The sequence below is a fragment of the Mustela nigripes genome, chromosome 9, assembly GCF_022355385.1.
Source record: "Mustela nigripes isolate SB6536 chromosome 9, MUSNIG.SB6536, whole genome shotgun sequence".
Lineage (NCBI taxonomy): Eukaryota > Metazoa > Chordata > Mammalia > Carnivora > Mustelidae > Mustela > Mustela nigripes.
Genome location: NC_081565.1, coordinates 24,712,173 through 24,783,583, shown reverse-complemented (window position 1 = coordinate 24,783,583; position 71,411 = coordinate 24,712,173). Strand labels below are relative to the sequence as shown.

Genomic DNA, 71,411 nt, shown 5'->3' with positions numbered 1-71,411 from the left:
TTTTTGTATAACAGGCTGATTTTGCCCAGCCTGCCTGTATATTTCCCCATCTTCCCACACTTTAATTTCTTCTGTTGTGACTTCAAGTTCAACCTGTCCATTAGCTAAATCCTCCTATCATTTTCTATGTGCTCAATCTGTCTCCTCTCATATCAATATCCTTCAAGCAGCCCGGGCTACAGCTGCTATCCTGGTTCACTCCTGACTTTTACAGCCGTGCTGTGGGAAGGCATTTTTACTCACTTTATCCATGACTTCAGCTCCTCTGATTCCTTGGCTCGCTGGTGGCCAGCTTCCAGCCCCAGCCTGCAGGGAACCTGTCCCAGCAAGGTACCAACAACCTCTGTCAAGGGAAATTCATGCAAAATGTGTTTGGCCATGAGGACCTCTCCCCTGTCAAGGGGGAGGGGCACAGGAAGGTTATTTGAATAGGGTCCTGCATCACAAGTGGTCTCAAACATAGGTTTCTGATATAATCTCCAAATAAGGATAATAATGTGCAGGCATTGCTGTTGATGTGTTTGTATGTTCAGGGCATTGATCTGCTAACTATGATCGTTCTCCTTCTCTTTTGGCACACTTCTTCTTCTTCTTCTTCTTCTTTTTTAATTTATTTGAGAGAGAAAGAGATCACAAGTAGGCAGAGCAGCAGGCAGAGAGGGAGAGAGGAGGAAGCAGGCTCCCTGCTGAGCAGAGAGCCTGATGAGGGGCTCGATCCCAGGACCCTGGGATCATGACCTGAGCTGAAGGCAGAGACCTTAACCCACTGAGCCACCTAAGTGCCCCAACTTCTCCATTTTTTAAAATAAACTAGGACCTCAAAAATGAGAATGACCTCAGCCCTGGTCTCCAAAAAGCCCTGTGGGGACCATCTGGGAGGCTTAGGTGAGGTGACCATGGGGAGAGCATGGAGTCACGTGAGCTGAAGGGAAGGCCCTAGACCCAGACTGTTAGTCCTGTCTTCTGCTTCCTAGGCTACCAACTTACTCCTAATCTCACAGGGTTATTGAGAATATCCAAAGGATGGTGAAATCATTCACGCAGGAGAACTTTTTAAGGGACATATATTATTCAAAAAAGCCACCCAGGATCTCTACCAGCATGTTTTCTTAAACAAAATCGGAATCAACTCCAAAGACACTGCCTGAAGGAAGGATCCGAGGAGTGTTTCATAGTGTCTGCTGCACAGACACACGTTTCTGGATGTGTGCGCTGGTTGTGATGCAAAGTGTATTCCCTACCACAGGCCACCTTTTTTTAGAGTTTGAAAAACGGTGCATGCCTTGTTAGGCCCCTTTACCACGTCTCCCTGGAGAATGGGGATTGATAACCTCATTTACAAATGAACCTATTGAAGCTTCCAGAAGATACATGATCTCAGATTAATATGCATGTTTTAGACCAAAAGCCTTGGAAATCTTCTCCAACTTCCTAAACTTAAGAATCACCTGGGGGCACCTTTTACTTGCTAGTTCCTAGTCCCTCTGCAGAGATCCTGATGGGGGGCAGTGGTCCTGAATGGACATTTGTAACAAGCGCCCTCTGTGATCTGATCCTGGCCATGCTGCCATGCTGCACCTTGCTGCTTTGGAACAGTGATCCAGAAGTTTTGCCTGACCCGCTGTGGGGCTGAAAAAAAAGCACTTGAACTCTAATTTCTGCCTACTCTCATGTCATTCTTTAATAATACCTATGCATTTTATAATGTACGTGCTGTGTTAGTACAACAGCTCATGGATACAGTTTACAAATACCCTATGGGCGTGTACTACACCTATGGCCCCGTGCACCCTTGACTATGTATGAATGCACATAGGGGCTTCCAACGTAAATGCAAGTTTGGGTATGTAATGGGGAGGGGGCATTAACACTTGCACCTGTTGGGGAACAATGAGAAGAGGAAGGAGATTGAGGCTTTGGGCTGTAGTCATCACCGTGTGCACGCTGTTTTCACAAAGATGCCTGTTACTCGTTCAGCTCATGGCAGAGCTGGTCCTGTAGAGGTACACAGCATGCGGGGATAATGGTGCTGGCGTTCTGCAATGCCGGGGCGGGTGAGGTGGTCAAGAACACGCATGGAATTTGCAGTTGGCCAGTGTTGAGGTTGGACTGGAGTTCTAGGGAGGACTAGCCATGACCCCCAGGCCCTCAGCTCCCTCCTCTGTGAATGAAAGTAGTAGCAGTCCTGATCTCCAAGGGTTGCTGGCGTACTCAAATGAGCTGACAGCACCTACAGGGCCCCTGACACTGTACCAAGTACTTTACATGGCTTTCCCATCCACACTGCTCCCCATTTTACAAACAAGAAACCAAGGGAGAGGGGGGTTGACTTCTTTGCTCCAGGCCACAGCTGGTACGTGACAGATCCAGTACTGAGATCCAGGCTAACTCTAGAAGCCACATTCAGCCATGCTCTTCTGTAGTGTCTCCCTAACAGGCCGTCTTGGATGCTCTGCACCGTACTTGGGTCAGAGTCAGCATTCAAGAAAAGGTTATTGTTGCTCGTACTCTTACTACTCTTCCTACAGGTACTATTGTCAGGGGCTTGCTGTATTCCAGAGCAGCTCCTTCCATACCCATTACCTCACGGAGTCTTTGCAGGAAACTGGCCAAGGGCATATCATTAACCCTGACTTATGGGAAGGAAAGTGAGGATCAGAAAATTTGCTCATAAGAGCTTCCTTGGAAGACTTCTCATCTGCTTTTGTGCCAGAGATTTATTCTTTTTAAAAATATGTATATATATTTTTATTGTATTTATTTGACAGAGAGAGACACAGTAAGAAAGGGTACAGAAGCAGGGAGAATGGGAGAGGGAGAAGCAGGCTCTCCACTGAGCAGGGAGCCCGACGTGGGGCTCAATCCCAGGACCCTGAGATCATGACCTGAGCCAAAGGCAGATGCTTAGCGACTGAGCCACCCAGGTGCCCCTGCCAGATCTTATGAAATGTGGATGATCCCATTTAAAAACTTCTGGTAAATAATACTCATACTACTAATAACAATAAATAAATAAATAAATAAAAGCTTCTGGTGAGGGGACCTGAATGGACAGCATCATTTCTGTCAGTCTCTAGAAATCAGCTCCATCCTCTCTTCAGCGAGGGATGGTTCTTTCTGAGCCAAACGGGATTAAGATGGCCCATCTGTTCTTTGTCCAGAGGAGGTCTGAATTCCCAGGAAGAGGAAACTTGGAATGAATTGTCAGCCAACACTTGTACCGATCGTGAAAATGCCCAGCGAGTTTGTTGGAAATGGAAATGAAGAAACAGGCAGAACAGGGATGTAAAAATGTAAGTGTTTGGGAAGATAAGATCCAGAATGGTAAATGTGGTAACGAATGCCGACATATTTCTTTCCTCACGCGTATCTGGTTTTGAAACATATTGCTTATAACACATCCAGGGGTTTCCTTTTCATTGCAGGTTCAGTCTGCAGAGTTCCTGCTAAAAGCTCCCAAAGTCTTTCCTAGGACTGAAATGAGCTCCATTTTAATCCTTCTGTAGTGATCCCATTATTTTTACAGCTGTTTCTACAATCACATATAGGATCTATATGCAAGATCTGGTTCCTTTTTTTTAGTTTTTAGGTAGGTATGTACTGACCCTGGAAGCTTAGTGAACTCCACGAAGCATGGGGCCCACGTTGGCATGTGGTGGAGAAATGGTGTCAATGACACTGGACTTCGAAGACAGATGTCTCTGGACCAAAGGCAGGCTCGACCACATGCTGGCTGTGTGGCCAGTTAATTCGGTCATACCTGGCAGCTGTTCATAGCAGAACTAGAAGACACTGCATAGAAGCCCATCCGGTGACCGGCTTGCAGAGGAGCTGCGTACTCCTGGAAATTCAGGACTTGACAATGGAGTATTTGCTTGCAAACCTTTATTCCAGAACCTCATCTGTTTGCTTTAGAGCACTCCCGTTAGCTGGGAAAAGATTAACAAAATAGTCAGGAGTTTCGTGTCCTTTACTGGGTTCTCTGTTTTTAAATTTTTACTTGGAAATCATTTCCAACTTACAGAAAGTTGCAAAAAAAAAAAAAAGTACAAATCACCTCATTCACCCTTTACCCAGATTCACCTACTGTTAAGATGTGACTCTATTTAAGAGTGAGTTACATGCATCATGGTTTTGTTCCTCTGCGGACACTCAGCTCCATTCAACCTCAGCGACTGACTCCATAGATTTCCACTGATACAGGACTTTTGTCTTCTGTACCATCCATATTCCAAGTGGTGTCAGTCAATGTGTAAGAGGTTTTGACTGTATGGAGTCTTGTCTCAAAGGCACCAGATTTGGTCCTTAGGGTGCCACAACTCGCAGCCATGGTGAGTACAATTAATTTGGATTCTTTTCTGCTTGCAGGGTAAGTTATTGGAATTGGATAGAAGAAAAATGAATTTTTGGATGTCTTAGACCCTAGGGGCAGGGAGCAAATCGGGGGAGGAACCAGAGCCAGAAACCACCAAATATCTGGGGCCCGAAAAGCTTCATTCCTAAGAGCTCTTCTAAGAGATGGCATTGTCAGCGTTCGTGACTGAATCTCAGCTTGCATTCCTCTTCCTAACACCCGAGAAATTTGACCCAGTTAATAATAATACTGATAAAAACAGGCGACACTTAGGGCATGCTTGCTATGAGGCAGACACGATATTCAACACCTTTATGCAGTGTCCCATTTAATTCTTACTAACCATCTTACTGTTAACAAACCCTATTGTCTTCCCCATTTTACAGGTGATGCAACTGAGGCTTAGGCAGGTTAAGTAACCTAACCAAGTTTCCGCCCTTAGAAAGCAGGTACGTCAGCACTTGATTCAAGGCTTCCAGTGTTGAGGTTCTTTAACCACAGCACCGGGGCCTTTGGGGGTCTGGGTTTTGGAGGAGTTGGAGGAGGTCAGGTAGGGCTCCTCAAATATGTTCCAGAATTCCTGTTCCTCACAACCGGGTGTTTGCAGACACTTCCCATTGGTTGTTTCCTTTTGTCCCTCCCTCTACTCATTTGAAAAAAGATGAACATAAGGTTCAAGGTCGTTCCATGAATTCTACAGGGTCCCATGGCTATATTTTTTTTTTTTAAGATTTTATTTATTTATTTGACAGGTAGAGATCACAAGCAGGCAGAGAGGCAGGCAGAGAGAGGGAGGAAGCAGGCTCCCCGCTGAGCAGAGAGCCCGATGTGGGACTCGATCCCAGGACCCTGAGATCATGACCTGAGCCAAAGGCAGAGGCTTTAACCCACTGAGCCACCCAGGCGCCCCTCCCATGGCTATTCTGACTGAGTGGAGACTTTCATTTTTCCCCCCTTAGAGAAGGAGTGGGTGGGGCAGAGGGAAAAGGAGACAGAGAATCCTAAGCAGGCCCCACACCCTGATGGCTTCCTGGGGATGCCTGGGTGGCACAGTCTATTAAGCCTCTGCCTTTGGCTCAGGTCATGATCCCACGGTCCTGGGATGGAGCCCTGCATCGGGATCCCCGTTCAGCAGGGAGTCTGTTTCTGCCCCTTCCCCTGTTTATGTTCTCGAATGCATGTTCTCTCTTTCTCAAATAAAGGGAGAAAAAAAATCCATTTTAAAAAATGCTACTTTGGGCGCCTGGGTGGCTCAGTGGGTTAAGCCACTGCCTTCAGCTCAGGTCATGATCTCAGGGTCCTGGGATCAAGTCCTACATCGGGCTCTCTGCTTGGCAGGGAGCCTGCTTCCCTCTCTCTCTCTGCCTGCCTCTCTGTCTACTTGTGATCCCTCTCTGTCAAATAAATAAATAAAATCTTTTTAAAAAAATAAAAAATAAAATAAAAATTAAAAATGCTACTTCCTGGGGGTGCCTGGGTGGCTCTGTGGGTTAAAGCCTCTGCCTTCTACTCAGGTCATGATCCCAGGGGATCAGGGATCTGCTGAGCCCCACGTCAGGTTCTCTGCTCCACGGGGTGCCTGCTTCCTCCTCTCTCTCTCTGTCTGCCTCTCTGCCAACTTGTGATCTCTGTCTGTCAAATAAATAAATAAAATATTTTTAAAATAAATAAATAATGCTACTTCCTGTATGCCAGAATAGGACAGTGGTCATTAAGGCTCCCAGTCCTGAAGTTTTCAGATTATTTCATCTTTAACAAATCACTTCTTCATGTACTAGCTGCCACCATCAGCGACCATCAGCCACTGAGGCCAATATTTGGGAGAAACAGCTTTCTTGTGGTGGGCTTGGCTGGGGCACACTCCCAAGAGGGCTGAGCTCAGTCAAAACGAGAACCTGCTGAGACACCCAATTCTCCCAAACTGGTGTCCTTAGTCATTCACCCACTCCTCCCAAATACCTGTTAAGCATCTATTGCATGCCGGGCACTGTTCTGGATGCTGATAGAGTAATGAACCGAGGTAATGATACATAGCTCCCTTATGCTTGAGTTTATGAAATGCCAAACACAATTGCAAAAAGAAAAAAAAATAGAGGTAAGAGTAGTAATGCCACTAATTTTTTTTTATCTTTTATCTCCTCTACTCATGACATTAATAACTGGAGGGTAGGGGTGTAGAACCTGAACCTCAATGACTGCAAGGGACCGGTAGAGGTCTCCTGGCAGAAAGACAGAACACAGGCCGCCTCCCCCTTCCCCATAAAGCTCATGCTGCAGGTCACCAGGCAGCCTTGGGGGCCATATCTGTTTAGAATCCCCTCGTAGTTCTGATACAGAGCAAAGATTGGAATCTCAGGCTTGTCCTGCCACCTAAGCTTTAGTTGCCTGAGTTCTAGGAGAGATAATATCTCATATCCAAGGACTTGTGAGAACTAAATGATAACAGACCTTTAATTTATGGGGCGCCTGGTTGGCTCAGTCGATTGAATAGCTGCTTTCCGCTCAGGTCATGACAGTGGGGTCCTGTGCTGGGCTCCCTGCTCAGCCGGGAGTCTGCTTCTTCCTCTGCCCCTTCCCTGTTTGTGTTCTGTCACTAAGAAATAAATAAAATCTTTTTTAAAAAAGACCTTCAATTTATATTAGCTTCTTTATTAGTGTTTATCTCCGAGAATACTTTTTGAGCCTGTGCTTTTAAAGACTAGGAATTAGCAGGCCATCTTCTCTTTATATACACATGCATTTGTTTGTTAAGAGTGACATAAGGGGCTCCTGGATGGCTCAGAGGCTTAAAGCCTCTGCCTTCGGCTCAGGTCATGATCTCAGGGTCCTGGGATTGAGCCCCACATCGGGTCTCTGCTCAGCGGGGAGCCTGCTTCCTCCTCTCTCTCTCTGCCTGCCTCTCTGCCTACTTGTGATGTCTCTCTGTCGAAAAAATAAATAAAATATTAAAAAAAAAAAAAAGAGTGACATAAGACAGGGGCACCTGGGTGGCTCAGTCAGTTAAGCATCTGCTTTCCTCTCAGGTCATGATTCTGGGGTCCCGGGATAGAGCCCCGCATCCATCTTCCTCTACTTGCCACTCCCGCCTGTCTGTGCTCTCTCTGTCAAATAAATAAATAAATAAAGTCTTTTTAAAAAAGAGTGATAAAAGACATGTACAGAACATTCCACCCATCCGCAGCACAATACACACTCTTCTCAAGTGCACATGTACCACTCTCTAGGACAGATCACACATGTTAGGCCACACAAGTCTTAAAAATGTAAGAAGACTGAAATCATCTTTCCAGCCACAATGATATGAAACTGGAAATTAATAACAGGATGAAAATAGAAAAATTCCAAAATATGTGGAAATCAAACAAACAGACACCTAACAACAAATGGGTCATGGAAGAAATCAAAGGGGAAATAAAAACTTATCTTGACATAAATACAAATGAAAACACAACATACACAAACTTACAGGATAAAGCAAAATCAGCACTGGGAGGGAAGTTTATAGCAACAAATGCCTATATTAAGAAAGAAGCAAGATTTCAAATAAACAACCTAACTTTATACCTCAAGGAACTATAAAAAGAAAAACAAATATAGCCCCAAATGATCAGTAGTAAGGAAATAATAAATAATAGAGTTGAAATACAGGAAATAGAGAGTAGAAAAATGACAGAAAAGATCAATGAATCTAAGCGTTGCTTTTCTGAAAAGATTAATAAAATTGCCTTTTAGCTACAATAAGAAAAACTTTTAGCTAGAATAAGAAAAAAGAGAAAACAAATAAAAATAGTGGAAATAAAATAGAAGATATTAAAAGGGATGACACACAAATATAAAAGACTATAAGAGACTATTATGAACGCTATACGCCAGTGAATTGGATAACTTTGAAGAAATGGATAAACCCAAAAAACGTACAATCTACGCAGACTAAATCGGGAAAAAATTGAAAACCTGAACAGATCAATAACAAATAAGGAGATTGAAGCAGTAATCAAAAATCCCCTACCAAAGAAAAGCTCAGGACCAAATAGCTTCATTGGTGAATTCTACAAAACACTGATGGAATTAATGCCATCCTTCTCAAACATTTCCAAAAACCTGAAAAGAAGGGAGTACTTCTAAACTCATCTCACCAGTATTACCCTGATACCAGAGCCAGTCAAGGGCACTACAAGAAAAGAAAATCATGGGCCAATATCCCTGATGAACAAAGACGCCAAAATCCACAACAAAATACTAGCAAATCAAATTCAACAGCTTATTAAAAGGATTATTCATGTCGGATGCCTGGGTGGTTCAGTGGGTTAAAGCCTCTGCCTTTGGCTCAGGTCATGATCTCGGGGTCCTGGGATCGAGCCCCATGTCGGGCTCTCTGCTCAGAGGGGAGCCTACTTCTCCCTCTCTCTCTGCCTGCCTCTCTGCCTACTTGTGATCTCTCTCTGTCAAATAAATAAATAAAATCTTTAAAAATAAAATAAAAATAATAATAATTTTAAAAAGGCCCAAAGGAAGCTGATTTTGTTGCTGTTGATGTTGTTGTTTGTTTGTTTATAGAAATAGATACAAATTCCTAAAATTCTTGTGGAGAAGACCCAGAATAGCCAAGGTGATCTTGAGAAAAAAGAACAAAGCTGGAGTCATTGCACTTTCTGATTTTAAAAGATATTGGAAAGCTATAGTAATTAAAACAGTATGGTACTGCCATTAAGGCAGACATATAAACCAATAGAATGGAATAAAGAGCCCAGAAATAAATCCATATGTATACAGTTAACCGGTCTTCAATAAGGGTGCCAGCAGTACATAATGTAGAAAGGACCATTATTTCCAAACAGATGATGTTTGGAAAATTGGATATCCATATGCAAAAGAATGAAACGAGTCCCCTATGTAACAACATGCACAAAAACTAACTCAAAACGGATTAAAGACTTGGGCATGAGACCTGCAGCTATAAACTTCTGGAAGAAAACATAGAAGAAGAACTTCTTGACATTGATCTTGGCATTGATTTCCTAGATATGACACCACAAGCTCAGGCAATAAAATAGACACATGAGATTTCATCATGACAACATCATAAAAAGTTTCTGCACAGTAAAGGAAGCATTCAACAGGGTGAAAAAGGAGAAACCATTTGCAAACCTTTTATCTGGTAAGAGGTTGATATCCAAAACACACAAGGAGTTCATACAACTCAATAGCAAAGAAACCAAATAGCCCAATTTTCAAAATGGGCAAAGAACTGGAACAGACATTTCTCCAAAACTATATATATGTCCACTGGGTATAGATCACTGATCACTGGAGAAATAAAGTCAAAATCACAAGGAAATATAGCCTCACAACTATTAGGACAGTTATTACCAAAAACAAAACTAAACCAAACAAAATGAAAGACAGAGAGTGTTGGCAAGGATGCAGAGAAATTGAAACCCTTGTATATTGTTGATAGGAATGTAAAATGGTGCAGCCATTATGGAATCCAGTGTAGAGATTCCACAGAAAATTAAAAAATAGAACTACCAAATAGTCCAGTAATCCCACCTCTGGGTATATATCCAAAATATTTGATATCAGGATCTCTAAGAGGCATCCACCTTTCCATGTTCATTGCAGCATTATTCCCAATAGCGAAGATATGGAAAGAACCCAGTATCTATCCAAGAAAACATGTGATATGCATACAATGGGATATCATTCAGCCTTGAAAGAAAGAAGGAAATTCTAACAGTTGGGACAATATGGATGAATTTGGAGGACATCATACTAAGTGAAATAAGCCCATCACAGAAGGATGAAGACTGCACGATTCCACATACATGAGGTATCTACATTAGTCAAACGTAGAAGTAGAAGATAGAATGGTGGCTGCTAAGGGTTGGGAGGGGAGGAAAGGGGGAGTTGTTGCTCAGGGGGCATCAAGTTTCAGTTAATGCAAGGTGAATAAGTTCCAGAAATCTGCTCTCCAGCATAGTGCCTGGAGTTAACAATATGGTGTTGTGTACTTCAAAATTTGTCAACAGGGTAGACCTCATGTTAACTCTTCTTGTCATAAAAAGCAACAACACACACACACACACACACAAAGAAGCATAAGGAAACTTTTGATGGTGATGATAATGTTTATTATCTAGACTGTTGTGATAGAGTCACAGATGTATGCATATGTTCAAACTCATCAGATTTTATACATTAAATATGTGCAGGTTTTGGTGCACAAGAGTATCTCCATAAAACAGAACAAGAAACAACAACAATCAAAAACTTGTTTTGTCCCCAAAGAGCTTGAGGCACCTGATGTATTGGCTTGCTAAATAAAAATCAGTCATTTGGGGAATGAGTGAGAAAAATTGTTTCATTCAATATCCAGCATAAAAACAGAGACTGCAGGTTAGACGTCTCTTCCAAAAGAACTCTATGGAAAACCAAAACACAGGAGAGGATGGGGTTGCACTGGGCATGGTTTAGAAACCTAACAAGCCAAAGAGCTAGCATACACCCAGACAAACGTTAATTCCCACTCTGTACACAGAGACCAGTTACAGACAAGGCTTTCTCAAAGTGCCAATGACTTGCCCTGGGCTGGAAGAAGACATACAAAATTGCTTTGAATTGGATCCCTGAATCTGAATCCCGACTGTACAGCCAAACAGCAAATCTCCTCTGCTCTCAGAGCCTTCAGCTTCTCTGTCTGCAAATGAGGCTGCCAAAACCTGTGAACGCCTGCCTGCGGGTGGGCCCTCACCAACGGCTTCTCACCCATGCCTTCCGTGACCTGATCTCACAAGCCCTCGTCAAGTGGTTGCTGGGCTTATCCCCACTTTGCAGAGACGTGACTGCTGGATCACTTAGTATAACGCATCCCTTCTACCACATTGAAAGACTGGCTGACATAATATCCCTTTGTGTGTTACCCAGCAGAGAAACTGGCACACCGTAATTATTTAACAAATGCTTAGTAAATAGATTTGTAGGGGGTGGGGGCTGGTTGGCTCAGTCGGTTAAGCGCCTGCCTTTGGCTCAGGTCTTAATCCCTGGGTCCTGGGATCAAGCCCCATATTGGGCACCCTGCTCAGCAGGAAGCCAGCTTCTCCCTCTGCCTCTCTCCCTGCTTGTGCTCTCTCTCTCTCTGTCAAATAAATAAATAAAATCTTAAAAAAACAACAACAACCAGATTTTTAAAAAATGCATAACACGAAGAAAAGCTTAAATTTTGAGCAGCCTGGCACTTCCTAGTTTGAAAGTGCAGCCAGTTGCCCTCCTCTGGAGGATGACAAACCTTCTCATTTTTAGTTTGGCTTCTAAATATGACCATCACCTGATAGTAATTTATTTTTGTTTCCTGTGAGTCAGAGAGCCAAAGACACTGTCCCCAAGCCACCAGGACAGCCTTTAAACAAAGGGCCCCATAATGAATAGTTTTGGTAAAGTAACAGCTTTCACACACCTTGTCACAATATGGGAAAACTCTAATTTGTTTAGTACTACGTATTAGTCAAGTGCATGTCCTGTCATTTCTCTTTCTTTTTAAAGTAAGCTCCACACTCAGTATAGGGCTTGCACTCTCAACCCTAAGATCAAGAGTCACATGCGCTACTGATGGAGCCAGCCAGGCACTCTATTGCCAGTCATTTCTAAAGAGCCTCTAAGAATGCTTACTCAGATGGCCAGATGAGCAGCCCCATGTCATAGCCTAGGAGAGCAGTGCAGAAATGCAGCAGGACCAAGAGGCAGCTCCGTGTTGTGGAAATGAGTGCTGTGTCAGTCCCTCTGTCTCCATAGGGTCCATCTGGAGAATGAACTGTGCTAAAGATTAAATGATAACAACAGATACAGTACTGCAATGAGACTGCCAAGACCCTGGAAATGCCTGGACACTGTATTTTCCCCCCATTTGGAAAATGGGACACGATCAGTTTCAGAACAGGCTGAGAGAGGTGATACCAGGCTTTGAGGGGTGCCTGGGTGGCTCAGTGGGTTAAGCTGCTGCCTTCGGCTCAGGTCATGATCTCAGGGTCCTGGGATCGAGTCCTGCAACGGGCTCTCTGCTCAGCAGGGGGCCTACTTCTTCTCTCTCTGCCTGCCTCTCTGCCTACTTGTGTTCTCTCTCTCTCAAATAAATAAATAAATAAATAAATAAAATCTTTAAAAAAAAAAAAAAAAAAGATACCAGGCTTTGAACTCTGGAAGGATCCATCACTCTTCCTATTCACAAGGCACCAAACTCTAGAAAGCAGGTGGAAAAGGCAGGTCACAGGGCAAGACATTTGACAAAGTGGAGGACAGGGAGGACACCTAAAGGGTAGATTTTCCAGGGACAGAACTCTGCAAAGAGGGCAGCCCCGTTCAATCCAACAAATATCCATTGGGCACCTGCTTGATGCTTGAAACAAATAATGATAAATCAGTATTTGCTGAACACCTATTATACCCACAACACACACGTATGTGTTCATCCTCACACTGGTCCATTCCAGAAGGTGCTGTTGCCTCAGTTTTTAAAGACAAGGTAACTGAGGCTCAGGGAGGTTGCAGGATCAAGACAGCCAGGGGCTGGTAGGGCAGCCCCTTGACAGCCAGGTCCTCCCACTGTACATTTTATTCCTCCATGGTCAGGAGCATGCATTCTTATTTTTCACACTACTAATTTCCAGAAAGGATATGAGGCATCTCTGGAAGGGGTTTCCCAGGGGCAATGATATAGAGGGACCCCAGCAGTTAAAGTCTCCTGCAGCCCAAGCTGGCTGAGTCAGACAGGTACATACTAAGTACTCAGTAAATGAGTACAGGCTGACTGGGGGCGGGCAGCTTGCCCTGAGCACCTACTATATGCTGTAAAAGAAGAGAAGCTGGGTATATTGACTGCCTGTGTATACGGGGACACAGGTTTTGCGCCGTACCCAGCATGTGCTACAGGGACAGGCATTGTGGCACCTGCTGGCTGCCAGCTGGAAGTGAGGTTTGCCCTGAGCATGCACTACGTGCCAGGAGTTCTGCCTTTCTTATCTCCCAGCAACTCTAGGAGTCGGATATGATTATTCCTATTTTGCAATGAGGATATTAGGTTCGAAGAGGGGACGCTAAGTCCACAGCTATAAGTGGAGTTAGTGGCCCAGAAAGGATCCCAGCTGGGTGCTCAGGTTCCTCCTCCATTTCCCAGGAGAAACCATCCTGCCTTGTCCTTGCCCAAACCCACCATAGAAGAGTGGACTTCAGTGAGACTCCAAGGCCTAGCCAGCTGATGGTGGTGATGAAGATGATGATAACTATTTACTGACCACTTACTATATACCCAGGTACTTGAGTGCAAGATCTCAAATTTATTTTTTGTCCGGTATTATTCACGTTAGCCAAAGGGATGCAGCATTCCCGAGATCCCGCGAGCAGGAAGCCAGTAAGTGACAAAGTCTCTTGGACTTCGTGACAATCCGCTTGGACTTGACTTTAAATTTCTTAACCCTGGGTCAGCCTCCGCGGAGGCAGAAGCAGAGGAGTACGGGTCTCCCATGCAGAGGCGCGGCGCGGGGAGCGGCGGTCCGGAGCCGCCCTGCGCCAGGCCGTCCGGCTGGGGGCACTGCAGACCGCGCTCGCCTCTGCACCCGCCTCCAGCTCCGGGCGCCCGGGGCCGCTGCGTCCGCGTGCGCGATTCGCGCCCCCACCCCGCCCCCGCCAGCTCGGGACCCCAAGCGCCGTGCGCCCCGCGCCCGGCCCAGCATGTGCTGGCGCTCGACCTCCACTTGGGCACGGGAAGCCTCCAGGAACAGGGTCTTCCGAGGTGGACGTAGTGCTCCGGGCACTGGGCCTTGCGGGGCATCTGGGGATTTAGACGCCTCTGACTCCCGTCGAGCGGAGGAGGGGAACCCGACCAGAGGAGGGGAACCCGGCCAGAGAGCCCGGGACTCCGCGAGGACGTCTGTCTGCTGCCTCTTCACCCCACCCCACGCATGCGGTCACCTACTCTCCTTCTGTGCTGCGGAGTCCACACCCCAAGCAGCCGCCTCACCGAATTCTGACTTTGAACCCAAACGCGGTCCCGAGTGTTTGGTTTGGGCCACAGCCAGCAGGGGAGGCGCTCTGGGCCTCACTAAAAATCCCTGCGAGCGGTCATCGCTGTCGCTGGGGAGGGGACCCCACCTGAGGCCGGCCAAGGTGAGGTCACGCTTTCTGAAGTTACTCCCAGGCGAGTTAGGAGGCCTCAATCCACTGACCTTGACCCTACCCGGGGTCACGTGGGACCTTGGCATTTAAGGTGGGCAATTTAACGAGGTGATAACGAAGTGAAAACGGTCTAGTAGCCTCTTGAATCTGAAGCCTGACTGAGGCTTTCTTTAGAAAGGAAGGTTTATGAATAGGTCACTCCCACGGAACTCTGTTACCAGTAATAACCCCTGAATGTTAATTGGTCATAATTACCTTGTTAAAAGTCTGGTGGACCCCTCCAAGAGCTAAGAGGACAAGGGAAGAAAGTTTCTGAGATTTACAACTGGGAGGGAAACATCACATTACTTTCTGCATTAGGTTATACATTAGCATACTTATTCAAGTGAATTTTCCGCTTTCAACTTTTGAAATATCTTTCCAATTCCCAACTAGTCTCTGGAAATTTAAAAAGGGGCGGCAGGAGGATTGGTGATGTGTATGCCACAGATGGAGATGGAAAAGCTGCCCAGAACATGTTGACATTTAAAAAAAAAAAAGTTAACATCCCCCCACACTTTAAAACTACGGTATTAGGAACAGAGTATAATGGCAAAAGTTACTCGTAGAACATCTGTTCCTTCCAATGGGAGGATTCCTTTCCTGCCAAGAATTTATGAATTTTATATAGGAGCTTGGTTCTGTTTGGGGAAAGGAGAAGGAAGCCGGCCAAGGCAGCCCCCTCCTCAGCATGGAATGCAAGGATGCTTTGCTTCTGACTTTGAGATAGTTTGTGGGGCTGCCGATGGGGCAAGACTAGCCTTCCAGAAGGATGCGGCTGAGAATGCAAAATCTAAAAAAACAAAACAAAACAAAACAAAAAACCAAACCTGCCAAGCATAGTTTCAGCTAGTAGGACCATCCAAAGGAAGGTCAAGGCCGTAGGACTTGAAGACAACATTACCATTCATAGGAGGCCTAATCCTTTTTAGAAGAGAAAGGAGAGCTTATAATTGGGATAACACGTAACGCACTGGTATCTGTTCATTCCAAGTGTTCCTTTCATTTTCACATTGGCCAGATAGGCGGCTATCCATTCATCTCAAAAACTGAGTTAGTCCCTTCAGCGGCCATCAATTGTCCTTAGCTTTCACCCAAATGAGCCTGGTGACTGGAAGGTTTATCTTTCTAAAACCACCAGGGGGGTGCTCAGAAAAGCCTTCTAGGTAAATAGGACACTAAATGGATTAGCAGTTGAAACATTAATGAAGCAAGTTTATCTAAAGAGATTTCCAGTGGCCCTCTGCCATTGAAAGAACCTTCCACTATGCGGAGATCAACTTTTTACATTTTGAAGGAGACCGTTTTAGCTTCTCGATCTTTAAGTGGAATGAATTTTTTTTCTTTTTAACTCAAAGGATTTAAATGAAACATTAACCGGAAAAAAAAAAAAAAAAGCCTAATCCGTTTAAGTATCAGGAACCTAGAAATTGTTCTGGGGCTCCTGGCTAGTTCAGTTGGCAGGAACGTGGGACTCCTGATCTCAGGGTCATGAGTTCAAGCCCCACACTGGGTGCTGAGCCTACTTAAAAAGAAAAGAGAATCTAAATTGTTCCTCTTTGACTGTGTGGGGGTGGGGGGAACCACCAACATTAGGGTTTGGTGCACTTACTCAACTCAACAAATATTTATTGAGTACCTGCAATATGGCAGGCATTTTAGTAGAAATTGTCCTATCCTTCATTCTAAAGGGGAGCTAGACAACACACGGATGCAGCATATGTTACATCTCAAGTAACGAAGTGCCATGTGGAGAGATCGAGCATGTGAATGAGATAGAGAATAACAGCAGCAGGGTGTGATGGCTTTAATACGGTCAGGGAAGGCTGCCCCAAGGAACTGATCTTTGAGTGATCCTTCTAGAGTTTTCTCAATGGGAATATACCCCAAAACACGTCCATGTGAATCTATTTTACCAAGTTGGATCTTACTATATAGCGTTTCCCCGTCTCATTAACTTCAGAACATTCTTCTTTGTGTGTAGGAAAATATATGGCTCAAGACCCTGGGACTCAGGATGGCTGGGTGGCTCAGTTGGTTAAGTACCTTCGGCTCAGGTCATGATCCCCAGGTCCTGGGATTGAAGCCACCTCAGGCTCCCTGCTCAGTGGGGATCCTGCTTTTCCCTCTGTTTGCAGCTCTCCCTGTTTGTGTGTGCTCTCACTCTCTCTCTCTGACAAATAAATAAATAGAACCTTAAAAAACAAAACATAACAAAAAATATGGATCTCTGTAGCATCAGGTTTAAATGTCAGCCTCACTGCTCAATGGTTTTGGGATTCTAGGCTCTTGTTGCCTTAGCTTCCTCAGCCTTAAAATGAGGGGAATGATATGCCTATCTCACAGGGTCATTGTGGGAACTCAATGAAAAAAAATGTATGTAAAATGTTGAGTATAGGAGCAGCATGCAGTAAATCTCAATAAATGTTAGCTCTTATTTATTATCGTTTACCAGATCATTTTAATAGAGCATGGTAGTCCATTCTAAGGATGTGCTAGGATTTACTTAACCATTGCCCTACTGTTGAACACTGAGAACTGAATACAAACCAAAGGCAGATGATACGAATGAACAAAAGGAGAAACATAAAACAGCAACAGAACAAAACCCAAATATAGAAAATGTGCCAAATCAACACATTTTCTAGGAGAGACTCATTTCCCTTCTGACATCCTTGATGCTGAATCACATCCACGCATTAAAAACTTGTCTGCTTGAGGAATGGGGTAACTGGGTGATGGGCATTAAGGAGGCATGTGATGTAAGGAGCACTGGGTATTTTTTTTAAGGATTTTATTTATTTATTTAGCAGAGAGAGAGAGAGAGATCACAAGTAGGCAGAGCAGCAGGCAGAGTGAGAAGGGGAAGCAGGCTCCCTGCTGAGCAGAGAGCCTAGTGCAGGGCTGAATCCCAGGACCGGGAGATCATGACCTGAGCGCGAAGGGCAGAGGCTTAATTTACCAAGCCACCCAGGTGCCCTAGGAGCCCTGGGTATTATATAAGACTGATGAATCACTGGCCTGTACCTCTGAAACCAAGAATACATTATATGTTAATTAATTGAATTTAAATGTGAATTTTTTTTTTTATCTGTCCATTTGCCACCTATGCCTAGGTTAGGGAACCCCTGTGCTTGTCTGTTAATTTATGGCCTATGTGCAGGCTGAGAATGAAGACCTGGAGAAGTCAGGCCAGAATGAGGTCCTGCAGTGACATAACTGTGGGGTACTTAAGCCTCTGCCCTCTCCCTTGAGCGAAGGAGCCTTCAGGTGACACAAGTTCTTTGGAACTTCTTTCCAGCTGTCTTTCGTTTGTTCCTTGAGTACGAGCTAGCTTCCAGGCTTTGCCCCTTTGCTGTGAAGCTTCTTCCCTGCCTCTGAGATCTGAAATGGCCCTCTGAGTCATTTGTTCATGCCCTGTAGCACATACTCAGATCTATTTTAGGTTGAGATCCCGTTTAGGGGAAAGAGGATTATCTTTAGATATTGGGAGCAGCAGCAGAATGTTTGTTGGCAGAGCGTTCTGGAAGGTGGCAAAGCGGGAGTGTCTCCCATGGGACGAGACTGAGAACGTGGGCTCAAGGCACTGCATGCCAACAGGCCACTCCCCTGGGCTAACATCACCATCCGGCGGTATTCTCCATTGAGGGGGGCTATAGAGTGCGAGCTCTTCAGCAACAGAGACTTTCTTTGGCTTACTTCCAAGTGGCCGTGCTATCAAGAGGGCTCCAGGTCTTTATTCTAATTGGTTACATGTATAAAGCGCTCTGGAATCGTTGAATGAAATATTTGAGAGGAAAGGCAATGGCTTATTTACTCTTGATTTTATAGAGACTGTGGGAGTGCTGTGATGCAGAAACAGATTGTCCTTTCTTGAGTCATTCTCCGAACTGGATCATAGAGGAATGCGGTGTATTTTTAATAGAATGACAGATAAGATTACTTGTTTCTATTAGCAAGAGGGATGGGTTAGGTCAGTCTTGTCCATGTAGCTTCCTGTGCACCAAACATATCCCCTGTTTAGATTAAAAAATAAGCACATTCCAAGGAGGTGAGGAGCAGATAATCCTTCAAATGAAATTAGCTTTACTTTATCTGGGAGACAGTTGTGATGTGGCAGAAAGAGCCTGGGACTAGGAGCCAGGTTGACCTGGGTTCTGATCACAGGGGAGGGTATGACCTTGGGCAAGTCACTTGACTCCCGTGGGCCTCAGTCTTGCCCACTACAAAATGGGTGTGATAACAAATTCTTAAACATCTAGCAAAATTCTGGACATATCATCGGTGCTCTATGAATGTGAATACTTTTCATCAACCTCCAGCTCATACAGTCAACAATTCCAAGTCCTGGTGCCAAGCACATTCATCCTGACACATAAGAAATGTTCTCCTGCGGTCAGTGATGATAAAGGAGCAAGAAACTAAAGAGTTAAAAAGAAAACAAACAAATAAACCACGCGTCCTAAACCCACAGTCCAAGAAATCGTCCCTCCTCACGCAGTTTCTATTCTAGGTTTTATGTTGCCAATCTGGGAATATTGTCAAAGCAAATATTAGTTAAAAGTTGTTTACCAAGGGACAGGTAATTAAATAGTGTGTACAGCAGAGAGTATTGTTATCACAAACCTAAAATAATTTTTCTCTAACCTTTATTTATAAAGGGAGACATTGGACAGAAGTGTTCAAATGTGTCCTGAGGCGGTCAGAGGATTTTTTTTTTTCTTGTTATTTCCTTTTGTAGACCCAGTGTCCGATTGGACCACCGTAGTGCTTTCTTTTTTGGTTGGTTGTTTTTAAACAAAGTGCCCGTGCATTCTGATTAAGGAAATAAGTGAAATATGTGTGTACCTATACCCTATGAATTACTTGTCAGTTCCTAAATAGATTGATTACTCCATCAGTATTGCTGGAGCCCAAGTAGACTCCACCAGTCAGAGAGAAAATCGATCTATTACACTCCCTTAATCAGTGCAAACTTTGGCTAAGCAGTTTTATCGATTTTTTTAACATACAGTGTCCATTGTGTATCAGGACAAGAAAATGAAAATGAAGAACTCTGAAGAGGTCACACATTTCCAAATGCAAATTGAGATCCAAAAATTAAACAATAGGGATCTTCTAATCCTTTTACAAAGGCACAAATTGCAAATCAGACTCCCATGCCAGAGTGGCTTTGCCTAACAAAGTCTTTAATGCAAAGAATCCCTTAGGCAAAGACTCCTCTGTTTCTACAAGCTTTGGCACCAAAAGAGCCTTAGATGTCAGTTACACTCCCTAGCTATAAAGTTAATTGTGCCTAAAACAAAATCAGGTTGTCCCCCGGTCTAGATATACAATCTCCAAAACCATGGAAAGGTGTCTTGGTTTGCAGATTAAGTTTCATTTTGCCTGTATCATTAATTCCAACAGAAGTTCGAAATATTTTGTTGAATAAGGCTGAGACGTTCATGCTAAACCTGAATAACACGTTTTAACATGCTTTAGCATGCACCTGATAAACAAGTTGGATGTATCCAGAACAATAAGCAATCAAGAAAATTGTGGGGGGAAAAATGGTGTATGTCATTGTAGTTCATGTGGTTGAATCTGTCAAAGAACTATCCAATCACTTTCTAAGAGAGGTAAACAATTTTTACTGGCTAGGAGGCTGGTTTTTCACTGCAGTCACATTTTATACCCCCTGTGGGGCAGTTCTACCAGGAGGAAAAATATCTGCAGACTTGCGTATTTATATTTTCTTATTCACCTTTGGCTCCCCTGCCCTTTGCACCAGTGGCTGGTCAAGTAGGTCTCTGAGCAGATTATATATGTTTGAACGGAATTGCAGGAGAAGAGAAAGAAGCAGAACAAAGCCAGAAGTATATATTAACACTTCTGTGGAATGGCTCCTATGTTCCTCTGTAGAAGGAAACAGGGGTTAGTATTATAGTACCTGACTCAGCGGGCTGACAGCACAACACTAACAGAAGTACTAGAGAGAGCAATCAAATACTTTTTTGGACCTCAGCTCACAATGTGACACTGAGAATGTTGTTTTTTATTCCCTCTTGGTTATTTTCCCTTTCTTCCTGTCCTCCCCCCCCCCCTTATTATATGGAACACTTCAAAAATTTGTATGTCCTCCTCACACAAGAGGGCCCTGCTAATCTTCCCTGTGTTGTTCCAGTTCTAATATATGGGCTGCCAAAGCGAGCACCAGAACTTTCCTTTTAAACCATCCTTTTTGGGGCGCCTGGGTGACTCAGTGGGTTAAAGCCTCTGCCTTCGGCTCAGGTCATGATCCTGAGGTCCTGGGATGGAGCCCCCACATGGGGCTCTCTGCTCAGTGGGGAGCCTGCCCCCCCCCCCCGCCTCTCTGCCTACTTGTGATCTGTCAAATAAATAAATAAAAATCTTCAAAAAGATAATAAAAAAAATAAAATAAAACCATCCTTTTTGCATGGTGTTTTTAAAATTCTTTATGCCCCTCTAAGTTTCCCTTGGGTCCTCAGGATACAGCCTTCAGCTGCTGGCCTGTTAACCCCAAATGAGGTCATTAGTGCTTGGTGTTCTGATCTGAACTTGATGTGACCTTGGGCAAGCCTAGCTTTTTAGATGGGCCTCCATTTTCTCCTGGAGTAGAATGGTCTTGAAGACACTTTCCAGCTCAGAAAGTCCATGGAATTTTATTTATATATTTATTTATTTCAAAATCTATGTTAGTTTCTAGTGTTAGAGTTTGCAGTCTGTTCCATTCCTCTGTGAGGCTGAGAGGAGGCACTTTGACAACTTCCTGCAGGATTTTCTAGATTCAGTTTACTTAGACATGTTCAAAAGTCAGAAAACTGCTGTCATGCAAGCAGGAAGGAGAGTTCAAGCTTAAAGAGCTGCAAACCAGGTGGGTGGTGGTTTCACAGCCAGGAGAGGTTGACCCTCCCTTATTCGGATGGACAGGCTCACCCAAGATCCTGTGAAGTGTCTTTGTTAAGCCTGTCTGTCTTTCTTTCTTTCTTTCTTTATATTTATTTTTAAAGATTTTATTCATTTGCCAGAGAGAGTGCAGGGTTGGGGGAGGAAGGGGTAGGCAGGCAGGGGGAGCGGCAGGCAGAGGAAGAAGCAGGCTCCCCGCTGAGCAAGGAGCCTGATGTGGGATTCATCCCAGGAGCCTGAGATCATGAGACCAAGGCAGATGCTTAACCTACTGAGGCACCCAGGCATCCCTTTGTTAAGCTTTTAAAGTGTGATTTACAAAAAAACAAACAAACAAACAAACAAAACACACACACACACACACACACACAAAGAATACTTCATTGTCATAGGTATACAGGACACTTACAATTTTGAAAAGAGGCACAGTAGACCGCCAAGGGTAAGGATAAAACATTGCCTTTTTGGGAACTGTTTCCAAATTCTGGCTTCCTGAAGGCCATTGTGTCCAGTGATCCCTTGTTCCCTGTGGGTCTCCTGACATCCATCTGCCTCCCCCCAATCACAAAAAACCCTAAGTGAACAAAATTCTTTCCAGAATCAAAGCAGAAATTCACCTGGCAAGAAGGAGTCCTCTGAAAAGAGATGCCAGGTCTGGGGGCTAACTATTCCATAACCGATTGATTTTTTTTTTTTTCAATTAAATCCAGTAATTCTGGGTATTCAAGAACAAATAAGGGAAGCGTCCAGTGCCCTCCAGGAAACTCATTTCTGTTGGAGGAGCCAGACTCATAAAACCTTGTAATATGTGAGGGTAAGAGTTTAATGAAAGATCTAGATCGATTGAAATGAAGGAGATTTTTAATAAAAGCTGGGCTTTGAAGGTTAAATAGGAGCTTGTCAGGGGACTATGGGTTTTTCCAGAAGCATTGGAGACCCACATCTGCAAGCAAAGACCCACATCTGCATTGGGGGTCAAGAGTAGTTTAGCACAGCTGGTACAATGAAGGAGTGATTGGATATTTAAGAAGAAAATACTGGACACTAGGTAGTGGCCACAGTTGGAAGGCTGACCATGTTAAATCTTGATCCACCAGGAACTGGGGACCATAGGACATTAAGGAGTAGGGGACAGGGTGGCCAGATCTGTTTGAACAGGAGAGCCATGTGCTAGGCCAAGACTTGGGATCAAAACAGGAACTTTTTCATCCACCTCCAACTCAAAGTATAGATTTTGCTCTGGGAGTAGAGACCAGCTTAAGAAACATCTGTGGGAAACTCGGGCTTCCCTGTCAGACTACCTCGAAATAGTACATTGGTTGGAAGACAGAATGTCTGGGTTTTTTTGACTTTTTAGAGGATTTATTGGAAGAACCTGGATATCAGCAAATCCTTCTAAATTGGGGTATATCCATTTTGCATGTAACCTTACCTGCCCAGCAGACTGAAGATGGAACTATCAGGAGAAAAATGCTTTGAGTATGTCAACGAGAATGAGAAACAAAAATCAAACACTAACTTGTAAAGGGAACCTCAGTTTCCCCTTTCATAAAATGGAGGTGGGAGAGGGAACTCCCACTCCTCCTTTGTTGTGAGGATCTAATGAGGTAAGGAGAGTGTACAGGCTTCAGAGGGGTCACCGGGGTATGCAGAAGGAAGGGGTTACTATACACCAGCGAACAGTGACCTGATCAGACAGGACACATGCTTCCTGAAATAGTCCCTTCCACCTGTCGTGTCTAAGGGACTCTGCCCGTGGCTAACACAGATTCATTTTCCTTCCTAGCTTTCAGTGAGTGTATCTAGAGTTCCTTCAGTATCTCTGTAAAGTTTTCTTTACCAATTTTAGTTGGGGTTTTTTTCCCCGTTTTAGCTTCTAAGTGGGGTATGCAGAATACAGCATCTGAGTGTCTCAAGGGTGCAGCCACCGTTCAGTAACCTGCTGATTCAATGCCAGTGAGTACAAATCTAAATAGCATAGGTGACATGGGTTTTAGGATCCTACTCAACCCCCCCTGGGCTGGACAGGTTTGACTGCTTGCCCTCAGTGACTTTAGATCATTGTCAAACCTCCACCTGAGGGCCCATTCATCAATCGGTCTATCTACTTACCTACCTATGTCTACATAAAGAGCTATTCTCGTCTTTTGCTCTGTTTAGAGGATCACATACGATGGACATGAAACATAAAAGGATGACAAATGGTCCTCCCACTTTAGGGGATCATTATAATTATTGTGCAGTAGGGGTGAAAAATGCTGTGCTAGGTGCAGTCAGATGTGAAAAGGATCCCGGAAATGGGAAGTTACTTTCCGCGGTTATGAAGTTGCGTTTGTATTTATTTCCTCCTTTTCCTTTAAGAACAAGTGGAGGACTTTCAGGAGGGCAGGTGGCAACATGCTGCGTTGTCTAGGGTGCCAGAGAAGACCAAACGATTCGAAAGTGTTACATCAATGGTATCGTGGAAAACAATTAAAAAAGGTGGACTCCCCACGTATGTGATGCCAGAGAAGCAGTCTGATTGATGCTCCTACCCTAGGCACCCTCCTCCTGCCCAGCTAAGCTAACTGGCTCTGGGAGCCTTCTAGATATTAGCCGGAAAGAGTTTCTGTTTATGCTAATATGACAGCGGTTGGTTTCCTCCCTGTTTTGACCACAACCAGGGCATTGAAGCTCTAGGTACCTTCCTCAGAGTTTAAGAATATTTGTTTTTCAGGAGATGGTAAGAAATTTACTCAAGATTTACTTTTTTGTTCTAAGGTAAAGGCTTCCAAAGGGTGTTGGTTTCCAACTTTCGTTTTAGTTTCACTTAATATGAAAAAAAAAAAAGGCTTTATTTTCATAGAGCATTCTGATTGTAACAGTAGTTCCTTTGCATTTTCACAGGCAGAACATTCCGTGATACATTCCACAGCATTCATCAGGTAGAGAGCTCTTGTAGTTTTATATGAAATATGATTGAATGACTACATGTGAACAGCGAATGATGGTTTCATAAACAAACTTTAGGAACCAAAGATTCAGTTTAGCGCTATAAAAACATGTCACTATGGGCGCCTCGGTGGCTTAGTCAGTGAAGCCTCTGCCTTCGGCTCAGGTCATGATCCCAGGACTGGGATTGAGTCCCACATCAGGCTCCCTGCTCAGCCCGGAGCCTGCTTCTCCCTCTCCCTTTGCCGCTCTCCCTGCTTGTGTTCTCTGACAAATAAAATATTAAAACAAAAAACATGTCACTATACACTAGCCTCTAGAAGGCACTATATGAAGAAATGGAATACATAAAGTATATAAAAAGTAAAATGAGGGCACCTGGGTGGCTCAGTGGGTTAAGCCGCTGCCTTCGGCTCAGGTCATGATCTCAGGGTCCTGGGATCGAGTCCCACATCGGGCTCTCTGCTCAGCAGGGAGCCTGCTTCTCTCTCTCTCTCTGCCTGCCTCTCCGTCTATGTGATTTCTGTCAAATAAATGAAATCTTTAAAAAAAAATTGTTAATCTCCAAATATGAAATGTTACATGTTTCTAAAAATTGAAGTCTTTGAATGAAAAAAAAAATTATTCCCTTTGACCATCCTATTTGAGATGGTGAAGGTTCTTGTTCTAACAAACTGAAACAGAATTGATGATAGGGAGTTAAGCAGGTTTCCAGGGAGCGTTATTTTGCCGGAAAGAACATTTCGCTGGACAAAAAAGAGATAGACTGAAAAGATGTTGATGTGTTGGAAACACCATTGTTCATCTTTTGTGTGTGTGTGCGCGCGCGCACACAAGTTAAAATCTAGGACATATAAAATTAAATGTCATAAGAAAATGTAATAAGCAGGCATCTCAATTGTTAGGTGCTCTTTATTATACAGTATAAACGGCTCTGTAATGTGGTAATGACAGGACATCTCAGCACTCAGAACTGATAGGTACGAGAGTAAATAGTTTTGTTTTTGTGTGTGTGTGTGCATGTTAAATAGTTTTGTCCTGCGCTGTTTCCAGAAAATCTGGATACTGAAGCTTGCTTTCTCAGGCTAGAAAACGTCAACCCAAGTGATGTTTCCCAGTGACATCAGAAACATTTTAATTAATTATGTTATGGTATTTGGGGATGTTTCTCCGATTTGAGGTAATAAGCACTTAGCGAACACAAAGATGGTCATCAGCCATTCAGTAAACACTTTTCATACACAACCAAGTGCCAGAAGTGTGTGTGTTAAGAGAAAAGTGGATTAGAAAAGCAACCACCACAATGTAACAGAGAAATGCGTTCCAGGCTTCTTGTTTAAATGCCTTTAACTGCTTTTAAAAATCAAGCATACTATTTGCACCTGCATTCTTAAAACGTTTTCCCAGGTTAAAGAGAAACTGTAGAAACTACAGGAAACTGTAGAAAATCTAAAATGGAGAAAGCCAGTGTTAGTATTTCCTATTTCCTTCCAGTCCTTCCTCTTGAAAGTTTCTGGTGCTTCCCTCTCTCCTTCAATACACATACACTAACTTATACAATTAGGAATCATAGTTTATACTCCCAGGTCCTGCTTTTTCCACTTAACATACCATGAGCATTTTTCCGTGTCATTAAATATGCTTTGAGTATGTTCTTTGCCACATAAAATTCCCTTCTATCGATGCACCTGTTTTCTTTTAAGCTAAGACACGTGCCGTGTTTTTCCAATCATGCTGGACTCTTGAAAGCCAAGGAAAGTACTTCATGTTGATCCACCATAAGGCTCTTAATTTTCTATTTGTAAGATGCACCCACATTTTGGACACAACGTATAATGGATAGTTAATAAGCAGCCTAAAGAAGGTGTCAGCTTGTTTGCTTAACGATGTTGGTCACCCTCATCACCATAACAGAATTTATCAAAGTGCCAACAAGGGTCACAAATGCTTCTTCCATTTTGTAACCTTCACTAACAAAAGTCAAACTCTTGTGTACTCTCAAAAAAGGGTCTGTGCAGTTTTAAAGCTGAGTAACATCAAAAATATGCCACCAGCTTACAAAACCACTTAAAGATGTACTTAAACTTTACGCCTGTAAGTTTGCGACTGAGTACTTTCTAATTAATGCAGTTCAGTCCGCTGAGTTTGCAGAGAGGACAGATGAAATTTTAAAACATTCTGCCAGAAAATTTGGTTCTAATCTCTTGAGGATTTTAACTACTCTATCTGTAACACACACGAAGCATAAATGAATCCTTTAATCCTCAGGAGGGCACTGTGGAACTATGTTCTTAGGGTTCTCTGCAGTGGGAAGTTTCTTTTGTTCCTCAAATTGTTCTGAGTGCAAGGCCGGGTCCCTGAAAGGTTTTTATATTTTCATTTAATTTTAAAGAGAAACCATAAGGATCTTTTAAAATATGAAACTGGAATTTTATGAATACTTTCCTATTAAAAATTGAGCATATTGAATAATGACAGGGTGGTTGGTTTCTACCTGGAAATTCATGTTCAGGTAAGGAAATTGCTTTCATGTACTTTTTACACAAAGAGCAACCTGAACCAGGTCAGGTTTACTTCTGTGATTTCCACTAGGTTCCAGCCTCACAACTTAAATAGTTCTCACAGTAAAACTAGCCTTAAAAACATCTTCCTTTGCCTTTAATCTCTGGAGATGAAGTTTGGCCTTTCAGTGTGCCTTTCCCATGCCCGCCTGTGTTTAAACTGAAATTGCTAGGACATGCTTTTTCCAGAGGAAAAACAGAACAAAAGCAATATTCAGATAAAATATTATAGGTTTATTTAAAACTTAATTCTCACCTTGAGTATGCAAAATACAAACTCCACAAAATGTTCATTTTTTACTTTGTAGTTTACAAATATACAAAATAGAAGTTTGCTTAAATTTATATTACATATTTATTAAGGCAAGGAACTATATAGAAAAAAAAAAACATTTGTTCTGCTTAAGGCATACTTGGGAATAAACCATTGTACAAATTATTGCACATCTGAAACCACAGTGCATAACAGACTGTCTGCATAAAAATGTTAAAGAAGTAAACCAGGCATATTTACCTGACTTAGGTCATAAATGTAGATCGGAAGACAAAAATAGATTTTCCTTGTCAAAGTATGCAGCAGTTTGAGAACTTTGGCTTCCTCATTTGGTACCTTTAGAACCAAGACTCACCAAGCACCATCGTTTAGGTTATTAAAAACACATTTTCTGTACCTGAATTTCTTCCTCTTCTTCTAAATATCATAATAATGGCTTTTTAGAAGGCAAAGAGAATACAAGGTGATCTTTATGCTTATACTGCTTCAAACACAATTCAAGGGAATTCTGGTCTTCCCTCCCCCCCAACTCATGGATCTAATTTATACCCTGATATCCACACCTTCCAGTCACCCCCTTGGTGTTTTTGTAAGTCCAGGAATATTCAAGTTGGCTTTAGCAATGGAATGATAGAAGATCCAGTCACAGACCCCATATCTGTTCTTTGATTTGTCTTCTGGTTTTCTTGTGTCTCCTGATTATCCATTCACAAGTTGGCTTGTTGGGAACTTGACCATGATTGTAGTGCTTTCCAGCTGGGATTCTCCCCTCCCTCCCCACCCCGAGTTGGGGGGGAGACAGTGTGAAAGATTAAAAAAAAATACTGAATTCTCTCTTCTGGCAGTGTGGGTCATATCCACTGTTTGGGGATTTAAAAGTGCCTCTTCATGTGTAAGGCTAGGTGGTCCGACCTGGAGAAGGCCCGGTCGCACTTCTGGCACTGGAAGGGGCGGTGCCCGGTGTGTTTGCGATAGTGCCTGGTCAGTTCATCAGAGCGGGCAAATTTCCACCCACAGCCGTCCCAGTCACAGTGGTAGGGTTTCTCACCTGGCAGAGGAAAAGAAACCCGGTGAAGCCATCCATACCTAACACAGAAATGACCAAACTGGAGCCTGAATGTCAAACCAACTCCCCCGCAAACATTCCACTCTGAAAGAAGCCAGGGGAGTTTTTAGACCAATTCAAGGGCACATTCAATTTCAGATCATAAATTGGAATATTAAACCTAAATATTCTTTGGGTTTTTTTTGTGTGTGTTTTTGTTTTTTTAAGGAACAGACCTACACTTCTATATCGCTAACATTTTCATTCTCTTAAGGCCAAGTATCACCGTGGTGGAATAGATGTTGTCTGCTCTGTTAGTCTCTCTCCCCCACCCAACCCCTCACTCACATCCTATAGCCCACTACAACTGGGTCGAAAACGCCACCGGCAACTACTTTTTCTGCATCAGCATTTCTATTATTTTTCTCAGTCTACCCCTAAAATGACTTTATGTACCTACACTTAAACAACATGAAAAATTCTCTGCAAGTGACCATCTTAAACCACAATCTTAGCCATCACAACCGCTTAATTCTTGAAATTCAAGTAAAACCTACTTACCAAGGCTACAACCAAAAATAAAAAGCAGTATGAAATTTGGGAACCACCAGTGAAAACTGCCTAAAAATTAAAAACTAGTAACAAGACCTAACTTGCTTTTGCACTGCAACATGTAATTTCTTGTAAGATTTTATTTTAAGTATCTCTACACCCAACCTGGGGTAGGAACCCACAAACTCGGGATCAAGATTTGCGCCAGCCAGGCGTCCCCGAAGTGTAATAATTTCTTGATTACAAGGCCAATGCTTTGCTCAAACAAGGAGAGGCCCACAAACAGCCTGGAATCTCCCTGCCTTTCAGAAACCTAACATAACTGCATATTCAAGCACTGATACCATCCACCAAGCAAAAGGCTCTTGGGCAAAAAAGGAGGCGCTGGGTTTGGTTTGCTGTTCTCGCCTCTGATCCAAGAGATGGAGGAGATAGACTGCCCCACATCTCCAAGGGAGGCCCTGAGAAATGTCCACGGTTAACCAATGGGGCTGCAGGACCAACCCCCCCCCCCGCAGTTTCTGTTCTCCTTACCTGTGTGGGTTCGCAGGTGTGCCTTGAGATGAGAACTCTTCGTGTAGGTTTTACCGCAGCCTGCGTAATCACATGTGTGAGTGGCGGTCCTTTTCCGGGGCCACGATCTTCTCCCCCTCTTTGGTTTCGGCTCCTCCGGCATGCAGGAACCAGGAGGCATGAGCTCTAGGGGTGAAGAAGGTGGGGTCAGCATCATCCCCTGCTCCCCGGAGGGCTGGCACAGGCAGGCGTCCCCAGCCCGAGCTATGAATCCCCAGGACTGACCTTGGTAATGCAGCGGTGGGACCTGTGGCTGCATCTGGTCTGGCAAAAAGGGTGGGTAGTTGGGTCCCGGGTGGGGATGAAACCCCGGGGGTAGCGATAGGGCAGGATGACAGTCCCTGCTGCTCAGCAGTTCCTCGGCACCCAGGGTGGGGGTAGTCCTGTTGGGGAGCTGCCGCCCCAAGGGGAAGTCGTGTCCTGGTGGTCGGTGGCCATTACTGAGAGGGGGTCCAGTGCCCAAGTGGGCCTCTAGGGGCCGACCGACCGTGCACGACGAGACTGCCTCCTGCTTTATTTTGGGGCACATGCGCGGAGGCCCGCCACTGTAGGGCGCCACCACGACGGGGTGGCTGCCATCCGGGCTGCCTTTGCTAACACTGATGACCGACGGGCTGCCGTACTCGCTGCCAGGGGCACTCAGCGACGCCTTCAACACAAACTTGCCCATCAGCCCGCCACCTGGCGGCTGCGGCTGCTGCGGCGGGATGTACACTGGGTCCAATTCGGGCCGAAGGAGCTCAGCTACGAAGCCGCCCGAGGGGCTCACGTCGTTGATGTCCGCCAGGTTGAAGGGAGCTGTGGGAGGCGGCACAGACTCCCGGCCATAGAGGAGACCGCCGCCGCCAGTGCTGCCCGGCGCCACGCCCGGGTCCCCTCCGGGCCGGATCGGATAACTGAAGCTGCAGGTGGAGGGCGCGCTGGCAGGACCGCTGCTCGATGGGGAGGACGATGACGACGCTGACGCCGACGAGGACACGGTGGCGGCCACTGACTCCGGATGGGACAGCGAATTGGAGAGGATAAAGTCCAGGTCCAAGAGATCGTTGAACTCCTCCGTCTCCCTCCGAGGTAGGAGAGCAGGATTGGTGCCGCCACAGGCCGCGCCGACTCCGCCGCTTTCCAGGTCGGTGGCCACGGTCGCCGCCGCCAGGTCGTAGGGGCGGCCGGGAAGCACCGGGGGAAGTCGCTTCATGTGGGAGAGCTCCTCCCGCCAGCGCTGCGGGTATAGGACGGGGGAGAGAAACCGTCGGTACTGGTCTCCTGCTGCCATACCACGTACTGGCGACCCTGCCCGCGCCTATACCGCCCAGGCACCGGGACGAGAAAGACACGAAGCGCCGGCAGGCTCCAGGTGCCAGTGCTGCGATCTCGGCCCATCCCCGGGCCGGAGAGGCGCGGTGCGTCGGTTTGGAGAATACGGGGTCTGCCCGATTGCGTGAGAGCCGGCGCCGCGGCTGGGCAGCTCCGGTGCTTCCCCAGCCAGATCCCAGGGACGCTCCAGCCACCCTTGGAATTGGGACACCGAAGATCTCCCTATGCGCCCTCGCCACGGGTACGCCTACGCGCCAAGCTCACTCGGGCCCAAGCCAGTGTCCAGGGACCCATCCAACCTCCCGCCCGGTGGCCCCCGCGCCAGCCCTGCAGCCTGCGAGTTTCAAGACGTGTGCGGACCGGGTGTGCGCCCCCGGCGGCTCCCCAGCGTCCGGACCACACGCATGTACAACCGAGCCACAGACACGGAAACCATCGTAAGACGACTGTGGGGCCACTCCGTCCCTCCGCCGGATGGGTCTCGAAGACCCCTGGGCTCCGCCCGTCCCTACCCCACCCACATAAGGCCACTGGACGCTGTAGACCTCTCCGGACAGTACTCACGTTATTCGGGGCACCTGCTGGACGCAGTGTCTTCTCCCTTCCCGCGGGGCCGGACGCGAACGTGGAGAAGGACGGGAGCAGTGCGTCGCTGACAGCCATGTCAGACTCGCCAGGTGGCTGCCTGCGGGCCGGGCGGGGCAGAGGCAGGAGTCAGGGGGCCACTCTCGACCGCCGCTCGGGCGCGTCCCACCGGACTTCACCACCCACCACTCCGCGCCCCACGCTGCACCTACCTCATTAATGTGGGGGCCCAGAAGGTCCTCGGGAGTTCAAAGCAGTGGGGGTACCCAAACCCCAAAATTAGGAGAAAAAAAACAAAACTTAGAAACGAAGCCAAAACCAAAAGCCCAAAATTGCCCGAAATCCTTCTTTGGATTAAATATAAACGGGAGATGCCTTTTTAAGAAAAGTTCCTTTGTACACGAGAGTTCTTAAAAGTTGTAAACTCGTAAAAACAGACGATGAGCAAAGCGCAAGGCGGTAAGTAGGTCCGGTGGCCGAACTGCGCTCTTCAACTCAGCAGCGTCCTCCACCACTGTCGCGGTCGCCGCGGCTGTCGCCGTGGGCGCTGGGGCTGTGGCCGGGTTGGCGGGCGGGCGGCGCCGCCAGGTGAGACTGGCCGCAGCGGCACGGATCTGCGGACTGGGCGGCGGCGCGAGGTGCGGAGTCCGGGGGGCTGCGCGGGGCGCGCGCGGCCATGGGCGCTGGCCGCGGGCGGGTGGGTGGGTGGGGGGCCGGAGGGGCGGGGAGGGGCACTTGGCGGCTCCCGGTGCCGCCGCCGCCCGCCACCGCCTCTGCTCCCCGCGCGCCCGCAGCCGCGCTCGCTGTCTCGGGCCGGAGAACTGCCGGCGGCCGCCGCGCGCTCCTTACTTAACTTCTCGGCTCCCGCCCTACCCCCCCGCCTCCTACCCGCTGTACGCCGCGGCCCGCCGCCAGGCCCCGCCCCCTCCCTTTCTTCTCCCCTCCCTCCTACGGCCCCCCCGCGCGTTGCCATGGCAGCTAAATAAACAAACTCGGCGCACGTGGGGGCGGGGGGGAGGGAGGGGCGCGGGCGGGGCCCGGCCGAGCCGTGACGCCAGCCCCGCAGCTGGCGAGCAGGAGCCGCGCTGACGCCGGCGGTGGCGGCCCCGGCGGCGGCTGCGGCGGCTGTCCGGGTGCGGGGCGGTGCGTACTGAGCGCACGTCCGGTCGCTCTGCGACCGGGGCCGTCTGCGTCGCGGTGGTCCGCTCCGGGGGTTCGAAGCCCGTGGCGGAGGAGTCTGGTAGGGGTTGAGGGGTCGGTTCCGCTCCCCCACCCCCGCTCGGGTCCGTGCTTGGGGCGCACTGTGCGCGCTAGAGGAAAGCGCGATTATCCGCGTGACTCACTGAGCTTTCCGTCCCTCCCCTGCGCACGCAGCAGCCCGCCGCTGGTCTCGGAGTGCCAGTGCGGGCTCTTGGCTTGGCTTCGCGGGGTTTTTCGTAGGTTCTCCGGCTGGGTGGGATGGGGGTGGGAGGCCAGGAAAGGTGGGTGCCCAGCACTGTGACGGAACTGGGAGCCAGAAAAGGCCTGAAAGGGTGGAAAGAGCTTGGAGCGGGAAGCAGAGTTATGGTTTTGATATTTCGGGGAGCCAGAAAGGGAGTGAAAGGGCTTAATACTGATTGTGGGGTGGAGAAGGCATAGGGGCCGTGAGGCGCAGACACCTTTCAACCCGAGAATCTCAAGGGTGCAAGCCCGCACCCTCCGTTCCACTTTATGGATGGGCAAACTGAGTCATAAAGAGGTGAAACGGCGAGGTCAAGGTCGGACGGGGAGTTCTCTCCCTTGGCTCAGGTTCCGAACGGTCAAGCCCACCGAGAGGCATTTAGCTGGAAAGTGGCCACGTGTCAGGAAGTGGAGCGGTGCGGGGGGACCCCGGTTCCCGAAAAGGGCACAACGAGCTCGCGGCAGCCGTTCCTGCCCACCGGTAAGAGAAGAGGAAACGGCGATCGTTATTTCAGCCTTATAACGTTGCCTCCCCACCCCCACAGTCCCCTTAGTTTGTGATCAGTAATTTTCCAGCCGGGAAATGTTTTCGCCCTCATCTCTGCAAACTGCCCCCCCCCCCCCCGAACGTGAGTGTGGTGTTCGGTATCGCCTGTTAAACGTAGGCTTGCGAAGTGTTTGGTTTGGATTGAGGCGCGCAGAGCCGGGCTCCACCCGCCCTCTCCACGGAGCCGCCTCACCCGTAAACGCTGTCGATCCCAGGAAAGACAAGGGGAGGAGGAAAAGGGTCGAAGCCCCAACGCGGGGCGGAGTGTTCGCTTACTCTCGCAGAGCTCTCTAGTTGTTGCGTCGTTGTCACCTGTTATTTGAGTTCTGCGATTCTGGTACCTATTAGGTTTACTCAGAGTATTTGTTATCCCCTAGTTTTCCACTTCTTGCCGACCACAGCAGCATTCTTGGAATGCATCTCATCCCGAGTGAATCCGCTGTGCCCCCTCTGCCAACGACAGGAATCCCTCTAGGTCCAGAGAGTTGGACGCCTTTGAATATGACTGCCATCCTTTGGCCAGGGCCTGCGGGGAGGGGTGTGTGTGCGCTGCTTTAGCGGGGAAAACCCGACCCTCCCTCGGGCTGGCGGGTTCGGCCTCACTCCATAGGAGCAGCCCAGTAAAACTCTGAAAACATTGCCCTTTTCAAACGGAGAAGGCAAGAAAGGAAAACACCTGCTACCCCTCCCCCCACTCCTTTCATTGTGATGGCAGAAATTTCTTCGGATGCTAGAACTTGAGGATTGCATGAAAACGTTATACACTTTTACGTCAAGGCCTGGGTTCCTAATCCCCAATGAATTTGATTGGTAGCCATTTCCCTAGACATGTAAACAACGTAAATCAGGACTTGGAGTTTGTAGCCACTGCATGAGGTGTCTTGTTTTGTTTTGTTTCTGTTTTGCTCTTATTTATCTAAAGCAGTAACCCTTCCCTTTCAACAAAAGTAACCACCACAATGAAAAAACAATATTATGGGACGCCTGGGTGGCTCAGTTGGTTGGACGACTGCCTTCGGCTCAGGTCATGATCCTGGAGTCCCGGGATCGAGTCCCGCATCGGGCTCCCAGCTCCATGGGGAGTCTGCTTCTCTCTCTGACCTTCTCCTCGTTCATGCTCTCTCTCACTGTCTCTCTCTCAAGTAAATAAAAAAAAAAAAAAAATCTTTAAAAAAAAACAATATTACAAGGGCGCCTGGGTGGCTTAGTGGGTTAAAGCCTCTGCCTTCAGCTCAGGTCAGGATCCCAGGATCCTGGGATGGAGCCCCGCATCCGGGTCTCTGCTCATCGGGGAGCCTGCTTCCCCCTCTCTCTCAGCCTGCCTCTCTGCCTACTTGTGATCTCTGTCAAATAAATGAATAAAATCTTTTTTAAAAAAAGTATTACACAGATGAATCAGAAAGACACTATTCTCATGTCATACAATCAAGACAAGATTCTGGGGGCGCCTGGGTGGCTCAGTCGTTAAGCATCTGCCTTCAGCTCAGGTCATGATCCCAGGGTGCTGGGATCAAGCCCAGCGTCTGGCATCCTGCTCAGCGGGAAGCCTGCTTCTCCCTCTCCCACTCCTTCTGCTTGTGCTCCCTCTCTTGCTGTGTCTCTCTCTGTGAAGTAATAAATAAAATCTTAAAAAAAAAAAAAAAGACAAGATTAAAAAGATGAACTTGTAGTTTCCAAACAGCCATCAGGAGGACTAAAGCCAATGTCTCTTTGTGGCAGGCAACTATCTGGTTATTCCTCTGATTGCATCATAAAATGAAATCTCTGTATTTACCCTGGATTTCTAGAAGTGGTAAGGAACTTCAAGTTCACAAATCATCTCCTTTTCAAGGCAGGTGCCTGGTGTGACAACAGGGTTATGACCCTCCCTCTTTTCAGAACAGGTAGGTCCAGAAGAGTTAAATCCTGCCCTGTATAATTTATAAACATGAGGCTGAGTAAACCTTTGATGACTAAATTGCACTCTAAAATAATAATAATAGAAGACACCCTTTAAAGAAGAATTACATACTTACTGGTGACTATTTCAGCAAACTGATATTACAAGTTTTGTGGTATGGATGTTAATTATTAATGTCCATGGAGTTATAGATTTTTTTTTTTTCCAAGCACGAACTGCATTCGTTGGCAGAAGAAGTGATGGAAGCTGTCAGTGATAGGGGATTGGCATGGAGATTTGGAGGGGTGTGAGAGGTTGAAAAGAGGCTCAACATGCTTCCAGTGAAGGACCCCCCTGAACCCAGGACTGAGCACCAGATTTGGGCAAATAGAACTCCCCAGGGAGCCTAGCTGCACCCTGGCCTGGGGTATCTGGAGAACTGGCGCAGGACTCAGGAATGGCTGGTTTATTGTTGTTTTGTTTTTTCAGAAGGTGGCAAAGCTTTTCTCAGCCCCCACTTTCATTCCTTGGAAAGTCCAGCCTCTCCTTGCACCTGGGTTACATGGGAGATGTTAAGAAAGTGGGCTTTAGGGGCGCCTGGGTGGCTCAGTGGGTTAAGCCACTGCCTTCGGCTCGGGTCATGATCTCAGGGTCCTGGGATCGAGTCCCGCATCGGACTCTCTGCTCAGCAGGGAGCCTGTTTCCTCCTCTCTCTCTCTCTCTCTGCCTACTTGTGATCTCTCTGTCAAATAAATAAATAAAATCTTTTAAAAAAAAAAAGAAAGTGGGCTTTAGCACGGAGTTGCCTCGGCTTGTGTTCCAGCTGTGTTGCTTTTAGCTTTTCAGGTTATTTGACCCTATTGTATAGGGATAGTTACAGTACCTACTTCTTAAAGTGATAAGGATTATAAGTGGAATTATCCAGGTAAAGTATTTAACGTAGGCCCTGGTGCTCAGTGCATGATGGGTATTCCTGTCACCAGAATAATCCAGGGCACCGTAGGCTTCCTAAGGGCAGGAGCTATTGTGTTGTTTGCTGCCATATCCCCAAGTCCTAGTATAGTGCCTGCCTGATACATAGTAATGCTCTGTGTTTGTTGAATGAATGAATAATGGACTTCAGCAGGAAGTTGGCCTTTCCTTTCAGCGCTCCCTTGGAGGCTCATGAATCCTTTTTTGTCAAGAGCTTCAATCCACCCAAAGTCTTATCCTAATTCACCCCGATGCCCACCCCTCCATTGTTTGATCACCCTTTCCCAGCTTCCCAAACTAGAAACCTAGATTCTCCTCAACTCCTCCCTCATTTCCTTTGGCCTGGGCATTTAGGCCTCTCCAGAGCTCAACCATTTCCATTCCTAAATTACTCTGCTACCTTTGACAACACTGGGCACCTTGGTTCAAGCTCTCCTCATTTATGGCTTTTAATTAATCACTGTGGCTTCCCCAAACCATTGTCTTCCTCCTCCTTTTTCTCCTCTGCTTCCCCCATAATCCCACTGGAACTTCCCAGCTAGATCTAATCCATTTTTATCACAAATCCCTTCTTAGCCTGGTGTACCACACTCTTCGTACTAGCGCCCTCAACACCCTCAACAAACTTTGCAGACTCCTCTCTAGAGACTGACCCCACCCTCCCTAAACTTTAACTGGATGTTCTCTCACGTCTGAACACACGATGTGTTTTTCTCCATTGGCTCTTTTTCTATCTCATTGCCTCTTTTCCCCTGGGGGCCTTCATCATCCTCAAATTGTGGAGCCCCTTCTAATTGTCCCTTGGTCTCTCAGTCCCCATGTAGGTGAGTCCTCTTCCAATAAAGCTGGGTGGTGACTCTGCTCTGCCATTTACCTAGTGGACTCCCGTGGTCTGGTGGCTTGTTCATGGCTCCTTTTCCACCATGGCATCTTTAGGACAAATGCCCAGTGAGGACACATTCCAGAATGAAAGGAGTAAAGCTGCCTTGGTATGAAGTGATTCATCTGGAAACCCTGCTCTTTCCTATCTTGTCAGTAACGTTTCTCTCTGGTGCAGTGTTCACTGGCTTGGGTTGCTGTTTTCCAATCCCTCTCTCCCCTCCACCCGCTTCTTTTCTTCCTTTGAAAAGTGCTATGAAGGAGACAGAAAATCAAGTCCTTCATAATAACTCTGCTCTCACAAAACAGACAAGCAGGGAGAGAACAACCCTGGCCAAGGCATTGTAATAAAACAAACTAGAAAACACAAACAAAAATAACCAAAAGCCAAACCAAAACCAAATGGAGAAAGAGTCAACTCTTTTCTGTAGCCAAGTCCATTGCCTTTCAAAACCCAAACATTGGGTATTGAAGTTTTTAGAGCAGAAAATGAGTCACAGACATTTGAAGATTCTCAGAAATTTAAAATCTCTCTCGTGAACCTTTAGGTTTGATCACTTAAGTTACATTTTTAGCCCCCAAATTTTAAGCTCTACCCTCTTTAAGCTATTCAAAAAGTAATTCTAAAGTTAATGGGATTATCTTAAAGCTGTTTGAACTGGCAGCAGAGGGCTAAATACAGGTTTTCAGTGTCCTCATCTTGTTCTGAGATGTTAAGATGCAAAAACCAACCATCTTTTTTAGGTTGTTTCTGTTTAGTGTGGAGTATCTTTTTTTTTTTTTTAAGATTTTATTTATTTATTTGACAGACAGAGATCACAAGTAGGCAGAGAGGCAGGCAGAGAGAGAGAGAGAGGAGGAAGCAGGCTCCCCACTGAGCAGAGAGCCCCATGCAGGGCTTGATCCCAGGACCCTGGGATCATGACCTGAGCCGAAGGCAGAGGCTTTAACCCACTGAGCTACCCAGGCACCCCTGGAGTAGTATCTTTTAAGAGCAAGATACATAGTGGTAATATTTATCTAGCCCGAACAAAAAATTAGGGTCTAACATTTACATTCTTCATCAACCGTGATTGTTTTTAAGGCCACCAGAAGAATCTTCTGATAGTACACGTATTTGAAAATACAAATAGCACCTAAAAGTAAAAGAACTAGAAAACAAGGCAAATCAGCAGGAAAAAAAAAAAAACCCATTGCTGGAATTTTCTCCTTGACTTGGTTGACCAAATTTCCCTGGCTTGTTAAACTCTTTCCTGGAGAGAATTAGCATTGAGAGAACTAAGGCATATTCTCAGGTTATATTTTCTTAATTTAAAGGCCTTAGTACTTCAGATTCTTAGCATAGGACAGCATTATTTCTCCACAAAAAACATGGTTCCCTGGTTTAAATCAGAATGGAGGTAAAAAAATTTTGCATTATGGAGAGTGTAGGGATTTTGAGCGTTCAAAAATGAATGCTTCACACCCTGAGAAACGCAAACAAGAAACAAACGATTCTGTGTTTAATTTTCTTCTCAGTCTGTGGGCCGGACAAGAGGATAGGTTATTTTTGCCAATTTGACATTATGTACTTTGAGCCAAGGAAATGATTTTAAAAAAAAATAATAACAATGCATTTGATTACCCTGCGGTTGACTCCTTTTCACAAACATTGTGTTTGTTAATCAATTTTAACGTACTGCCTGGCTAGTGGGCATAGTGCTAGGAGGATGGTTCGTGCCAATGTATTAAAAAAAAAAAAAGGCTGGGGCGCCTGGGTGGCTCAGTGGGTTAAGCCGCTGCCTTCGGCTCAGGTCATGATCTCAGGGTCCTGGGATCGAGTCCCGCATCGGGCTCTCTGCTCAGCAGGGAGCCTGCTTCCTCCTCTCTCTCTCTGCCTGCCTCTCTGCCTACTTGTGATCTCTCTCTGTCAAATAAATAAATAAAATCTTAAAAAAAAAAAAAAAGGCCAAAATTAATTTCTGGCAGCACTAAATATCTCATTGTGCTCGATGCATTTTTCAAAGTCGATAGCTCAAATCTAGACACATGCTTATATCAAGGGATGACCAGAAGCTTTTTGAAAGAGGAAACCCTAGAATAGTTACCTAACCTGAGAGGAATTCCCAGCATTTTAATAGAGATTCAAGAAGGTAATCTATTCAGACTGCATTCAGTCTATGTTGTCAGTTAACTGATGAATTTTTCTGGTTGCCACATTTACCCAACAAAGGTCTCAGAGCCAAGTGTTTATGGGAAACACTGAACTGTTGAATTTCAATGTTCTCTGTTTCATTCAGCAAACTCAGTTTTCCATGCAAATAGGACTTGTTGGGCAGAATTCTTTTAAAGGACTGGCCAGTATCTTTGGGCTATCTGGATGCAGATTACAGTGTCTGCCTGTATCTGAGTTGAATTCTCTGTGCCTTCTTGCTATAACCCAGTGTAGCGGGGTGTCTTGGCAGAATTCACAGGGTTATGGGAGAGGAAGGAAGGGCTTGCACTGAAAGTAGTGAGCACAGCTACTCTGGGGGAGATGGTTGGGGCTGCCACCCAAGAATTTGAATTCCAGGCCTCTTACCGCCTCTTACTGGTTGCACGACCTTGGGCAAGTGATGTCACCCAGCTACCCACTACTTTCCTGGTCTGTGTCATGGGGGGCTGTGAATATACCTGCCTCACAAAGCTGAGAATTATGAAATGGTTATGAAAGCTACCATGAGGGCGCCTGGGTGGCTCAGTGGGTTAAGCCGCTGCCTTCGGCTCAGGTCATGATCTCAGGGTCCTGGGATCGAGTCCCACAGCGGGCTCTCTGCTCAGCAGGGGGCCTGCTTCCCTTTTTCTCTCTGCCTGCCTCTCTGCCTACTTGTAATCTCTCTTTGTCAAATAAAATCTTTTTAAAAAAAAAGCTACCATGAATGTTTGTTTCTCCCCTCTGGCCGTGAAACCTGACACAGTCCTCCCAGTCTGATAAACTTGAAAATGGGTTTTGCAATACCCAACACGGGGGTGGGGGAGGGAGGTGATGACGTAGTACTTTGATTTTGAAAACTAAAATGCTGGGACACCTGGCTGGCTCAGTCAGTGGAGTTCGGGACTCTTGACCTTGGGGTCCTAAGTTTGAGCCCCACCTTAGGCATAGAGATTAGTTAAAAATGAAGACAAAAATGCTTTTTCACAGAATCTTATTCTCCACCCCCCCACCAAATATCCCAGCATCATTGCGGATGCAACAACGTCATTAAATCGGGTCATGTATCTGCGTGGGTTCATGTCACAACTTACAGAGGTCTTCTTTGCATCAAACCTAGGAAGACCGTGACTGTTGACCCTTGATAGGCCATGCAAGAGCTCAGCTGGCCAGAGGAGAGTTCCAGGGTCAAGTTCGTAATTGAAGAATTATGTACTGGCTGATAATATTGGCAAAATTCTAACCTGGTCTTTCTTGGAAGAGTCCTAGAAGGATCTTCTGTGTTTTCCCTTCAGGGTTCAGAGGGAGTAGCGATTTTCAAATTAATAATTAACGTCACAGCTGTGAGACCCCGTAGCCAGTACTGCACCAAGGCCTGTGTATACAGTAAGTTCTGTCTCCCTCACTTCATCCCCTGTGAGGTTGCTGATGCCCTGGTGCTCTAGTTTGAGTGCTCTAGTATGGGGTGAGGACCCAGCCTGACTTACTCTAATTTCAGAGCATAGTACAATTCTAAAACGCATCAGAGGTGCTCCATACATATTTGTTTAATAAGTGAACCCTCCAAAAAAACCAAGTGAACCCCTTTTCACAATTTTAGTGCAGTGTAGAGTGGTTAGGTGACTAGCCCAGGGTCATGCAGCTAAGGAAGGGCAACAGTGTTCCCAGAGCCCACACGGGGAGGGAGGCCTATGGCACCACGACTCTGTACGTAGCCTAACCCCTTAGTCATCTTGTTTGTTCCTGTCCTCAGCTACGTGGGGCTTCCCTGGATCCACCGTTCGTACATCACGTTCTCCAGAGACTAGAGCTCTAATCTTCTGCCCACGTTGGGGGGAAAAGCAGTTAACAAGCAGCATGGGGTTAGGGAGGAATCTTAGGGCCTAACTGTTAGGCTAAATGGGTGGGTGGGTGGCTGGCTGGCTGGGAGGCGGGGGTGGATAGCTATTCCAACCGCTGCTTATAGAGAGTTTCAAACAATTACTCTTTTTTTTTTTTTTTTTCCCGAAGCAATAGTTCTGTTTTCATTCCCATATGCACTTTACTTTCTGAGTAACTTGGGGTCTCTCCTTCCTGAGCCTTTCAACGGTCCTATACCTTGAAATCAGTCTGCTTTATTTTCTACTTTCTTTTTTTTTTTTTTTTTTTTTTTTAAAGATTTTATTTATTTATTTGACAGAGAGAAATTACAAGTACACTGAGAGGCAGGCAGAGAGAGAGAGAAGGAAGCAGGCTCCCTGCTGAGCAGAGAGCCCGATGCGGGACTCGATCCCAGGACCCTGAGATCATGACCTGAGCCGAAGGCAGCGGCTTAACCCACTGAGCCACCCAGGCGCCCCTATTTTCTACTTTCTGAGATCTATATTTGTGGTCATTTGTCCATTCGCTTCCCAGTACCCACTCTCTGTCCTGGTTGATTTTACCTTTTCAATCATTCTACTGTATCTTAAATGGGGTTTGGGAGGGAGCATTGGAAAACACGTTTAGTACACCATAGTTAAACCAAAAATCCCTTACTCCTTTTATTATTTTACCTTTTTTTTTTTTTACCTTTTTTTTTTTTTTTTTTTTTTTTTTTAAGGAAGCTCTAGGCCCTGTTTGGGGCTGGAACTCATGACCCCAAGATTAGGAGTTGTGTGCTCCACTGACTGAGCTAGCCAGGTGCCTCTTATTATTTTACTTTATTAAGTTAGATTTTTTTTTTCTGATTTCAAAAATTAATGCTTGCTATTTAAAAATTCAATAAATGTATATTTCAAGTAAAAAAAAAAGAATCCACATCCTACCCATCCAGCTTAGGCTGTGATTAACAGTTTGACATATACATTTTCAGAATTTTTATCCCTATTGAAAAATACTGACATTTTTCCAACATGGGTTATCCTCTGCACACAGCTTTGTAAATTTGCTTTGATTTTCACTTAGCAGTATACCATAGATATCTATTCGTGTTAATGTATAAATATACTTTTTAAAAAAAAAAGATTTATTTATTTATTTATTTATTTATTTATTTATTTGAGACAGAGAGTGAGAGAGAGTATGAGAGGGGAGACGGTTAGAGGGAGAAGCAGACTCCCCATGGAGCTGGGAGCCTGATCCAGGACTCCATTCAGGAATTCGGGATCGTCACTGAGCCTAAGGCAGTGGCTTAACCAACTGAGCCACCCACCCAGGTGCCCTTTGCTACTCCTTTTAAACACTGGTGCTGACGTATATCAGCTTTGGGGCTGGTCAGCCTCTTTTGGCAGTAAGTTGCTTCCTTCAGACTCTGTAGTTGGGCAAATTGTCCAACGTGTTAGAATGTCGTTGGAGGCGTCCGCTGTACACAGATGGAACCAGAGGCCTAGGGAGTGACATGCTGGCAGAGCTACGACCATACCACCCTTGTCCCAAATCCCAGCCAAGTCCAAGTGTTCCCTGCATTGGATTGCTTGGATGAAGGAACCCCATAACCTACCCTTCCCAGAGCCCCTTCCCTTCTGAAGGCAGAAGTATGCACCTTGGGAGAGGGATGAGAAATAGCATTTTCAGGGCATCTTCGAAGCCTCCATCTGCCCCCAGGTACTTTGCAGAGGTCATAGCCACAATCACGCCACGAGGTTGGTGTTATTAGCTCCAGTACACAGGAGGAAATGGAGGAACTGGAGATTCAGCTAATCAAATTAGTCATCTGCCCAGTCCCAGGAAATTTAGCTCCGGGACTAGATGCGATTCGTTACAGACTGACTGCTGTAGCAGCACGGGAGTCAGATGTAAAGGGAGGAAGAGTGATATCAGCAAGGCCAGTTGACCCTGTGTGGGGAAGGGGGACATTTCCCGGGAAGCTTGGAGAGCCTCTGTTTCTTCCTCACGGCAGCAAGTGCTTCTTCAGGCTAAGAATAAAGACAGGCAGCATCAGCGCCTCTTAAGGCGGCATCTTGCTGTTTCAGGATCCTGTTGTTGCTCAGGGCTAAGCCCAAGTCCAGCACAATGCCTGCTGGCCGAGCCCGTGTGCTGGAAATGACGGAACAGTCCGGCATGGCCGGTGTGGAAATGTCAAGTAAACACCAAATTCAAGTGCAATCTGACTATGGTGCTGGGACTGTTTGCTTTAGATAGAATAGTCAGCAGGAAAGGAGAAGGAGAGGGAGGAAGGAAAATGTATGTCACTTCACAAGGCAAAATCAGGAGCGTGCGAGCCCTCCCTGAGCCGGCTGGAATGTCACAGAGACCAATGTCAAATAAATAAAGGGCCCGCACTCCATGTTGCAAAAATAAGCCTATCCATTTGCTTGAAAAAAAAAAAAAAAAAAAAAGTTCAGATGAGGGAACATTTTCCAGTCAATCACACTGCAGCAAAGTCATCCTGTTGAATTTGTGACTCACAGGCTCTCTGTGTCAATAGACAGAGAGTAAGACCATCTTTATGACTTCACCGGGAGATGAAGCAGAAGTTGGGGATGAGGCTGGGCTCTCACACAGGGCTCGAAGCTGTGACAATAAACAGCCGAGGAAAGTCTGACCACGCAGAGGCTGGGCAGTCGCATCTGTTGTTCCCCTTCTTTATTTCTCCCTTGTCTCTTAGAAAAGAACCAACGTAGCATTTGACTGACTTCATCCTTTCCTTGCCTCCACTCGGATGCAGGGCTGTGACTGATGGAGTGTTTCCCCAGCTTGGTGCTCTGCACACAGCGCTGTCTCGTTCTACCCTTCTGGGGGGCCGTTGGTTATCTGTGTTCTTTTGTGGGGGGAAGGATACTGAGGCCCGCCGGCTTAGGTCCCTTCACCGGCTTTTGGCCGAGGGGTCCACCACGGTTTTTTCTGGCTTCGATTTCAGACTCTGCACATTTTTCCTTTTTTTTTTTTTTTTTCGGACAGCCTCCCATTTTGTAAGCCAGACGGTAGTCTTGGCACTGGGGCTCCACAGAGAAATAAAAAGTGGTTCCTGCCATCAAAGAGCTCCAGGACCAGCCAAAGCGCTCTGGTCTGGTATCAAGACCCCTGGGGCAGGACCCGTTCAGGTTAAAAAAAAGGTGGTACCAAGAGATTCCCGGCATGTTTTCCCAATTGGCACCATTTGTAGATGCCTCAACCCATGGAGAGAGAATAGACCATAGATGAGCTAAAGCTTGGTGCTAAAATGGCTGACCGGGAAACCAAGCCAGTCAGCTTTGTCCCCATTCCAGCTGAGGAAGGGTGGTGGCTTGATGTTCGGTCTCATATAGTCACAGAGCAGGGTGCGCAGGGACGCAAGCTGGGAGGGACCATGCGGTCAGAAGGCCTCTGGTCTGGGCTCTACAACCGCACACGTGACCTTGGGTCAGTCATTCACTCACCTGCACCTTGGCTCTTCCACTGTAACCCCACGGAGGGAAGGAGCACGTCCCCTGTGGCTCAAAAGCATCAGGATTAACCTGGATGGTTGGCTCTGCTCTTGACTTCAGATGGCCTCCCGCTGTGGCTCAAAAGCATCAGGATTAACCTGGATGGTTGGCTCTGCTCTTGACTTCAGATGGCCTCAGCCTTACCTATATTTACAATGGTAAGAAGTGAAAAAAAAGGAAACTGCCAGTTCTCAGGATCCAGACATTTGGCCCTCACTTTCCCCTCAGGAACTTTGATCCTTTAAAACATGTACGGTCTGCCTGGACCAAAGCAGTTCTTAGAGTGGCTCTACCTTCATTTTCATAGAACACCAGTACTTTTCTTCTTTCTTTCTGTGCTCCCACTGCCCAGGCTCCGCGAAGCTGTGGGGGTGTGGACTGGATTCCCTGGTTGCCTTCGTCCTCCCGAAGTTCCAGACCTTAAAGTTTTTCTTCTTGATAGCTGGGGAAATTCTTGAAAGCACACGGTCAATACTCTTCTGCTGGAGGATACTTTTCAAAAATTTATTTTGGCTCTGTGTTGTTTGTCAAGCCCTCACGGAGCCCTGTGCAGAGACTGCTCCTTTTACCATTTTGAATTTCTCCCCCTTCTTGCTGGCAAGCATCATGTTTCCGCTGTAATCAGCCTGAAAAACAAACAGGAGAGTTTACACTGATCTCTGTGTCAACCATCTGCCCACTCAATGATCTCTACAACAATGTAAGTGCTAGAAGACCAACTGTGTGTGTGTGTGTGTGTGTGTCTGTGTGTGTGTCTGTGTGTTGTGTGTAGGGAGAAAAATTCATTCACTCCTTCATACAGCTGATTTTTAGGGAGCTCAAGCTATGGGTCTGCCTCAGTGCTGGACACTGGGAACTTTGGTGGTGAACCAAGAGAGATGTGACCCTACCCCAGAGTGAGCTCACCGTCTATTGGCAGGAGAAATATATTCATCACATAGTCACAAAGGTAATAGCAAACAGTTATGAAGGAGGATGCACAGTGTAGGAAAGCTTATAAGAGGGGCAGCTGATCTGGTTGGGGTGTCCCAAGAAGTGTAGATGAAAGTCACGTTCTCTTTGTGAGCTATGATCCCCGATAAATGATTAAGACCAAGTATTTCAGCCTTAAATTTCTAGAGCTAGCATGGCTTCCATGGTATTTTTAGATTATTTCATTTTTCAAGTTATTAAATGCCCCAGGTGAGGGACTTAGGGCACAGAGATGAGCAGGACATCGCCTAGGAGACAACCCCCTTAAGGAAATTGTCGTACAAGGTGTGAAATGTAATAGCAAGCAGGACGCAAAAGGTTGCCCGGGAGCCCAGAAGAGGGATTGATTCTGCTTGGGGTGTCCCTGGCAGGGAGGTGCCCCACATCTAGTGGGGTTCAGGCAGCACAAAGAATGGTGGTGGGCAGTGTAGAGTGTAGGTGGAATGGTGTGAAATCCAGGGCGGGCCAATGTGGAGGTGTGATTGGTGATCTCTGGAAAAGTCATCTGGGGAAAAAAAATTGAGGGTCCCAGTGTCATGATTTCCCTTAAATCAGATGCTACTTAAGACCCACATGTTGAAGTTGTACTTTGTATGCTTTCAGTGATCCTAGAGCTATGTTAAATTTTTTGTCCTAGATTTATTCTCCCAGTCATAATATGATTAATATTTTCTTTAAACCCACTGGTTTTAAAAACTTTAAAAACATATTTAATAATAATTAGTATAGATAATAAGTAATAAGTATAATAAATAATAAGTATACAATGTGGATGTACTAGCTTAATGTTTTATAACATATCCTACCATGAATGCACAAAAATGGAAATAATCAGTGTTCTCCGTGTGCCATTAAAAGTCTTCTTGAGGGATGCCTGGGTGGCTCAGTGGGTTAAAGCCTCAGCCTTCGGCTCAGGTCATGATCCCAGGGTTCTGGGATCGAGCGCCGAGTCCGGGAAGCCTGCTTCCTCCTCTCTCTCTCTGCCTGCTTCTCTGCCTACTTGTGATCTCTGTCTGTCAAATAAATAAATAAAATCTTAAGAAATACAAAAAGTCTTCTTGAGCCCTAGGAGTGGTCTTTATACTCCATTTTCACAAAAAACCATTCTGCCATAAGTCTAGGGCAATTTAGATGTTAAAAACTGAAGCTTAGGGGCGCCTGGGTGGCTCAGTGGGTTAAGCCTCTGCCTTCCGCTCCGGTCATGATCTCAGGGTCCTGGGATTGAGCCCCGCATCGGGCTCTCTGCTCAGCGGGGAGCCTGCTTCTCCCTCTCTCTCTGCCTACTTGTGATCTCTGTCTGTGTCAAATAAATAAATAAAATATTAAAAAAAAATACAAAAAACCTGAAGCTTACTTATTTCTTCCATCACTCAATTTACATTCAGCAACTGAGCAGAATCTTTTCTATCGAAACTCATTTCTATGATTAACAGCTCAAGGCCATTTCATCCTTCCGCTTTTGGGCTTGGATTCTCTCTCTTGGAAAATTTCATTTTCTCCCACCGGTCTGGTTTTGAAGACTGTGCCCTGTTCACTCGGTGACACAGTCCACCCATGTATCCCCTCCTGTGCTCCCCAGAGATGATGCTTTTGGCAGTCAGTTGCCTCTTTAAACATATAGAATGTATTTTCTGCCCATGGATACTCATAAATCCAATAAATAAGTAAATAAATGAAACTCATAAGTAGGGAATTTGCCCTAATTAAGCATCTTCTCTTTGAACCAATCCTCAAAACAACCCTGAAACAGTAGTAAGTTAAAGCTTCATTTTACAGATGGGGAAACTAGGGTTGAGATGGATGTGAGTAAATGGATGTGAGTAAATGGCTGGCCTTAGGGCTATGTGGCCAGCCAGAGCCAAGCTTTGTATTCAGGACTGTCTGGAGATCCAGAGCCTCGGGGGCTCTCTCTTTGGCTTCTAAATTCGCTTGGGCGAACTTTGTTCCTCATCCGCTTAACAGACATTTGATCCTGTCAGTTCTGCACAAAATGCCTTGCTAAATAAAGGGAGATTCAGAGAAGAATATAAATGAAGTAGGCTGTTTTCTTGGCGGGGGCGGGTTAGAATTGAAACGATTATGTTTTTAACAATCAAATTTAATTAATTTTTAAGTTTAAAAAATTACATTTGTATCAACTAAAACATGCACATGGTAAAAGAATCAAATAATTTATGAAAAAAATCTAAGATTGAAAGCAAAATCTTTTCCCGTTGTTCCTAAATACCAGTTCTGTTCTATGGATGAAACCATCATGAATAGCTTCTCATTATGTTTATTTTTTATATTTCTCTTCCACTCTGCAAAGACTTTGAAGTAACTCACAGTAAATGATGTGCTTTCTTTTCCTTTATAACATTAATACAGAAATAGGAAACCAGGTCCGTGAAAGAAGAAGGAAGCTAGCATGCAGTGCAGCGACTATGACTGGACATCAGATCTGCTTCTCAGCTTCCTGGTAGCCAAAGCAAAAAGGGAACAAGCTGAGCTCCATGGCTCTCATTATCACGGAGGAAGGAGCCTGTTGTGTTTTCGGGTCTCCAAGCCTCAAGTTCACTTCTCACCTGGAAGCCCACATGGGGACGATGTCAGACACAAGACCTTTGGCAACAGCTTTAGCCATAAATGCCAATTTTTGTCTGCCATCTCTTGTGAAGGCTTTTAATTAAGGTCAAGGGCTTCATACTGAAGCAGACATCAGTGAGGGCTTGGCTGATCTAATTTAACAACAGACCATAACACAAAGCAGGACAAATAAAGGACTGGTTAGGGATTCCAGCATAGCGGGAGCTCAGAGGACCATGTATTATTTGCAAGTTAGGCAAGAGAGAAAGGTTTCACAGAGGAGAAAGAGGTTGCATTGGGCTCGGAGGAGTAGGGTCAAAAGGCAGAGAAGGAGGCAAGAGGGAAGAGCATTCCAGTTTAGGGAGCAGGCGCAATGGCACAAAGAAATGAAAATGCTTGGCCCATTTGGAGAATGTCAAACAGTCAGGGGAGTTGAGAGAAAGGGATCCTAATCAGACTTCCATGAAAGCGGCTGGGTTTGCTGCTTGGACATTTTCTAGCTCTTCTGAGACAACTTTTTGTTGAGTTAAGCGAAAACGAATAAGAATCAGATGGACCACATTTCTCTTGAATGCACACGGGTTTAAAAACGAAGGGGAAAAAGAACTTGACAAAATGTGTCTTGGCTTTTGCCAAACCCAAAGTATGTGAAAAATCACACAAGACACATCTCGAACCCAAACACATGCCTGGATTCTCCCACTCCTAATTGCAGATGCAGCCGGTTAATAGAATGAATTGTGGACAAGAAAATGGGGTCTGAATGGAGGCGCCTCGTTAAAGAGAATGAGTGATGCAGAGTGGGTTAGGTGGTTTACCCTCGAGGGTGTCTCCAGCTCCTGCCCTTGTCGAGGAAGAGAGACGGCCAATGGTCACACTCTAACCAAGCTATTGACGCGGTTCTCATGCAGAACAATTAAAACCCCATATTACTTAACTCGATTGTATCATGTGTAGGAAGAATTCAGCATCTCTTGTTCCTCTCCCTGGCTGTGTGTCCGTTTCACATTTCGGAGTGTAAGAAATGAAAAGAAATATGTTTTGCATCAGGCTCTATTCACTTGAGTGGAGACCAAACGAGAGACGGTGGAAAGAGAAGACTAAGATCTCTAACATACTATTTATTATGATTCTAAATTCTTGGCTTGAGGATCATGGAGGTTTTGAAAAATGGAAGGAATCTGGGGCTCAGAGAACTAACTGATTTTGTCCGTGATCTGCAATGGGTGAGCTGTAAGAGTTCAGACCCCCGCCCGGGCCTCTGACTCCCACCTCGCCATGCCCACTCAAAGTCCATCCTTCTGAAATGAGGGCTTTGTTTTCGCGTGAGGCGTGTGTGCACAGGTCTGTGTTGTGAAGGTCTTTAATATCTTCAGAACATCATGCTGTCTGTGCTGTACCTTTTGGATTCACATACTTTTCTGTGTGCAAACTCCGCCTCAACAACAAAGGGGAAAAAAATGACATGTTGGGCGGAATCTTGATCAACTTCTTAAACTACAAGCTGAGCTCATTAAAACAAAGATCATGGTAAAGAAATTGGAATCCATATTATTAACCTTTCTTGGCGCATGGCTCAAGGAGTGTGGCCCAAAGCATATCTTGGGAAGACCAGGGGGCTTGTGGAGATGACTTACCCCTTTCCCTTGACTACTCTCTCCCTTACCCGTCTTTTTTTTTTTTTTTTTTTAAAGATCTTATTTATTTATTTGACAGAGAGAGATCACAAGTAGGCAGAGAGGCAGGCAGAGAGAGAGGAGGAAGCAAGCTCCCTGCTGAGCAGAGAGCTGGATGTGGGGCTCGATCCCAGGACCCTGAGATCATGACCTGAGCTGAAGCCAGAGGCCTCAACCCACTGAGCCACCCAGGCACCTCCCCCCCTTACCAGTCTTAAAGAGTCTCCCTGACCTACTAACCTTCCTTCCAAGGCTGTCTTTAATATTGTCACTTTCTCTCCGGCCCTAGGTTTGCTGATCCTGTTTTGGCCCCTTTTCCCTCTCTCTCTCTCTTCCACTTCAAAGAAAGAATACAACCAAAATACTTCCTTTCTTTTTAAAATTACTCTACCTGTTTCTATTGGGCTATACTCCAATTGCCTGGACCATGGCAATTCCTCTGAATGGCCTCAGTGCCTCCACGCTGGGTCCCTGGGACCCTTCTCACGCTGCTGACGGAGTGACTCTTTCAGTGTGAAAACACTACCCTCTCCCACAGAGCAGTGCTTGGCTCAGCCAAGACTGGCCATCACGCATTGTCTCCATGAGCTCCCCATCTTGCTACTTCTAGCTTCAAGCTTTATGTTGACCACAACGACGGTTTGTACCTTCCGTGACAAGGTAAGCTGCTTTTCGTTCATTTCCTTGCTTGTGCTTTTTTGGTTGCTTGCTTCTGCTTTCTTTTGGTTTTTGCTTCTGTGTCTTTGTGCTGAACGAGGTTCCCCGCACTGGGGAATGCCCTTTCTCACAAGTCACTTATCATCCCAAGGGGGACTCTTGGAAGAAGGGTTTGTTTTGAATCTGCTTTTCATCTTCAGCACCTGGCCCCCCAAACCGGCCCACTGTCGATGTTCAGTAAAGATTTCCTGGATGAGAGTATTCTTAGCTCCTGAGCACAGCCCCAGATGCCCGGTCACTCATTCATACACTTGTTCATTCATCGGCAGGATCACATTCAGTCCTGGAGGTCCACAGAGTGGGTGCCATTCATATATTATATCAGCGTCATAGCTGGTAAATAAATAGCCACCGTCCCGAAAGCTTCTCATCACACTGGGCCTTCCCCTGGAATCCCATGGTCCTCCCTATGCCTATGATTCAGTAATGGAAGAGTTAACTCTGGACCTGTGGGCAACCAACACCCCCCCACCCCACCCCACCCCACCCCCGGCCTGTCTAAGCATTACTATATGATGGTGTGCTGTCACCCCTGCCCAGAGGGAAGGTTTTCCAGGCCCCATTTTACACAGGAAGCCCCAGCGGACTCATGATGCCCCTGCCTGGGAACCCAGGGCTCTCCCTAGGACACAGTTAAGCCTCCTTCTCCTGCCTCCGCTGTAATGGCAGGTATCTGGGCTGGCAGAACCCCCTTGAGTTTTGGCAAACGCCTCAGTGCACAGAGTAAGGCTCAGGAGAGCCAAGTGCATGTTGCAAATTCAAGACTGGCCAGCGTGAATTTAGTTCAACACATTCAAACAAAATTACGTTCACACGGAGGCACAGTGGGGCGTTTCTGGCCTGAATGCGTAATTCTTTTCCTTAGGTTATAACTGTTTCCCTGTGTCTCACTACCCAAAAAACGGTCCCTTTTCCAGCTCACACGTCACTGAGGGAGAGTGGGGCAGCCTGAGACAGAGCATGGAGCACAGTACTTGTTGCTGTTTCTGGACACGGGGTACACACTTTACACATGACTAAAAACATACTTCTAAGGGCTCAGGTTTTGTGTTCTGAAGCCCAGCTGGACTCTGCAAGCATCTGGGGAATTAAAGAACTTTACATCCGCCTCCTATCTTCCCAGGACCACCCCCTTCCTGGGCCTTTTATTCACCAGGAAAGCAGCACCTCCTGCAAGAACCCCAGTCCTCTTCCCCTGCCTCCTGCCCTTTCCTGAATGACCTTCTATAGCATGGCCCTGGTACCAACCTGTCCTCTGGAAGCCTTGAACACACACGAGAGGTCCGGGGCAGTATGGAAACGACCAGTCTCCCTCTAGACTAGCCAGGAGCATGCCATGAACCGAAAGCAAGCCTACCATCGTTGCCTGAACATCTACTCTGTGCCAGGCACTAGTCTATGAGAAAGGGCTGATTTGTATTTTCTTGAGTTTAGGACGCAGGTGTTTATCATTTTTTTTGTTTTGTTTTGTTTTTGTTTTTATATTTCAACATCTCTAAAACTGGGATATGCCTTACAGTCAGTCCATGGCTCTTTGATTGCTACAGGACAGGTGCCAGTCACGGTGCGTGAATGCTTTAACCAATGGATTTTATATATAAATATGTATGATATGTGTGAGTGATAAGTGATACTAAAATCTATTTCTAATTAAGTTCAAAAGTAAAAATTCTCACTGAGAAGAAGGAAATGTGTCATGGTGTAGTTGACAACATTTTTTTCTTTCTGAGTGGTACATGGAATGATGGTAACACTAAAAATTTGCTGGAGGTGCCTGGCTGGCTTCGTGGGTAGAGCATGGAACTCTTGGTCTCAAGGTTGGAAGTTTAAGCCCCATGTTGGGTGTAGAGATTACTTAAATAAAGAAAACTTTAAAAAGACATAAAATCTGGGTGCCTGGGTGGCTCAGTGGGGTAAGCCGCTGCCTTTGGCTCAGGTCATGATCTCAGGGTCCTGGGATCGAGTGCCGCATCAGGCTCTCTGCCCAGCAGGGAGCCTGCTTCCTCCTCTCTCTCTCTGCCTGCCTCTCTGCCTACTTATAATCTCTCTCTATCAAATAAATAAATAAAATCTTAAAAAAAATAAAATAAAAAGACATAAAATCTTAAAACATTGGTGGGCTAAATTTGGTGAAATATGGTAGATGAGATGATCCTTCTTTGTGCTCTAGGAGCTCATGTTTGGATAGCAGTAACTGCTACAAGAGAGGAAATCACAGGGTGCTGTGGGTAGGCAGGTGAGAAGTGACCAGGCAGAAAGTAGTTTTCAAGGGAAGGTAGCCTTGGAACTAGAACTTGAAGGATGCCTGGCAGTTCATCAGGCGGAGGAAGAGGAAGGGCATTCTAATCAGGGGGACGCGTGCCACAGCAAGGATGCACATGCCACTGGGGAAAGCATGAGTGAGGGCTCTGAGGAGCACGCTAAAGGAGTTTGGTTTTATTCAGGGGAGAGGCATGATCAAGGCTTCCTTTTAGAATAGAGTCTGTTGGCCGTGTGCCAGATGGGCATGAGGACCAGAGCTGGGAGGCTGGGGAGGTGCTGCTGCGAGTAGTCCCACCAAAGAGGGGCAAGGGTCCATGTGAGGAAAGGAAGAGTGAGATGGGAAGTCATGAGTCTTGCTGGCTTTTGAACCCCACAGCCACACCGGAGGCTGGAAGTATTGTGCCCATTTTACAGTTGAGTAAACTGAAGCCAGATGAGGCACAGTGGTTTAGATCAAAAGTTGAATGGTAAAATCAGAATAGTACTAAGGGAAGGCCAGCTGGGTGACTGGTGAGTGGCCTCACAGAGTGGCCTGATTGTGGAGAGGACACTGTGACCTTGGGGACTAGTCCAGGGTCCTGGCAGGTTTAGAGATGGAATTAATCCATCCATTTAGGGCTACTTCAACTCTTGGGGCTAGAATCACATTATCCAAGTTCTGGGATATGGATACTTATGTTATATTATGCCATACTGGTTTATGCCATACCATACCATGCTATATCATACCATATTACAGATTGATTTATAATAAAAAGTAGAAATGTCATAGTAAGGACAATGTCTTAGGTGCTAGCATTCTCTCCTTCTAGAACACCTGTCTGTGGGCAGGCAGGATATGACTAGAAGATTACCTTGTGGGTCTGGAAACCAAGCAGGAGGTCCGTTATGGGCCTTTACTCTTCTAAGGTATTAGCCCCAGACAGCCTGGTGTATCCAATGGGCTTTTGGGAGGGGAAGACTCAAAATACGTTGGTGTGGACCTCTCCCTGAAGAGTGCTAACCCCTGAGTCTTACCAAGTCTGCCATGGTCTGCAAGGTGTTCGACGACCAAGCTCCCTGATTCCTGACCCCGAGCCTACCTCCACCTGCAAACTCCCTTCTAGTACCACCTCCTTGCGTCTTTTGCGTCTGTAACTTCCTTTCCCTAGGACGCTCTTCCCCAGACATCCAATGGTAGATTCTCTCCATTTCAGGTCTTTTTCAAGCACCAACTTCTTAACATAATGGGCCTTTAAAATAGTGCAATCCCAGGGTGCCCAGAGGGCTCAGTCGTTGAAGCCTCTGCCTTCTGCTCAGGTCATGATCCCAGGGTCTTGGGATCGAGCCCCACATCGGGCTCTCTGCTCTGTGAGGAGCCAGCTTCTCCCTCTAGCTGCCATTTCACCTGCTTGTGCTCTTTGTCACATAAACAAATAAAATCTTAAAAATAAAAATAACTGCAGGGCACCTGGGTGGCTTAGTGGTTAAGGACTGCCATTGGCTCAGGTCATGATCCCAGGGTCCTGGGATCAAGTCCCACATTCCGCTCCCTGGTCAACGGGGAACCTGCTTCTCCCTCTCCCTCTGCCTGCTATTCTACCTGCTTGCACTTAATCTCTCTTTGTTAAATTAAAAAAAAAAATTTTTTTTTGTAATCTCCACTTCCTAGACATGGAAATCCCCATTCCTTTTGCTGACTATATTTTCTCCATATCACTTGTCACTATCTGACATATCATTTATTTTCCTTAGGGTTTTTTTTTTTTTTTTCTTTTCTTTTAATTGCCTGACTCCCTCTCTAGAATAGAAGCTACACAACAGCTGCACTCCTGTCTGGTTCACTATTTGTCCTCCCACCTAAAACAGCTCTTGGTCCTCGGTTTAGTTACGTTTTGTTAATTGAATGAATGAATCTGCTTTTTCTGATAGCCTCTGGCTGACACTCCTTTCGTTTTTGCCCCCAGCCACTTCTGATGGGCACATTCCTTCCTTAGATTATCTTAATCCTGAATCAAATTTAACTTTGCTCTGGAGGAGCCATCCTATCTCTTCTCACTTTTGCATATCTTGTCCCTCAAGCTTCAGGGCACCTTACTCTCCCTGCTGACTCTAGCCCTGTGACTGGCCCACGTGAATTAAATGGCTTATTAGAATCAGGTCCTGCTGACACCCAGGCAGCTCTCCCTGCCTAGGGCCCTGGAAGAGGGTAAGAAAAGGTCAAGATAGATTTGAGAGCTTTAGAAAGAAGGTAGGGGGAGGGTGGGTAAAACGAGAAAGGAGGGCCCTTGCCTGGGTTAGAAATTCAGGGGCAGTAGTGGGTTGTTGAGGAATACGGGGAGGGCTGGGTTCATGACATTCATGTCCGTTAAGGTCAAAGCTCACTGAACAGAAGTGAATTCCACTTGAGGAGTTGATAGCTATCAGAGTGGGAAAGGTTGGGACCCACAGGCCTACCAGTCCTGTTAGAAGAAACTTCTCCAGTGACGGTCAGGGACCCACTGAGATGGCCACACCCAGGTTGCAGGCCTCCCCACTTGGGACTCCCTGCCTCCAGAAAACCTTCTGCCCTCTGGGCTGGAGAAAGGCAAGTTTGAGACACCTGCAGCCACCTGTGTTACTGAGATCACTTAGCACAGGGCACTGTAACTGGTGCCTTATCTGTCTATGCCAACTAGACGGAGATCTCTGGGAGCAGGAGAGCTCGCATTTGCATCCCCCCGCCCCCTTTTTAAAGAACCATTTAAAATTTTTTTATTACTTACTTATTTATTTATTTATTTATTTTTTAAAGATTTTATTTATTTATATGACAGGCAGAGATCACAAGTAGGCAGAGAGGCAGGGAGAGAGAGAGGAGGAAGCAGGTTCCCTGCCGAGCAGAGAGCCCAATGTGGGGCTCGATCCCAGGACCCTGAGATCATGACCTGAGCCGAAGGCAGCGGATTTAACCACTGAGCCACCCAGGTGCCCCAAGAATCATTTTTTTTTTGTTTTTAAAGATTTTTTATTTTATTTATTTGTCATAGAGAGAGAAGCGAGAGCAAGCACAGGCAGACAGAGTGGCAGGCAGAGGCAGAGGGAGAAGCAGGCTCCCTGCCAAGCAAGGAGCCCGATGTGGGACTCGATCCCAGGACGCTGGGATCATGACCTGAGCCGAAGGCAGCTGCTTAACCAACTGAGCCACCCAGGCGTCCCCCCAAGAATCATTTTTTAAAGCAATTTTAGGCTCACAGTAAAATTAAAGGAGGGTATAGAGATTTCTCATATACCCCTGCCCCTACACATGTACAGCCTCCCTCCCCTATTCCCAATGTTCCCCCATTGGAGAGGCGTATTTGTAACCATTGGTCCTACATTGACACACAATCACCCAAAGTCCACAGTTTACATTACGGTTCACCCTTGGTGGTGTACGTCCCACGGATTTGGACAAAAGTATAATGACATGTATCCTCCATTGTCGTATCCTAGAGTGTATTCACTGCCCTAAAAATCCTGTGTGCTCAGCCTATTCATCCCTCCCTGCTCCCATCTCCGGCAACCACTGATCATTTCACCGTCTCCTGGGTTTTGCCTTTCCCAGAATGTTAAGTAGTTGGAATCTTGGAATCATAATAGTATGTAGCCTTTTCCCATTGGCTTCTTATGCTTACTAATATCTATTTACAATTCTTCCATGTCTTTTCATGGCTAGATAGCTTCATTTCTTTTTACTGCTTGAATTATAGTCCATTGTCTGAATGTACTATGGTTTATTTATCCAATCAGCTACTATAGAACATAAATTATTTTTTTAAGATTTTGGACGTAAATTTTTTTTTTAATTTTATTTATTTATTTGACAGAGAGAAATCACAAGTAGACTGAGAGGCAGGCAGAGAGAGAGAGGGAAGCAGGCTCCCTGCTGAGCAGAGAGCCCAACGCGGGACTTGATCCCAGGACCCTGAGATCATGACCTGAGCCGAAGGCAGCAGCTTAACCCACTGAGCCACCCAGGCACCCTGTAAATTTTTTTTTTAATTGTGGTAAAATACCCACAACACGAAATTCACCATCTTAAGCATTATTAATCGTACAGTTCAGAGTTATTAAGTATATTTGCACTGTTGTGTAACCATCACTGTCCTCCATCTCCAGAACTTTTTTATTTTTCCAAATGGAAACTCTACAGCTCTTAAACACTAACCTCCCCTGGTGACTTCTATTCTCCTTTCTGTGTAAATTTGGCTACTCTGTGTACCCTGCATGGGTGGATTCATGCAATATTTGTCCTCTTGTGATAGGCTTATTATACTTAGTATAATGTCATCAAGGTTCATTCATGATGTAGCAGCTGTCAAAATTTCATTCCTTTCTAAGGCTGACTAATATTTTGTTGTATTTCTACACCCCATTGTGTTTATCTGTTATTTGTCAATGGATACTTAGGCTGTTTTCCCATTGGCCTTTGAGTTATCTTGTGTCCAGCATTTTGGGTAGGCATTCAGCGAGTGGTTAGTGGATAAACAATGATGGCACCTCGAGAAAGTCTGGGGTGGAGGAGAGCAGAAGGAAACTTCTTTCCTTGAAGTAGTGGGTGCAGTCCAAGGAAGGCTGCTATCACCAGAGCGGGAAGAAGCTGATGAGCAAATTTAGTTCTTTTTTTTTTTTTTTTTTTTTTTTTTTTAAAGATTTTTTATTTATTTATTTGTCAGAGAGAAAGCGAGCGAGATCGAGCACAGGCAGACAGAGTGGAAGGCAGAGTCAGAGGGAGAAGCAGGCTCCCTGCGGAGCAAGGAGCCCGATGTGGGACTCGATCCCAGGACGCTGGGATCATGACCTGAGCCGAAGGCAGCTGCTTAACCAACTGAGCCACCCAGGCGTCCCGCAAATTTAGTTCTTTAAGAATTTTTTTAAAAGTTTATTTATTTATTTAAGCAATTTCTATACCCAGCGTAGCGCTTGAACTCATGACCCCAAGATCAAGAGTTGCATGCTCTTCTGACTGAACTAGCCAGGCATCCTAGATGAGTGACTTTGTATCCTTTCTGAGAACTTCATCACTCCCCACGTTGTTCCTTTTGTCTTCTGTTTCTAGCCCTGCTTAGCAGTGACATTCGCAACACTCAGAGGGCCTTTGGATCTGTTTTACGAACCAAGGTCTGGGCCTGGTCTATTTATTCTTAGCCCGCTCCAAAAAGAAGAGGAGTTTCAAGATCAGGTGCAGGAATTCAGCATTTATTAAGCACCCTTGGGCTCCAGGCATTGTGCTGGCCCCTATCCATGAGGTTCTGTAGATTCCTAAGTCCACAGGGTTAGGATGATTCCTCCAGATGTTCGCTAAAGTCCAGAGGGAGTCAGAGCTGGCTCCAGGCCCCACGGCTCTTGGAGCCAGACTTGGGCTGCTGTGGCACCCTGGGCTTTCAACTCCAAATCCACTGCCCCCAGGTGGGCTAAGCCACAGCTATGGTTGGCATTTGGAAAATATTTGCCAGAATCTAGGACTAAGTTCCAAGGCCTGGCACCATAGAGGCCCTGGGGCCTGGTGTAAGATCAGTCAGGATGGGTTCCTGGACATTGTGGTTTCAGAGTGAGCCAGACAGCTTCTGTGGCCCTTCATCCAAGACCTTTAGCTCAGTCCTGGTGGCCTCTGGAAGGTCTCATAGCAGGCTCAGAGGCCAGTGAGTCTGGGTCCTGACCCTCTCTAACTGAGGATTCCTTGCCTACCTCAGGAGGTCTGCAATAGCAGGGAAGAGCCTGGGGACAACTGGAACTTGACCTGTCCTGGGGGGGAAAAACTTCTATCTTCTACTCCCTCATCCTAGATCCTAGACCCCGTAGCTCACCCCTGAGTCTTCTCTCAGGTGTTGAGAATGCAGGAGTCACTCCTGCTGGCGTTCTCATTCTGAAACTGTAATTTCCCAGGTGTGTGCCCTTGGGCATGTCACTTATCTTTTCTGTCTCAATTGCCCTTTCTCTGAAATGGGGATAATTTTTGTCCCACCTTATAGTGTTTTTGTGGGGTTTGGAGAAATTAATACATATAAGGCCTTAGGGTAGAATCTGCATGGTTCAAATAATAAATGTTAGCTCTCATTATTAGTAGTCCTCCTAGGTGTGACTTCTGGATCTGGAATGCCCTTCCTGTCATTTGTGCTACAGACCTAGCTCTCCTGTAGCCTCCTCCAGGAAGTTTTCCCAGATTCTAGGCAGAGGGACTTCACGTGCTTTTCAGCTTTTCATTCATTGTGTTTGCTGTCTGTGGGCCCAAATCCTCTCCCTTGCTGATTTGCCAAATTCTTTGGGCCAGGACCAGGTCTTTTTCACTGTGCACACTGTGAAGCACGAAGCATGTTTCCACTCCATCTCTGGGCCTTTGATCTTGAGGCCATGTGGCGATTACAAGCACTGCACAGGGTGAAGAGACCCAGGGCTTTAGGGGAGCAGTCAGTGAATAGCTGGGTGGGCCACAGCTCTTTGTTCTGGGCTTTAGGTTCTCTATCTGTGCAAGGAGGAAACTGAATTAAATGACTTCCAAAGTCCTTCCAGACTTGACCAGTTTATATATAAATAGAAGGCACTAAATCCTTCAGAAAGGAATTTCTCCCATCTGTCAAGCTGGGCTTCCTACTCTCCAAAATTCCATCTTAACAGTCATGTGTTCCTTGTTGGCTTTTAGAGCCTTGGGTGTTGGAGTCACTGGGATTGAATCTTTGTCCTTGGTAATGGTGGCTACATGCAGATTACTTCCTCATTTCTAGGAAACTCCCTTTCCTGGTCTGTATACTGCAGATGGTAATAAGCTCAGAGTTATTATAGAGGGCGTATTATGTGAGATAGTTTTTAAAGGGCTTACTACTGTACCTTAGATGGCGTCAATCAACTGTAGCTATTATCTTATTCTCTAAAAAATATGAGAAGAAAGATACCTGTGGCTCCCCTTCTGACTGAAGCTTTACATAGATAAATGGTTATGTTTAAAAATAGGATGGGGGGAGGGAATATAGCCCATCATTAATTAATATGCTAAGTTATTTTACTTATGGTAGTCCTTAGTTCTTAGGCTTTGTTATGTAAGTATATCTTAAAGAATAGAAACCTCCCAAAGAAAGCATTTTCTAGACCAATGCTTTCAACCATTGGACTTGGAATCCTTTCTACCATCTTGCCACTTCCACTTGCTCCTGTCACTGCTCTGTTTCATGCTCAGACCTCCAAACCCATCCAAAGGTAGGACTGAAGTTTTGTTCCATTGAAAACAGAGATGATCACAATTTCTTTTAAAATAAACTGTTAACATTACGGACCAGTAGAGATTAGCCTGTGCCAGGCAGTAGGATATGAGCCTCACAGGAATTAGCTCCTTACATCCTTCTTGATGGGCCTGGCAATCAGTGTTCCTGTTATCTCCACTATGCAGGTGGGAAAACCGAGCACCAGAAATACCAAAACTCTTGCTTGAGATCTTAAGACTAATGTGAGTGGTAAAATCAGGATTTAAATGCAGTAATCTGATTCCAGATTCTCCAAGATTAGCGCCCAGGCTTTATTCCTTCCCTTGATGGTAGATGAAGTTTACAGGTAGGGAAGGGCAGCCAGGTGAGGGATATGGGGAGCAGAGGGGGAAGAGAATGGCTATTAGTCTTCCCTCCTCACCTCTTCATGAGCCTGTTGTAATTTAGGCACTCACCCTTTCTCCTACACTGTGGCAACAACTGAACCTGGTCCACAGCCCCACCCTGGCCACCCCAGGTCAATCTGTCTTCCCAGGCCAGGGAGATATTTTTGATACCAATTTTTATTATTCAATTGCATCATTGGAACACGCACAATTGGGTAGGGAAGTGCACATTCTTCAGTTAATGGTGCTTTGAACAACTGGCTAGCATTCAGAATAAAGTTTACACACACACACACAGCCTACACTCCACTGGAGCTATCTCACACATCATGTAGAATAAACCCCAAAGCAATGTGAATATATAAAGATAACAAATGAAACCATATTAGGAAAAAATACATATAACCATTTTGATAATTCAACGTTATTGAGCTTTTCAAAGTATCTTGTAAAAATACAGAACTTACCAAAAAAAATACAGAACTTACAACAGATGGACAGATTTTACTATATAAACATTTAAAACTCATATATGTAGGGGAAAACCCATCACAAATAAAATAAAAGGGGAAAAATATTCAAGAAAATATTTGCAATGCACATACCAACTGAAAAGCTAATAACCTTGCTACACTACCCAGAGCGTTCTTTTAAAATTATAAGAAAAATCTCATGGCAAAGTGGAGAAAATGTGTGAACTGCCAATTAGAAAGTGAGATAAGGTTGCCTGGGTGGCTCAGTGGGTTAAAGCCTCTGCCTTCGGCTCAGGTCATGATCCCAGGGTCCTGGGATCGAGCCCCACATTGGGCTCTCTGCTCAGCAGGGAGCCCGCCCCCCCCCCCCCCCCCCGCCTGTCTCTCTGCCTACTTGTGATCTCTGTCTGTCAAATAAATAAATAAAATCTTTAAAAAAAAAAAAGGAAAATGAGATTAAAATCACCAACAAATGCATTTTAAAAATGTAGTTTCACTGGAGTTCAAAGAGGTTAGTGAAACAAGATACTATTTTTTTTTTTTAGCAGCCAAGTTGATAAACAGAACATGTATATACACCTCTGGTGGAAGTATATGTGGTGGGTCCAACCTTCCAGGGAGGTTGGCAACTTTGCAACCGAACCTGTAGAGAAATAAAAACGAGTATCACTTCGAATTTTAGGATTTTATTTTGGGAACATACGGAGGAATGGTTAAAAAGTTAGGGTCTTCGTTTGGGATAAGGATCACGTGTTGTTTAGAGTGTGTGCCTGTTTGTTCCTCCAGGAGCTTGTGAGCGCAACCCGGTCAGAAACGGATCTTAATCCCAATCCTGTTCCTTATTTCTCCCAAGCAGAAAATACAGTCTTCCCTTTCTATCTGCAGTTTCGCTTCCCGCAGTTTCCGGGCCCACATCATCCCTGGTCCGGAAGCGGAAGCGGAAGCGGAAGCCCTCCTTCCGACGAATCAGCAGATGGGGGATAGTAGCCTCCGACGATCTGACGTCACTACGCCGGCGTCATCCTCTTCCCTTGTCTCACCGCACGGGCATCTTATTGCTTCACCTTATCCCAAGAAGTAGGGTGAGTACAACACAGTAAGATAGCTTGAGAGGGAGACACACACACACACACACACACACGTGTCACACTCCCATGATCTTCATTACAGTATTGTTACGGGCATTCTACCTTATTATTCTTTTTTTTTTTTTTAAAAAAGATTTTATTTATTTATTTGACAGACAGAGACCACAAGTAGGCAGAGAGGCAGGCAGAGAGAGAGAGAGGGAAGCAGGCTCCCTGCTGAGCAGAGCCTGATGCGGGACTCGATCCCAGGACCCTGAGATCATGACCTGAGCCGAAGGCAGAGGCTTTAACCCACTGAGCCACCCAGGCGCCCCTCTGCCTTATTATTCTACTTTATTATTGTCGTCCGTCTCTTGCTGAGCCTTATTTACGCATTCACCTTTCATAGGTGTGTACCTGTAGGAAAAACCTTATGGAGGGTTCAGTACCATCCGGGGTCGCAGGCATCTCCTGAGGGTCTTGGAACGTATCCTTTGTGGATAAGGGGCGGGGGCTACTCTAAGGCTCAGGGGGTGCTTGATGCCACAGTGAATTGATGGGAGAGAAGAGAAAGAACAGGTTTGCAGGTACTTGGTGTTAACAGTTGTGGAGGCCGCCCAGCCACCCCTCCTCCCCAACGCCAGCGCATTCCCCTGGGAGCTGGGGAGAGAGAAAAATTGGAACGGATCCTGGTAAACAAAATTCAGTGGGCAGATGAATATTTACAACCAGCAGCGGTGTATGGGAGCTTATGACTCCCACTTCTTGTCAGCACTGTTACCTGACTTTTCCATTTTAGCCATTCTCTGGAGCATCCTTGGTAGTTTTAATTTGCTTTTCTTAGGTACCTTTTCATGTTTATTGGCCCTTTGGATATATATGTGTGTGTGTGTACACACACATACATGTATATATACACAGACACACACATACACATACCATATTTATATATGGGGTGTGTGTGTTTCTCCTCCTCCTCTTCCTCCTTCTTCAGCACATTTTTTTTTTTTTTTTTCTATTGGATTATCTGTCCTTCTGTAATTGATGGGTAGTTCTATATACATTTTGTTTACAATTCCTTTGTTCGGTATATTGTTGCAAATACCTTTACTCAATTTGTGCTCTGTGTTTTCAACTTTTTAATGGTATCTTCTAATGAGCAGTTCTTATTTTCAAAGCAGTTTAATTTAAAATTAAAAAAAAAGGAAAAGACTAGAAAAAAGTAGTTAATTTATCACATTTTTCCTTTATGATTAATGCTTTTTTTTTTTTTAAAGATTTTATTTATTTGACAGACAGAGATCACAAGTAGGCAGAGAGGCAGGCAGAGAGAGAGAGAGAGAGGAGGAAGCAGGCTCCCTGCTACGCAGAGAGCCCGATGTGGGGCTCGATCCCAGAACCCTGGGATCATGACTGGAGCTGAAGGCAGAGGCTTTAACCCATTGAGCCACCCAGGCGCCCCTATGATTAATGCTTTTTATGTCCTGTGTATAAGAAATTTTTGCCTACCCCAAGTCCTATTGTTTTGTGTTTGTCTTTCTTTCTTTCTTTCTTTCTTTCTTCTTCTTCTTCTTCTTCTTCTTTTTTTTTAACGAAGGCTTATTGTTGCTTTTAACATTTAGATCTATAATCCATCTGGAGTTGATTTTAATGTGTGGTTAAATTATTTTTTCATGTGTTTATCCAATTGATCTGGCACCATTTTTTTTTAAAACATCATTCTTTCCCCTCTGCACTGCAGTGTCACCTATTTCATACATCAAGTAACCTATATTTATGAATCTGTTTCTGAATTCTCTCTTCCAGTCCATTAGTCTATTTGTGTTCAAACTACGCTGTCTTAATTACTGTGGTTTTATAATAGTAGTGTGAGACCTCCAGCTTTGTTCAAGATTGTCTTGGATATTTTTTGGCCTTTCACATTTTCATGTAAATTTTTGCATCAGTTGAACCACCATGAAAACTGGCAGTATCCACTAAGCTGAACAATTATACTCTTAGGTAAATACTTAATAGAAAGAAGTATCCAGGAATGTTCCTTGTGACTCTGTTCATAAGAGCTCCCAATTAGAAAGAACCCAAATGTCCGTCACCAGTAGAATGGTTAAATAAATAACCGCACAGAGTGGAATGCTATGTAGTGAATGTGAACAAATGAACCAGTGCTACACAAAACAGCATGGTGTTTAATACAATAAGCCAAAACCAAGAGAGTTCATGTGATTCCATTTATACAAATTTCAACACCAAGCAAAGCTAATGTACGGTGTTAGGAGTCAGGAAAGTCATGTCATTTGGGGAGGAAGGATCATGGAGCAGGCCTTTTTGGGTGCTGGATATATTCTCTTTCACTTTGTGAACATGCAAACAGGATTGTGCCCCTTTTTATATGCACATTATACTTCAATAAAAAGCTTGTTTAGAAATTAATTCAATGCAACAATGAATTTTGAAGGCTTACTGTGTGCAGGGAGGTTTGTCTTGCCCAAGTTGGGGGTAAGTATCAGGACATAAATGAATACAATACTGCCCTGGAGGTAGTTCAGGGTTTGGGGGCCTGGTAAGGGATGGAGGAACAAGCCTGTAAAACTTTACAAAGCATTGTGGGGGCAGAAGGATCACTCAGTCTTGCCTGGGGGCTGGGGAAGTTTTGTCAGTTACAGAGTGCTAAGTAGGATTTCAACTACTGTAGTCAAGGAGCAGTTAGTGTTTTTGAGGCCAGGAAATAGAAACATATGAAACTAATGTGGTAAATTGTATTTTTAATTTGAAACAAGGTTAAAGTTTAATTTAAGGCTTGACTAATTTCCTTGGAACTCTAGTTTAGTAGGTATGTTGTAATCTGGATTTTGAATATAAAAGCTCTGAAATCTCTAATATGAAGGAAATTGATCCATGGATCCCTTTAACCTCTTTATTCTTGGGAACACTGAACAAGTTACTGACCAATGCCATTGGTTAAGTGCAGCTTCATCAATGAAGTTGTGAAATGTAGTTATATTTAATAGATTTTAATTTTTAATAATTTAATATTTAATTAAATGTAGTTACAGTTAACAAAAACAAGAGATCTCAAATTTCTCTGGATAGTAAAGAGTTGCCAAAGGAGTCCAAGAAGGAGATAGATTCATAGGTAAGTTATGGGGAAAATGCTGAATACTGTGAAGGAACCAGGCAGAGGGAGATGGAATTTTCTGTCTAATTGTTGGCAGTTTGGGGAACTCCCAGAGGACCAAATGTTCTGGAAGAAATTTTGTGCAGTAAGAGTGTCCCCATAAATTAGACCTCTCAATGTAATTCAGGCCTTCTGGAATCTTCTGGCTTCTCCAGGGTCGTTTGATTGCTTCCTGAGAAATGTAAACCAACTCAGTTCTACCAAGTGTGGGTGAAAGCCAGGCAAGGGAGGAGTGAAAGCCAGGCAAGGGAGGACGTCAGTACTTGTACAATGCCTACTGGTTGGGCAGACGTGGAACCAACTGCTATTTCACAGCCACTTTGTTGCAGAGGAACTCAGCCGCTGTGGAGAAGTGTGCAATGGAAAGGACTCTGGAGGCAGACACATAAGGGTTCCAACTCTGCCTTGGCTGTTCGTAGGTTCTGTGACCTTGAAATATCCTATCACAACTTCTCTGTTGCCTCAGTTTCCTTTCCTGAAGAAAGAGGATAATGCTTACTCCTTGAATCACACACACCTTGTGGAATGAACTCAAATATTTTTCCATCGCTTAGCACAGAGTTTGATACATAACAGGACTTCACTCAATGATCATGATATTATTATTTTTGCAGTGCTTTCTGGCTGACGTCATCCCGGACAATAAATGCAGCACTGAGCATCTCTTTTGCTAGGTCACTGTGTCCATAGAGTTCATACCGTGATTCCAATTAGGCAGAGTTCAAAAAACAAGCAAGGCTAGTGTAGGATGTTAAAAGTCAGGAAAGTCTTGTCTGTGAGGAGGAGGGGTCATGGTGCCCGCCTTCTTGGTGCATTCTCTTTCACTTTGGATTTGTTCTCCTTGAATATATTCATGAGCCTAATCCTCTGTTCCCCTGGAGCAGGGTTCAGTCCTCAGGCAAACAATGGGAAATTGCCAGTTAGGCAGGGAGTAGTACTCACTTACTGGTTGGTCTATCTCTGTTACTTGTTTGAAAGGGACTGTTGTCACTGGGTTCCTCAGACTGAAGATGAGGGATCTGAGGCACAGAGAGGGGAGAGGGAGTTGCTGGGGAAGGTGATTTGTGGTACGGGACTGAAGCCACAAACATGGACCCTGAAAGCTCTATTTCCATAAGCCACTGCATGAGAGTGCACTGCAAGTGTGCGAACGGCCGCGTTTCTAATATAGTAAGCTGCAAGGGGCATTTCTACTTCTTCTCCTCCCCTTCCTCCCTCTCCTTCCTTTTCTCCTCCTCCTCCTCTTCCTTCTCCATCTTCCCTTTCTTCCCCTTCTCCGTCTTCTTCGTTTTAATTATTATGAAAGGCTCCAAAACTCTTAGGTACAGCCTTTTCTGGAGCAGAGTCACTGCTAAAAGGAGACCCTAGATCACCTTCTTCTGGAGCTCAGAGGTCCGCCTTCACCTGCTTCCAGGCAGTCTCTAGAACAGCCCAAGCTGGGGTCAGAAGAACTGTGTTCTTGAGGAACTGAGTAGCTCAAGAACTTGTCCTGCTTTCTGCAAATTCACAGAGCAGTTTGTCAGCCTGCCCCAGGCTTGCCCCTGTTTGCAGAGCCGGGAAAAGGATAAGAGGATGTCAGAGCGCATGTGGCATCTTTGTGGTGAAGCTGGGAGGGGTGGTGAGAGTCTCACCTACTGTTCTGTTGTGGATTTGTCTGTGAGTCAAACTTGGCGCCTCTGCAGGTACAGAACGCCTGCCTTTATTTTAGCAGGGGCTTCTGAGTGTCTCCTCCAGGGCTCCCGGAGAATTTTGAACTTTGTGTTTTTCTTATTCGGGTCGTACTGTTCTGAGAGACATGCTCTGAATCGTGTTCATCCTGCTGTAGGACCTGGTCCGGTAAATGTGGGCTGAATCAAAGTGAGCTGTGCGTTTTCCCAAGAGTTTGTTTCTCTGGAGCTAGATTTTGTCTTCTGGGTTTTTTTTTTTTTTTTTTTTTTTTACTGTAAAGGACATGGACTATTTGGCCTTATAGTCATGGCTGCGCTGAAGCCCAGACATCGAATTGGCCATGTCTAATCAGCAGGTTTCTCCCAAAGATGCAGAATGCTGGTGTTGCTGAAGTCAAATTTAAAGGTTTCTGCCGTGGTAGGAGTCTCTTGTGCCAATTGCTACCTATTCTTCGGTCTTGGCTGCCATCCACTCTTTGGCTAAAATGCCTGAAATTCTGCCCAAATACGCGTGCTTGCACAAATCAGTCAGCTGGGAGGTGGGGCACTGCTGATTTGCCCCCTTACGAATCCTCTCCTTAGCAATTGACGTGTAATCCCTTGTTCCTTTTTCCTTAAATGCTTGAGTCCCTTGACAGTGTTTGGTTGCTAGAAATCTAGTGGCCCAAGTGAGACAGAGAGGGGCCCTGATGTTATGGTGTTTATATTTCCAGAGAAAGACATAATAAACATGTAAACAAATGAGGTAATTTTCGATATTGTGTGAGTATTAGGAGGAAGAGGAAAGAAAAAGGATAATGAAATGGAATAATATGGGCTGGTCCCAGGAAGGAGATAACAATTGACCAGATCATGTATCTGGCTGGGGTGAAGGGACTCCTCCCCCACCTACCCCCACCCCCAGGGTGTTGGGGACTGATGGGCTAGCCTAGTGCTAGAGGGGATGCTAGTGTGGGGAGAAAGCCGAGTGGACCTTGCAAACCTCCTATATTCTGGGAGGTGCTTTTAGGCTCCAAGAAGGTATATGGGTTTTGTTTCAAATTCTGTGGGAATCTGTCACTTCAATACCTTTTTGACCTCTCTTCCAGCAAGTTGCAGACTTCTGTCTCTGTCTGCCTAAGACTTGTTGCTTGAAGGCATCCTCAGAGCTTGCTGCTACTACCCTTCAGGGCAAGGCTTGTTTGTATCCTCTGTGCAAGCAACATGGTAACAGGAGAGAAAGGAGAAGCAGTCACCTTCCCAACCCTCCAGCATCATTAGCAATACAATTCTCATCTTTCATGGTCCAGTTCTTGCCAATATATGCACTTTTTGTGTATTTCGTGTGATAAGAATGACCTGTGGTACGGAGCAAAATATAAATTATTTACCTGTTAATACATTCTAATGCCTTCTGTCTTCCTTTCTCTAGCCTATCTACCTTCTGAGACTGACATTGTTAACCATTGCAAGGAGCTGGTCATTGCATGAATTGTTTTGAGCACATTATCTTGAATAATCAACATAACAACACTGTGAGGTAAGTGTTATTATTATTCTTTTTATGGAGGAAAAACTGGAGGTTCACAAAGATTAAATAAATTGCCTAAGATTATATAAATTTCATCTCTGGTTACAGCAGGCAGGCTTTAAACCTAAAAATCCCAAAGTTGGTATGCTCTTGACCCTGATGGATACCCTCTCCATGTGGCTCCATTAATTACACGAAGACTTCACCAAACCACTTTTTTTTTTTTTTTTTAAAGAAACTTCTGCCTAGTTGGGCGAGAAATGGACTGTCATTAGGTTTCCTTCATATATATCTCACGTGCTTTCTGTAAATAATGCTGATCATTACCATGGTAAACAGCTTGGTAAACAGTGAAATGTTTACTGGTGTCTTTCAAATCTATGACCTCAGCTGCTGCTCATCCAGTAACCGTGTGGCAAGGGCTCTCTCATTGTACCCAGCTGACAGATGGAGAGAGAGGGAGGACAGGGAACTGAGGTGACCAGCCCAAGGTTGTCCAAGCCGGAGCCATCTTTAGCTGCCAGACCAGGAGGATGAGGGTGTGTGGGGAATGGCCATTGGCTCATGTTATGGGTAGATACGAATTTCTTTTTCCCTTGTCAGTGAATCTTTCTGTGGCAGATATTATTGCCAGAGAGGAGGTGAGGATGTTAATGTTAATGCTATTGACTGCCTCAAGACTCACCCCAGCCTCTCGACTTTTGGAAACTACCATTTCCTCTACCTCTAACTCCCAGGGAATCCTGTGAAGTAATGCAGACATCTTACGTCCAGAGTGACCCAGCTGAGTCAGGGCAAAAGTGGACTGCTGGATTCTTTGCAGTCCCAGTTTTTCTTTCTTTCTTTTGTCTAGCATAAGACATCAGTGCTGCCCACCAAAACTACTCTCTTGCCCATTTGAGTAATAGTTTATAGCTCACAAAGGGCTTTCAGAAATCTGTTATCCTGACCATCCCTGGAGAGGCAGGCAGTAGTACTGTCATTTGTGCCCATTGTACAGGTGATGAAATTGAGTCCCAGAGAATACAAGGCTAGTAAGTGGTGTTGTCAGGACTAAAGTTCAATTTTGTCCAAGATGAATTTAAGTTTTTTGCATTATACGTCTTTGTTTTTACATTAAAAAATATATATATATGAAACATTCAGCTGCTCTAAAACTATTTACTGCAACTCTCCCCCTACCTCACATCCTATGGAGATAATGTGCATTATCGATTCATTCTCTAGGCAGCATGTAAGCATCTGGCAAATGGTAGGATCTCTTCCCATGGCAGCTGGAAACCACCAAGTGAAACATTTACCAACTTATTGACATAATAGTGCCCAGTGTTTGTGTAGGTATCAGGCAAAGTTCTAATTGCTTTTTAACATTCTGTTTAAAAATGGGGGCTCCTGGGTGACTCAATCAGTTGGGCAGCTGCCTTCGTATCAGGTCATGATCCCAGGGTCCTGGGATCGAGTCCTTCATTGGGCTCCTTGCTCATCCGGGAGGCTCCTTCTCCCTCTGCCTCTGCGTGTATGCTCCTCTCTCAAAACAAAACAAAACAAAATAAAACCAAACCATTCTGCTTAGAAATAAAAATAAATGTGACAGTAAGCTTATTTTTGACATTCTGTCAAAAATATTTGACATTATTTGACATCATTATTTGACAGAATGTCAAGAATAATCAGAACTCCAGTATCATAAGTTTATGGGAGGGAACCCCAGTGGGGGGATGCCCATTGGTTATGTCTGTACAGGATGGGGCTTCAGCTTGTAAGGTGGGAGGGAGTTCAGGAGACCTCTGAGGAGAACTCAAGGAGGGGCCTCAGCCAGGGGTGAGGGAGAAAGGGAGCTAGAAGGGGGAAAGATCACTAACTTGATCTCATGCCAGTCACAGGATCTTTATTGGTGATAGCCAGAATAGCAGCACATTAGTGTGCTAGCTGCATGTCAATGAGGGAGACTTCTAAGTGGCCAGCTATAAACTAACAAAGCAGAGATGGGATCAGAGATATGCAGATCCAAAAAGGGATGGATGTCTGACCCGAGCTCAGCTATCTGGGATTTTAACATATCTAAAGAAGGATTGTGTCATTCTAAGCCAACTAGATTATTCCCGGAATCTTGGAAAACAGGAACTGCAGAGGTATATGGGTTCTTGGCCCCAGACCTGGGAGATTTAAGGTGAGGAGAGATGGATGCTCTGGGATGTGTTAATTCAACCTGCTAATCTTTCAGGTCACTGTACCTTCGACCCTCCCAGGTTCTACTGTACCTTTCCATGGGCAGGTTTGTTGGTAAAGAGGGCTTGTGCTGGTTATGTCTGGGGGTGAGTGGGTGATGGAGGGGTGAAGGTGAGGGTGGATGGCGGAGTGGCTGCCGAGGCCAGGAACCTATGGGAGCATTTGGGAGTTGGGGACGAAGTGTTAGGGTGGTGGAGTCGGCAGTGGCAGGAGGACAATGGGCGCTCAGACCAATCATGGGTTTGGCCAACAAAAGGCCAAGGTGACCTTGGGGAGACTGTTTCAGTAGCAGAATGGGCCTGATGCCAGCGTGGTCTGTGCAGGTCCACAGAGTAAGAGGCTTAAGCCTGGTGCAGTGAGTCCTCAGGCAGTAGCTGGAGGGGAGCTGGACAGAGTGTTCATCCTGCAGTGTGAGAGATGGGATCATGATTGAGTGCTCATGGAGGGGATTACTGTGAGGAGAGGAGCCTAGGGACAGAGTGGGCCCCTGGGGCTCGGGTGGGAGAAGAGAAGCTTCACTGGAGGGTGGTGGGAACCTGAGCATGCAGGATCCAAGTCTTCCTTGCTGGGGCTGAGTGAGCCAGTTTGGGGTGGGCACAGCTCTTCTTTGAGGAGGAGGTGGAGGCATGGAACCAGCTACTGAGGGGGTGGGCATCCTCAGCAGGGGTGGAGGAATCAATGTTTCAGACCCCCTGCCACCTGCCAAGCCCAGCAACACAGCTGGTGAGGGTCAGGGTAAGGATGCAATCTCTCTTCTGTCCCCACTGATGCAACTATGGGTGAGAGTCACCAAATCCTGTCTGCGATGTAAAAATGAAAGTGCTATTAGAAGCAGAGCCATGGGGCGCCTGGATGGCTCAGGGGGTTAAAGCCTCTGCCTTCAGCTCGGGTCATGATCTCAGGGTCCTGGGATTGAGCCCTGCATCGGTCTCTCTGCTCAGCGGGGTGCCTGCTTCCCTTCC

The 71,411-nt window shown here is 45.6% G+C and overlaps 1 protein-coding gene and 1 non-coding gene across 3 annotated transcripts; both read right to left on the bottom strand.

Moving 5' to 3' along the window:
- Window positions 1-20,644: 20,644 nt before the first annotated feature.
- LOC132025244 (U6 spliceosomal RNA) lies at window positions 20,645-20,753 on the bottom strand. The gene has a single exon (XR_009406506.1). It is a non-coding gene; the product is annotated as a U6 spliceosomal RNA (small nuclear RNA).
- A 6,418-nt stretch (window positions 20,754-27,171) lies between these two features.
- Window positions 27,172-31,956, bottom strand: KLF4 (KLF transcription factor 4). 2 transcript variants are annotated; one of them, XM_059411128.1, is made up of 5 exons: window positions 31,514-31,954; window positions 31,281-31,401; window positions 29,628-30,621; window positions 29,364-29,528; window positions 27,172-28,280 (listed from the first exon to the last, which is right to left on the bottom strand). In XM_059411128.1, exons 1-5 carry the CDS (start codon window positions 31,516-31,518, stop codon window positions 28,105-28,107), a joined length of 1,461 nt encoding a protein of 486 aa, XP_059267111.1. In that variant the 5' UTR covers window positions 31,519-31,954; the 3' UTR covers window positions 27,172-28,104. The 2 variants fall into 2 exon arrangements, with proteins under 2 accessions (XP_059267111.1, XP_059267110.1); XM_059411127.1 differs by having other exon boundaries at window positions 29,364-30,621; window positions 31,514-31,956.
- Window positions 31,957-71,411: the final 39,455 nt, after the last annotated feature.

Excerpts from the sequence above, each read along its gene's own strand:
- KLF4 (XM_059411127.1), bottom strand. Across the intron at positions 30,622-31,280 it reads CAGCAGGTGCCCCGAATAAC|CGCTGGCGGGAGGAGCTCTC; the intron begins GTGAGTACTGTC and ends CTATACCCGCAG. Across the intron at positions 28,281-29,363 it reads ACACCTGCGAACCCACACAG|GTGAGAAACCCTACCACTGT; the intron begins GTAAGGAGAACA and ends TTCCTCTGCCAG.